The 72089-nt window shown below is 35.3% G+C and overlaps 2 protein-coding genes and 1 long non-coding RNA gene across 3 annotated transcripts; 1 reads left to right on the plus strand and 2 right to left on the minus strand.

Annotated features, from left to right (window-relative positions):
• The first annotated feature begins 27317 nt into the window (after nt 1-27317).
• Nucleotides 27318-30383, plus strand: LOC111381692 (ADP-ribosylation factor 1-like). Its single transcript, XM_023005504.1, has 7 exons — nt 27318-27397; nt 27560-27729; nt 27817-27887; nt 28259-28378; nt 29731-29849; nt 29998-30079; nt 30164-30383. Exons 2-7 carry the CDS (start codon nt 27582-27584, stop codon nt 30167-30169), a joined length of 546 nt encoding a protein of 181 aa, XP_022861272.1. The 5' UTR covers nt 27318-27397; nt 27560-27581; the 3' UTR covers nt 30170-30383.
• Nucleotides 30384-31667: 1284 nt separating this feature from the next.
• On the minus strand, nt 31668-32205 carry LOC111381696. The gene is made up of 2 exons (XR_002700388.1): nt 32120-32205; nt 31668-31874 (listed from the first exon to the last, which is right to left on the minus strand). It is a non-coding gene; the product is annotated as an uncharacterized LOC111381696 (long non-coding RNA).
• Nucleotides 32206-56438: 24233 nt separating this feature from the next.
• On the minus strand, nt 56439-57317 carry LOC111381704. The gene is made up of 3 exons (XM_023005517.1): nt 56912-57317; nt 56650-56814; nt 56439-56536 (listed from the first exon to the last, which is right to left on the minus strand). Exons 1-3 carry the CDS (start codon nt 57090-57092, stop codon nt 56439-56441), a joined length of 444 nt encoding a protein of 147 aa, XP_022861285.1. The 5' UTR covers nt 57093-57317.
• Nucleotides 57318-72089: the final 14772 nt, after the last annotated feature.

Consider the following 72089-nt stretch of genomic DNA (forward strand, 5'->3'; position numbering starts at 1 on the left):
ACTATGGTCCACGCTGTCAAAGAAGTTGTTCCCCCTCCTAAGTTGATGGAGGCCTCCATGAAAGCCATAAAAGTGGAGGCCATAAGGAGGGCTAAAGGAGAGGCCGAAAAAGAAGAGAAGCAGGCCTCAGAGGCTGTGAAGGTGGGTCCAATGGCAAGGACCTTGGGAAGTCTAGGAGGGTTTTTGACGAGGCAGGATGAGGTAATAGCTCCATTCATTATGGATATGTTGCCTTGAAAAGTCCAAGGTACCATCGCGAATTTCTACAAATTCTGAATTGAGAGGTGGTTGTTTTATGTGTCCATTTGCTATGCAATGGATCTCACAACGACACGAGTACGCCAAAGCGCCAGGGCTTTTGGGGTCGCCCATGAATGTCCAGAAGTGTCGATAAATGTTCAAATAATGAATAAGGCCTCAATTGACAAGCTAGCGTCGGTTGAGGAGAAAATAAAGAAATTGAGGGCCAAGGCTGAAGTCATGAGGGCTCAGAAAGCTGAAGATATGAAGAATGAAGTACATGAATCACATTTAAGGTGGTTTCTTTGACAAAGAAGGTAGAAATCTCAAACAATCATCGAAAGCTTCCAGCTGAAGCTTTAGAGAAGGACAATTTGCAGCTTATGGGGTTAAAGATGTCAATCAATTTCTGGAGACCCAAATAAAGTATTATATGCACGAGGCTGATAGATGCAAGGCTGAAGCTCAGTTGGTAGGTGAGGAGGCAGTAAAGAATTACATTGTTAACTTCCACCTTACAGGAGTACGAGCGCTTCACTCTTTATTAGAGGAAGTTTGCCTGCACCGGGGTTGTAGAACGGGAGGAGGAACTTTATCTAGAACTCAACGCTACTGAGCTGAGGGTGAAGTATTTGGAAGAAGTGCCTCAAACCCTAGCTCAGGAGGCGGCTGAAGAAGAGGTGGACCAAGAAGATACTCTTGAGAAGGAAGCTTCGATTCAAGCTGCAGCTGAAGTGCCTATTACTGAGGCGTTAGAACCTCTGCCACCACATGCTTAGCGTAGATTTTTTTTTTCATTTTTTTAATGGCTATGGCCCTCCTTTGTAAAGTTTGCATTTTAATGATATAAACTTCTCTCTATTTCATTGTTTTCCTTAAGTATTGGCACTTAAATAATTGAATTCACTGTTTAATGCATGCTTTGAACAACGGACCATTTTACCTTATAACGAACTGCTATACTTTATACTTTATAATGGGCTGGTTTAATTAAGCATTTCAACTCAACTTTTGAAGTTGTGTAATTTACTTCAACATTTTGTATTTTTTTGATGACGTTTAGCTTCATTAAGAAAGACTAGCGATGCACTCCTTGGAAAGCTAATGAGGTAACCATTTTAGCCCTCTTCTTCGAGGCACCCGCACTTTTTTACATGGTGTATGGTTTATCCATGTAAAAGCTTCTCGCGTGACGTTCAGCTTTGTCAAGACGAGGCATGTGATGTACGCATCATAGTACAAATGAGGTGACCCCCTTTCGGGATATGATCCATTGCTCCGAATCGCCCACACTTCCTTACATGGTGGATGGTTCATCTACTTAAAGGCTTTTCACTTGACATTCAGCTATGTCAAAACGAGGCATGTGATGTACGCCTCAGAGTGCCAACAATGTAACCCTTTTTGATCTCCTTTTTTGAGGTATCCACGAATTTATTCTTAATGAAACAAGTCCTCTCATCTTGCCTTAGATGCTTTTGAACAAGAAGAATTTATTTATTTACATCAAGAGTTGTTACAATGGCTGGGTAAGATCTTGCAGCCATGAAACACATTCACAGGTAATACATTCTCAAATGTTCAATGTTCTATGGATGGGGCTGTACCTTCTCGTCCATATTTTTTATCCAATAAGTGTTAGGTCAGAGATCTTCTTTGATGCAATATCGACCTTCCTAGTTCGGACCCCAAGTGCCTATTCCTAGTTAGATTATAGAAATACTCTCCGAATCACCAAGTGTTTATCCTAAAGGACCTCTTTTGAGTTTTGCATTATAATAGGGGGTCATCTTCCTTTGATATGTAGCCGATATCAACTGGGAGTCATCTCTTTTTTCATCAAGGAATCGAGCTCACATCTTCTAAGCTCATCATTTGATATTTTACCGAATTGCAATCAGCGTGAAGATGGTAATCCAACATCTAACAAGCTCATAACCTCTGCACCGTACGCCATTGAGAATGGAGTTTCTCTTGTTGGTAGTTCAGATAGCTCACAGCACTTGTGGTAGCTCATAAACCCATGTACCCTTGGATGCATCGAGCTTTCGCTTTAGAGTAAGCTTGCTAATTGTGTTCACATCCTTTGCTTACCCAATGGTTGGGGGAATGATTCGGTGTGAAAAAATGTTTCTTGATTTCTAGCTCCTTGCACAGGTCCCTAACCTTTTTGTTATCAAATTGCTTTCCATTATTCGAGACGATCGAATGGAAAATTCCAAACAGACATACGATATTCTTCCGCAGGAACTTGGAATGTTTGTTTACATGATTTTTGCTAGAAGCTTGGCTTTAACACATTTGTTGAAGTAACCAATAGCAATATAACAAAACTTGCACTACCGTTACCCTTTGGTAAGGCGTTTATGAAGTATCTGCCCCATTTCACAAAGGGCCAAAGGCTAGATACTACCGTTAATTCTTAAGAGGGTTGTCTTTGAATGGGTGAGCAACGCTGTCATTTATCACATTTTCGCACGACTTGTATATGTCTTCTTTCAGGTTGGGCCTATAATAACCCTACCTAACCGTTTTCTGTGCCAATGCAAGTCCTCTTGAGTGGTTGCCACATACCCTTTCATGGATTTCACGGAGTATATAAGTGGCTTCTTCCCCTCCAACACATCGAAGGAGGTCCAAGAATACAAAGTATGCAGATCTCCTCCTAAATGGCTTCTTCCCCTCCAACACATCGAAGGAGGTCTAAGAATACAAAGTACGCTGATCTCCTCCTAAGTTTGTAGGCCTCTTCTTTATTATCAGGAAGAACCTGGTTTTTAAGATATGCTATGATAAGTTGCATTCAGGTGGGGGTTCCTTCTACCCACATCACTTCTTGTGTAGCAATAGAAGGTTTTAGGAGGTACTCAATTGGCACCACTGTCAATAATCCTAAGTCTTTGTTACTAGCTAGCTTAGACAAGGCAACGACGTGGGTGTTCTCAACACATGGGATTTGTGTTAGCTTAAATATTTCGAAGGACGGGAGCAAGTCCATCACCAATTTTAGATATGCAGCCATGCCCTTTTCCCAAGTTGTGAAGTTGTCGTTAACTAGGCTAACAATCAGTTGGGAGTTGCTATTGATGAGCAACTTTCTTATTTGCATTTCTTTGATTAGCCTAAGGCCAGCAAGCAGTGCCTCATATTCAAAAACGTTATTCGTGTATTTAAACTCGAATCTCGCTGGACAATGCAATTTATGTCCTTCTGGGCTTATTAAGACCACTCCAACTCTCGAGCCCCTTTTTCCAACTAACCATCAACAAACAGGTTCCAAGTGGAAGGCTGGGCGGGTTCCATTATCTTCTCTATTTCTGGGACATTGGCAAATTCAGCTACAAAGTCCACTAAGGCCCGACCCTCGATAGCAACTCTTGTTTTGAAGAGAATGTTGAATTCGCTAAGCTTGACTGCCCATTTTTACAACCTTTCAGAGGCAGCAAGCTTCTGGAACACTTGTCTAAGCGAGAAGCTGGTTAGTACATATATTGTATGGGCTTGGAAGTAGGGCTTCAATTTTCTGGAAGCTGTAATCAAGGCCAAGGTCAGTTTCTCCATGTCGAGGTAGCAGGTTTCAGGCGCTAAGAGGGCTTTGCTCTTGTAGTAGGCAGGAAACTAGGTTGTACCTTCTTCTCTGATTAGGAATGCACTGATTGATTGGTTTGTGCGCCTCTCTTATTACTTTTTTGTATCATCTTGTTCTTTGAATACAATTTGATCCTTCTACAGCCAAATCTCAATTTGTGGAAAGTCTTCGATGGCTTCCTTATGAAAATATAAATTTTTATTTCGATATAGATCGTATTTCTTTATTCTCTGTAATATTGACCGCCTTCATTTGGAGAGTATGTTCAGACTCTCTTCTAACATAAAATAATATACTGTTGTGTAATGTCTATGTGGCAAATGAATGTTACTTTCACAATAAAAGGCCTAAGATAGCTTTACATGTTCTTTGTAAATGTAGCTATGCTTATCAAGTTTGGCAAAGTTTTGGTGTTTATTGGAGAAGACCAACCAAAGTTGCAGAGCTTCTTCGAAATTGGGCTTCAAGAGGAGAGAGCCTATCACAGGTATGATTTTAGCCCCTAGAAGGTCTTTTTACACTTGTACATCCATTGAAACTTCTTACTCCCTTCAAAACCTTAAAGAATAAGAGATGTTTTTTGGTGGCCTTTGAAATGAAATGATTTAGAGCCGCCATATGACCTGTTAGGCTTTGCACCTCTTTTAGCTTTTGGGAGGACCTCATCTCCATGAAAGCTCAGATCTTTTCGGGGTTTGCCACTATGCTTCTTTGGTTGACCATATACCCCAGGAACTTGTCGGAGACAACATCAAATGTACATTTACGAGGTTCAACATTATCCCATATCTTTGTATGATTTGAAAAGTCTTGCTTAGGTGTGCTATATGGCATTTGCCTTCAAAATTTTGACGAGCATGTGGTCCACATAGATCTTCATCGTTTTACCAATGATGTTAGCAACGTTTTATTGATAAGCCTTTGATAGGTGGCCTCGACATTTTTTTATCCGAAGGACATCACCTTATAGCAATAAAGATCCCTATCAGTGATGGAATAGATGATTTCTTCATCGGTCGGGTGCATGGGAATTTGATTGTGACCTAAGTAGGCATCCATGAATCTTAACAATTCATGTCCAGCCGTGGAGTCCACCAATTGGTTAGGAAAGGGAAAAACTATCTTTAGGACAAGCCTATTAAGATTGGAAAATCAAGGCACACTCTCCATTTTTCATTGTGTTTCTTTACCAAGGCTAGGTTGGAGACCTACTTTGGGTAGATGGTCTCTCGGATGAAGTCATTCTTGATTAATTTCTGCACTCTTCTTTTAGGGTCTCATATCATTCCAGATTAAGGGTCCTTCTATTTTGTTTATAGGGGTAGCCGCATGATCAATTTTCAGGTAGTGACAACTAACCTTAGCGTCGATGCCCACCACATCCTCATGCCTCCAAGCAAAGATGTCAAGGTTCTTCCGTAGGAAGTCCATAAGTTCCTCTTTAATTTTTGAGAGTAGGCCTCTTCCCACCTGCAACAACTTAATGGGTCCAAAGGGTCCAGTGAAAAACTTTCTTGTTCTTTCACGAGTGTTGTTTTGGGCTCAAGCTCAATGATAAAGGAGTCCAACTCATTGAGTATGAACACTTCATCGAGGACGTCCACCATCTTAACATCCTCTTGTTTAGGACCTTACCTGATTAGGACGTCTAACATGTTCATGTCTGCAATTATTATGTTGATATCCCTAGGCTTTTCCTTTCTGATCTTGTTCAAATGACACTCTTGAGCTCCTCTTTGATCACCCCTAACCATTGTTATCCCCTACTCAATCGAGAATTTCATAAATAGGCGGTGGATAGAGGTGACGGTTCCCAAGTCCTTCAGAACAAGTCTTCCTAGTACCTCATGATAAGCTAACTTGCTATCCACTATCAAGAATTTTATGAAGTTCAAATTGGTTTAGGGTGACTATCCCATTTCTACCGTAAATGTTATGTTTTCCTCAAAGTGATGTTGTCTTCAGTGAAGCTGTATAGGGATGGTGATAGGTGTGAGCTCATGATCCACAATCATTTTGTCAAAAGTAGCCCCAAAAAGAATGTTAATAAAGTTATCATTATCAGCTAGCATCTTCTTTAGCCCGTTTCAGGCCACAACATTCCTTACAATAAGGGTGTCGTAATGAAGAAGTGGATACCCTTTGCATATTTCTGAGTAAATACAATCACTTGTACTTGACTTTGTTTGATTTACCACCCACAATGTAGCTGGTCAGTAAAGGGTTCGTGACCTTTCTAGCGTAGTTCCTTTGAGAATTTCTTGTTTTGACTCCAACATAAGGGCCTACACAGATGTTGTAGATTTCATGGATAGGGACACCTTCCATATTAGCTTAGTAACCACTATGTTGTTTCTATCCTTTCGGTCTTTCGCCGGATACGGACATCTTCATCGGAGGATACTTTCTCGATGACGAGGCTGGCCTCCTTACGCCTCAGAGGCTGATCTTGCCTTGATGGGGTCTGTCTCTTTGAGGAAAATCATTCCTTCGACCATTTCGAGGACTCACCCACATGGGGTGTCGAGTGATTTCCGTGTAATTTGTCGTGTTATGGCTGTAAGAATGATGGTAAGTTCAATATTCGAGAGTTCAGCCTACCTTGAGGTCCCAAACCTTGTGCTCGGCCTCTTCCTCTTCGGGGGGCCTATTGCGTTGGTCTTATTTGTTGCATGTTGGTTTTGGGAGTAACATCTTCATAGGCTAACGTAGGCATCTCATTCAAAGTGGTTATAGCAAGTGCGTGTCCCGAGTTGGGAGCAATTTCATTACCAACTTGGTTCCATTGGTGGTCCATTAGGTGAGAGATGGGTCATATCCCACATTGCCTTTGTTGAGGTTGAAGACCTCTATTAGCTCTGTTTCTGTGTTCAATCAACTCCTCATTGACGATCTCCTGCCTCATCACTTTCAATAATGCATCGTAGGTGGTCAGGTCCTGTTTTGTACATCTCTCCAAAATAGGGTATTCATGTTTAGACCTCCTTGCAATGCTGAGGCCTCATGATCAGTGACTTGTGCCCAGTACGTCATCTCCTTGATGAATCGAAATAAAAAGCTTTTCAAACTTTCCCCATGTTGCTGTCTCATATCCTGGAGGCGTTGAATAAGAGTCTCTCCCTCTTTGCTTACAGCAAACCTTTTCAAGGTTGTGGTTTTGAACTTCGGACAGCTCCTAATACTCCTAAGAGGTAGCCTACTATACCAAATTTCTGCCAGTCCATTCAAGGTAAGGCTATATATTTTATAGCCAGGGTGGCGCCTCGCAGGCTCATGTGAGTTTTATAGTTGTTCAAATGTTTAGTCGGGTCGTCTCTCCCATTGTACTTTGGTATTTTCGGCATTACATAATCAAGGTCACAAGATTGCTGAGGTTCATTTAAATCATTGTCATCATCGGCTTGATACCTTCGTGGTGGATTAGATGGGCCCGCTTGACTCCAGGCATTTCGTCCCTTCTTTGACGCATGTTCCTAGGCTGGCCAACACGGGGGACATGTTCTTTGCCTTTCCTCCAGTTGTCAAGTCACAAGAGGTAGGGGCTCTAGTCTATTCTGAGGTACTGGAGATTGTTGAGGTTTTCTATGCCTCAGTTTCGCGGGGCTAATTCTATCAAATACATTGTCGGACCATATAGGCCTACTTTTTGGTTCATATTCTGGTGGAAAATTGTCTTCCATGCAAAATAGAACCTTGGTGGGTCGGCCGGAGGCATAGTTGGAGGTAACATCAACTCCTACTTTCCTTTCCATGGGACTAGTTCCCTTGGCGTGTCTCAAAGATGGGGTCATTTGGCTCTGCACCTCGTCCTCCTGTGAATGTTGTTCTTGAGGTATATAGGAGGATTGGATGACCTCCCTGGCTTCTGCATTTGCATCAGTAGTTCTTACATGGTCAAGTTTTGGTTGTGATATTTCTCATATTGGTTGTCATGGTGGCTATCTTCCTTGTAAGTTGAGTAGTCATTTGCATCCGACTGCGCCTGTGATGGTTGTTGGGTCAGCACCGAGCTGCTAGGACAGCTATTGGTAGGACTTCATTGGTGTTTTCTCTCACTCTCCTAGGAGGATGTCATAGTTAGAACTCATTTCTTGTTAACCCAAAATGCTCAAATTTTTCCGATTTTTGGGGCCTCTTCTTTCTCTTTTGCAAGAACAAATCCTTTTTAATAGGGATGCCCAACTTTTTAATCGTAAGCTTTTTCAATGGGTGTGCTTGCATTTGTAGTATGGCTTTCCACAAATAGTGCCAATTTGTTGACCTAGATTTCTACAAACAGCAGATATCGGACCCACTCACGTATACGAGAGATAGTTCCAACAGGTAAGGATGGGTTGCTAGTCGTCAATGCTCCACAAGTATAGACGTGGGAGAAGCTCAACGATGCTAGACAAACATGCTCAGGTTCCGAAGGTCGATTTGTAAAATGATTGTATAATGATAACCAATCACAAACAATTCAATCAAAGCAAAATAATGTAAACTAGTTGCTAAATAAGTGTGAAAATCAGTAAGAGAGAAGACAAAGTAGCTTTTAGTATCTTGAGTTGCATTAACCTTTAAATGGTACATGGAGGGGATATTTATCGTATTACAAATGAAATGGTGGCCCTTAGATGAAAATACACGTGACCTCATCACCTTAGTCGAAGAGTCTAATCCTAGGCATCAATTTGAATTTACTATCTTATGGCGCATTTAATGCTTACATAGAGTAGCCTATTAACAAGACTTGACATTTTATACTTATTACAAAGGTCCTATCAATCATTCCAAAAAGATTTCATACATAAGTTCAGGATCTTTGAGTGCATTGTCACTTGATGTAACGAGTTTTGGACTTTGTGGAGCTCCCTCACCTCAACACCTCTGCTTCGATAGAAGAGGCATGAATGAGCCTCAAACTAATCTCACAGGCGTCATCACGTTGTGTGGTAGGCTTCATTGGAGGTAGTTCAATACTTAAGTGGGTCGGCTAATCCAATAATTGACCAGAGAACTTGGTAGGTTGGCCATGTAGACAAGAGGACCTTGATGACGTAGAGCCATATGTGGCGAGGTGCAACAGCTTTCTACTTCATAAACAAGCATTGAAACTATTTAGTCAATGTTCTTACAAAACAATGATCTTAAAATTTTGCACACTTACCATTCAAATCAATAGATAGAGAGAGAGAGAGAGAATCATTTAACTGCCTCTCTCTATAACCTCTTTCAATTTTTATTTTTTTTAATGAGAAGGATTGCCCAACGGAAATTTCAATCCGATCGTCAATTTTGCCCTCCACTCAACCGAATTCATTTTTGAATAATGCTATTAGCCTAATTGGAGTTATAACTTCAATATATGTGGGGTTTAGATGATAAGCCTAAATGTAAGGTGAAATTAAACTGTCTATTTAATTCCACTTACTACATAATGGCCACATAGACTGAATTTATAATCCGGGTAAGACTCAATAGCAATGCTCTTCATTTTTTTGACTAAAGGGCGTGTAATCAATTGGGACTTTTGAAGACTTCGGTGGAATTTTTTTAAGTGATGACTTATGTGGATTTTGTAGATCTTTTATAGATTTATATGGAATTAGTGAAAGTTTTTCCTAGACTTTTATGGACTTTCATTTTAAAATTTTTATAAACTTTTGTAGTATTCGAAAGACTTTTGAAAACTTTCATTTGAAACTGAATTCACATGGATCTAGTATAATGGTGTGAAATTCTCAGATACGAGGTGTTGGTTCCCACAATTCCCCTTTTCCTTGCCCTCCTTATTCCCATATAATAAAAAAAATTTAAGACCTTAATTAAATAAATAATAATCAAAATTATACATTTATATGATAAATAATAAATTTAATATTCAATATTATTAATATAATGTACTTTTAAAAACAAATAAAAATCATTATATTTAAATTTAATTATAAATTATTCACATAAATTTTTTTAATTTAATAAAACAATAGATATTTATCACAAAAAAATGAATGAATTAAGAAAAAAGACTTAAAAGAATCCAATTTAATTTTTCATAGAAAATAGAGACAAACAATAAGAGAGAGATAAATGAAAATAATCATTAGAAAAAAATTTAATCATACATGTTTGTAGAAGGAAAAAATGAAAAAAAGATTTTTAAAAAAATAGAATTTTTTTTTCTGAAAGTCTCAAAATCTCATGATTAATGAGAGACAAATTTTAAGATTTTATATGAGTATTTTCTATTTAAAAGTTAGTACTTTAGAGATTTTTATAAAAGTTTATAGAAGTCATTAAAATTTAAATATCACAAAACTTATAGAAATTTCTGAAAATTTTAATTGAATATATCGTAATTTTTATAGAGTTTTTAAAAGTTTATAAAAGTCTCAAATCAATACATTGTAACTTTAGATTTTTCTTAAAGATCCATAAAAATATCAATTGAATACATCAATACTTTTAAAAAGTTTCAATTGAATATCCCTAAATTTTTTAAATCTCAAAAAATTATTAAAAGTCTAAATTTAATACACCAAAAATTTGTTGGCAATTGCATGGTGATACGTGACAGTATTTCCGTTTTAACGTGGGTTAATCAAGTGGCCAGAAATCGATTTGGTTGGTGAGTCTATCAAAAATTGCTTCATAAAAATATAATGCAATTTTCAAGTCTACCCTCCACCTACTTAGCTGAATTAGGGCTGGACATGGTCCGGTTCGGTTCTAACGAGAATCGAACCGATCCGAAATTTTCGGGTATTTAGTAAGTAGAACCATCGGGTCCAAATTTAATTAAGGAACCGTTCAGATTCGGTTCCATTCGGTTCGGTTCGGTCCGGTTCGGTTCCATTCGGTTCCGTATTATAATTAAATTTTTTAATATATAGAAAGTTACGTTAATTTAATTAATGATATATTCAACATTAGCTCTTACAAAATAACGTAATTCAATTTTATGTGTTTCGCGTCTCTCTTTGCTGAATTCTTTATAAATTTGATTATTAAAATCACAGAAAGAGAAAGATAGCGAGGTCAAAATAATTAAGAGAGATATTGTAGAGTTTTAATTCAATTTTCTCCGATAGAAACGACACTACATTAAATAACATATTTGGATAAAATTGAGGTCAATTTGATTAAGTTGATTTTGAACTGAAAATTAGAAATAGGAAAATCATATTTTATGGTTTAAACTAAATTAACTAGTTAACAAATTTATTTAAAAAAAATAAAATAATTTTACTTATTTAAAATAAATTAATTAAAAAAATTACGTAGATTCGGTTCTTATTCGATTCTTCGGGTCTTGACCTATAATCGAGAACCGAACCATACCCGTCGGTTCTTGATTCAAATATCCGTTCGGGTATTTAATTTAAGAAGAACAGTCAGGTTCGGTTCTGTTCGATTCGGGTTCAGTTCGGTCGGTTCGATTCGAAAGTTTTGTCCAACCCTAAGCTAAATCATAAAAGCCGTAAAATCTTGACATAGGCATACATAGGGACAGGTGGCAGCCTCCTCTTTAATGTGGATTAATCAATGGCCAAACAGCTATTCGTTGGTGTGTTACTATGTATATAGTAATCAAATCGGTGAAAGTGTTATATGTAGGGTTGTGCAAATCTTTCGAACCGAATTCAATTGTTCTTCTCAAGTTAAATATCAAAACGAGTATCTGAATTGAGAACTGAAGGGTACAGTTCGATTCTCGATTCTAGACCAAAAATCGAATAAGAATCGAATATTTTTAATTTTATTTTTTTATATTAAATGAATCAAATTATTTTAATTTTTTCTAAATAAATTAACAAATTAAGTGATTGATTGAAAGGGGGCCAAAAACCCACACAATAAGTTGCAAGATAAAATAGATCAAAATAACATAAATTAAACTTGCAAAAAAAAAAAAAAAAAAAGAACACAACAAGATTTTTCGGTCGAAGCCCTAGAGGTCCAGTGATAAAGCACATAATCCCCTGTTAAGCATCCAATAAAGAGTGGATATTGTTTGATTGCACTAAAGCCCCAAAAAAGACAATCGAAAGTTACTGAGTTCAACCATTACAAGAATATACATAAAAGAGATTTATCTCTTCAAAAGGAACCACAGATCTGCTTTAGATCCACACGAATCAATAGACCACATTCCTAACCTCAACACACGAGAACTCTAAATTTCACTCAAGAATACACAAATATTCAGTGGCTAAATCATAAAAAATACACTAATCGAATGAGAAGATCGATTACAAAAAAGGGAATTAGAAAACCCTAGCCAGAGAGCACAGAAGAACTCTTTCGAACCCTCACACGAAAAGTCAGACGAAAGAACAGTCACGCGGCCAAATGAAGCGTCAAGATATATTTATATCACGAAAAAATGTAATCCTTCATCCAACTGTAAGAATAGTGCAAAGTGTCATCATCTGACATAATGCTACTTATAAAATCGTGTTTTCATAATGCATTTTATGGGCTGAAAAATATGGGAGCACCAATACCACAGTTCGAGTCACAACAATCTCCACCTTGCTACCATATTTTCAGGTTTAGTGCAACCAAGAGACAATATTATTCTCTCATTTCATTTGCTCCAAGTACCTGCAAGCTATCACATAGAATCATTAGATAATGTCTTCAAACAGTTTTTAAATTTGTTCAAAGGTATTATCTTTGTCCCCATATCAGATGGGTTATACTGTGTAGGTACCTTACCAATTTTCAAAACACCTTTTGAAATAACGTGTCTAATAAAATGATACTTAACGTCTATGTGTTTAGTCCTATCATAATACATGGGGTTTGTACTATGATGAATAGCACTTTGATCATCAGAATATAATGCTGCATTTTCATCAACAAAACCAAGTTTCCTTTAGTAAAGCACTTAGCTATATTCCTTCTTTAAAAGCATCAGAAGCAGCAATATATTCAGCTTCGGTTGAAGATAAAGCTACAATATTTTGTAATTGTGATTTCCAACTGACTACTGTACCATATAAGCTAAAAAAGTAAGATGACATTGATTTTCTATTATCCTTATTTTCATCAAAGTCTGAATAAGTAAATCCTTTTAAAGTTACCCCTTCTTTGTTCATTTTAAACACAAGACCCAGGTTTGCAGTACCCTTTAAGTATCTCAAGAGCCATTTTAAAGCATTCCAATGTTCTTTCCCAAGATTACTCATAAACCTACTCAATATGCTAATACTAAACGCAAGATCAGATCTACTACATAACATCAAGTACATCACAGAACCAATAATATTAGCATAAGGTACTTTTGACATTTTATCAGATTCTTCAAAAGTTTTGGGACAGAAATCAAAGGTAAGCTTAAAATGATTAGCAAGAGACAGAGACACAGATTTACAATCAAACATGTTGATTTTTTTCAAAATTTTGATCACATATTCATACTGATTTAGAAATAACATGTTTTTCTCTTTATCTTTATAAATTTGCAGACTAAGAATATTTTTAGCATTTCCAAGAGCTTTCATGTCAAATTCAGATTTAAGTTGCTGCTTAATATATTCAATTTCAGATTTATCACAACTTGCAAGTAGCACGTCATCCACATAAAGTACAAGATGAAGAGAATGTTTACCTCCTTTACCTCTACAATACAAACATGTATCATAATTGCTCCTTTGAAAACCAAGTTTCAATACAAAATAATCAAATCTTTTGTACCACTGCCTAGGAGCCTGATTTAGGCCATACAGTGACTTCTTTAACAGGCACACAATATTTTCAGGATTATCTTTAACAAACCCAACAAGCTATTTCATATAAATTGTTTCTTCTAGATACCATAAAGGAAAGCAGTTTTAACATTTCACTGGTCAAGTTCCCAACCAAATTGAGCAACTAAAGCAAGCAAACATCTGATTGTAGTGTATTTTGCTACAGTAGAAAATATTTCAGTATAATCTACACCTTCCTTTGGTGTAAACTAATTTGCTACTAATCTAGCCTTATATCTTACACTATTATTTCCTCCCTCCACTTCCTTTATCTTATAAATCCATTTACAATCTATAAGTTTTTGACATTTTGGTTTCTCAACTAATTTTCAAGTTTTATTTTTAAGAAGTGAACTCATTTCATCTTCCATAGCTGCTATCCAATGCTTAGAATCTTTGTAATTTATGGCATCATCATAAGTGTTAGGCTCATTTTCAATTTGTTCTTGATACGTAAATAATGAAACAAAATCATTAGAATCATATCTAGCAGGTGGTCTAATCTGCCTTCTTTCCCTATCTCTAGTTAATTGATATTCATCAATGGAAAAATTAGGGTCTTCAGGCTGATCATTAGGGTCAACATGCAGATTATTTTCAATTTCATTTTCAACATCATTTTCTACAGTAATTGTTTCTGGTACAACAGGTGCGGGGGTTTCTACTTTATTTTTAGGAGGCTCCACCTCAATATGAACATTATCAGAAGTCAGATTTTGTTTTCCTTCTAGACAAGGCATAAGTGATTCATTAAAGACAACACCTCTTCTAACAATCACCCTATACCCTTTCTCACTTTTAACCCACAATTTATACCCCTTCACATTTTCACCATAACCGAATAAAACACATTTAAGTGATCTAGGTTCTAATTTTTCAATATTTTGGTGTGCATAAGCAGCACATCCAAAAGTTTTTAAGTGTGAATAATCAATAGAAATTTTAGTCCACACAAATTCAAGTACCTCAAAGGTCAGGGTAGAAGTGGGTGTTCTATTCACTAGGTATGCAGCTGTTTTTACAACTTCACCCCAAGATATTTGTGGCAAACAAGAACTTAATAACATGCATCTAACTTTATTTAGCAAGGTTATGTTCATTCTTTCAGCTATACAAAGGTTCTGTTCATTCTTTCAGCTATACCATTTTGTTGAGGTGTATAGGTGATAGTGAGATGTCTTAATATACCATTTTTTTTTCAGAAATTATTAAACTCATGATTACAGAACTCTAGGCCATTATCTGTTTTTAAAATTTTTATCTTATGATCAGTTTGATTTTCTATTTGTGTTTTTCAGTTCTTAAAGACAGAAAAAGTCTCATTCTTAGATTTTAATAAGAAAACCCAGATTTTTCTTGAAAACTCATCAATGATCAAAAGATAATATTTGAAACCAGAAAGAGTACACACAGATGCAGAACCCCATAAATAAACATGCAAGTACTCAAGAATTTGTTTAGTTTTATGAGTTCCAGGCAGAAAAGGAAGTTTAACCTGTTTACCAATCACACATTGTTCACAATGACCAATATCACCAAAATTTTGTTTACCAAAAATTCCTTTATTTTCTAAAGCCTTTAAACTTTTCTTGCCAATGTAGCCAAGTTTTTCATGCCATAGTTTTGCAAGAGAAAATTTTTCAGTCAAATCAGCAGCAGTTAAGCCAAGTAAAGGTTTAGCTTTAAGAAAGTAAAGTCCATGTCTATTAGGGGTGCTTATGACTAAATCATTGCCCCTAAAAATTTCAATATGTCCTTGACCCAGTTTTATATTGAACTCCATATCATCCAACATTTCTAAAGACACCAGATTCCTCTCAAGTTCATGAATATATCTGGTTCTTTTTAGAAATAGGACATTCCCATTATCAAGTAACAATTTAATAGTGCTTATTCCATTTACTTTACAGGTCATATTGTTACTCATTATGACTTGCCCACCAGTTATTTTTTTAATTTCAAGAAAACAATTCTTATTAGGGCATATATAAAATGAACAGCCTAAATCAAGAATTCATTCATCACTTGGTCTCTTATCCCTATTAACAAGAACCAAGCCATCTTCAATTTTATTTTTGTTATATACTAAGACAGCATCCCCAACTTCATATTTCTTTTCTTTTGACTCATTTTTCTTTTTGTAACATTTTTTGATAAAATGTCCTTGTTCTCCACAGCAGAAACATTTCTTACCTTTGGCCTTGTTTTTAGACTTACCCTTATCACCCCATTTTTGTTTATTTTCACTTGAAGACTTTGAGTGATAGTTGGGTTTACTAAAACCTTTTCCCTTAGCCAATAAGGTGTCCCCATTATGATTTTCTTTAGACTCAGATTTGATTTCTAAGGCCTTATTCTTTAAGACATTAATTATTATTTATGTAGTCAATTCATCCCTGTCATATTACAAGGCAACCTTAATGTCTCTATATTTGTCACTGATGGAGTTCAACAAGATCACAGCCAATTGATCTTATGAAAGTTTTTCATCACAATTGGTCAGATCTTGGGTCAATTTTGTAAACCTATTCAAGTTATCATCCAAATCAATAGAAGGGTCCATCTTAGAAAAGAGTTGTTTTAACAGATAACATTTATTTGGGATGGTCTTTGTCACATATTATTTTTCAAGTTTAGTCCACAGTTCAGAAGCTGTCTTAGTTTCACCAATGGTTCTTATCACATTCTCAGACAAATACAGAAAGATAGTACTCCAAGCTACCTCTTCTAATTTAACCTTCCTTGAAGGATTCATATCTTGAGGCCAAGTATCATCTAGCTCTAACACATCTCATTTGCATTAGGATAGCTTTCATCATTTGACTCCACATATTGAAATCAATTTTTCCATCGAATTGTGCAACTTCAAACTTAGCAGTAGCCATTTTATTATGCTACACAAAATGCACAAGTACGAGTCAAGAAGATCACAACACGGCATACACTAGACACACAACAGTGTCAACAAAGATTCACAGTAATGTTCAAGAAGACACAATACTAGCAAGTTTAAATCACATATATAATAAGTGGATCAAATCAAGGACATAATAACAAAGGGTAGAAATTTTAGGTTTCTAAAATTTCTCCTTCAAGATTTCCCAAATACACCCCCAGACTGGGCTTTTCTCAGATTCCCAAAACCTTGCAAGAGCCTTTAGACAAAGACCAGACACCAGTTGATAGTTGGTGTATGATTAATCAAGAGAAAAATGACGAAACACACAAATTTCGAAAGTAAACTTTACAAAATTAAAAGATCTCACCCAACGAGTATGAAATACTCAAGGTCCTTCAATACTGCTCAATAGCAGTTCCAAAATTTTTTAGATCTGTAGCAGATCGACTCCATCCTTCAAAGATTCAGGTATCTTGCCCCAGTTTAACGCTCTGATACCACTGAAAGGGGGCCAAAACCCACACAATAAGTTGTAAGATACAATCGATCAAAATAACAGAAATTAAACTTGCAGAAAAATAAAAGAACACAACAAGATTTTTCGACCGAAGCTCCAAAGATTCAGTGACTAAGCACCTAATCCCCTGTTGAGCATCCAATCAAGAGTGGATATTGCTAGGTTGCACTAAAGCCCCAAAAAAGGCAATCAAAGGTTACTGAGTTCAACCACTACAAGAATAAATAGAAAAGAGACTTATCTCTTCAAAAGGAACCACAGATCTGCTTCAGATCCACTACAAATCAACAGACCACATTCCTAACCTCAATACATGAGGACTCTAAATTTCACTCAAAAATATACAAACATTCAGTAGCTAAATCATTAAAAATACACTAAAGGAATAAAAAAAACCCTAGCCAGAGAGCACAGAAGAACTTTCTTGAACCCTCACACGAAAAGTCAGACGAATGAACAGTCACGCAGCCAAATGAAGCATCAAGATATATTTATATCACGAAAAAAATGTAATCTTTCATCCAACGGTACGAATAGTGCTAAGTGTCATCATCTGGCAGAATGCCACTTATAAAGTCGTGTTTCCATAATGCATTTTATGGGTTGAAAAATATGGGAGCACCAATACCACAGTTTGAGTCACAACATGATTGATACTCCATCTTCCAAGCCCTAGCCTAGCTAGCTTGACCTAACCCAACCAATTTCTAAATCCAATTTTTTGGCCAATTATTTGTTTCATTTCTAATTTTTTTTTTAATTTTAGCCCAAGTGCCCTTTTTATTCTTCCATTTCTTAACCCACTATCCAAGTGATCCAACCCACTAATAACTAACCCTAAATAAATTACACACATTATCACATATACATAATACATCTGACATTCCAAAACCCAAATAGAAGTATAGAACCACCAACTCCAAGTCCGAAGATGTGACTTCCTGGCTCCAACCGCGACCTCTGATTGTTGATCATTTGAACAAGGTAGTGTGTAAGTTTCCCTTTATGTGATTGATAAATTAATCTTGTTTGACAACTTGGTATTTACATGTTATTAAATTGGACTACGTTAATTTGTAAAACTAAGATTGAATGTGTCATTAGTTGTATTTATGTAGTGTTGTTATAAATGTTAAAAAAATTTAATTATAGTACGAAATTGAACGGAATCGAACCCGAACGATTCCATAATTATATTTGCACTCGATGGTTCTATTAACTAAATACCCGAAAATTTTTGGTTCGGTTTGATTTTCTTTAAAATCGAACCGACTTGTGCCCAGGCCTAGATATATGCATTAGGCGGGTTGCCCAACATTTTTTTCTTCTTCTTTATGTATTGAGCCATTTTGCATTATGTATGGCCCACCTACACACTTAAAAGCATAAATTTCTTGAAATTGATTTAAGAATTAAGATTTATGCATTAGTAGGGTTGCCCAGCCTCTTCTTTTTTTTTTTTTTCTTTTTTTTTCTATTTTTTTCCCCTTTATGTATTGAGATGATGTTTGGTGGGAATTCAAATTAGATTTTTTAGTAAATTGTAATAAAAGGTTTGAAATGTTTTATTAAAAAGTTGGAGATCCATGAAAGATATTGTTAATATTGATTGTTTAATTTTGACTTAAATTAAAATCAAATTTTAATCAAAACCAAACATGGGCAAAGTGATTTTGCTGGTTGTAGGACCCACCTACACGCTTAATGCATAAATTTCTTGAAATTGATTTGAGAATTAAGATTTATACATTGGGCGAGGTTGCCGAGCATTTTTTTTTCTTTATGTATAAAGCCATTTTGTAGGTTGTAGGGCCCGCCTACACCTTAATGCATAAAATTCTTGAAATTGATTTAAGAATTAAGATTTATGCCCAGCATTTTTTTTCTATGTATAAAGCGATTTTGAAGGTTGCAGGACCCCCACCTACACGCTTAATGCATAAATTTCTTGAAATTGATTTGAGAATTATGCATTAGTCGGGATTAGGGGTGTCGGGGTTAGGGGTGTCAACGAGTCGAGTCGAGTCGAGTCGAACCGACTTGTAAGCCAAAATTTTCGACTCGAGGCTTTTTTTGGTCAGGGTCAAGCCGAGTAAAAGCTCTACCAAAAAATTATTGCTTGACCCGAGCTTTTGGCTTGGGTCTTATCGAGCCAAGCTCGATTTTCTGAATTTTTTTAAAAATTTTCTCCTTCTAAAATAGCTGTCGGTTAAGGCAGTTTAAATGCCAAACAGGCAGCAAATTTTTTTTCTTTTTTTTTTGTTTTACTGGTTGATCAAGCGACACGGGCCTACCCAGCTCGAGCCGACTCCTCGAAAATGGGACTCGACTTGATCCTTGGCTCAGTGACTCCAAGCCTCGAGCCGGGTCGACTCGGGCTTTTTACGAACAGAGCCAGCGAACCCGATTGCCAACCCTAGTAGGGGTTGCCGAGCATTTTTTTCTTTATGTATTAAGAGAATATTTGAGGGTGATTAAGGGATTATTTAAGCCCCATTTTTATAAAAAAAAAATGCATTTTGAAATAGTATTATAATGGATAATGTGGTTAAAAAATAAGAAAAACTTTTGAGTTTGCATGTAATATTATTTTATTGAAAAATGTGTGGTAAAAATGGTGTCAATCACTGTTGAAGAATGTATTTTGATTAAAAATGGGGCTCAAACATGGTTACATTAGATTTTTTTAGTAGATTGTGATAAACGTTTTTAAAATATATGGTTGAATAGTTGTTGAACCCATGAAGGATATGGTTAATATTGAGATATTAATCAAAACCAAACATGGGCTAAGCAATTTTGCAAGTTGTATGACCGACCTACACACTTAATGCATAAAATTTTTGAAATTAATTTAAGAAATAAGATTTGTGCATTACGCATAGGGATGGCAAAAAAGCTCGCCCCACCCCGAATGGAGCAAAAAAACACGCTCCGAATGGGTTGTCCCCGCCCCGAACCCTTTACGTGAAGATTAAAAAAAAAAAAAAAAAATATTATTTTAGATAATTTATCCACTAAAGATCCATTTTAAATTTGTATTTTATTCTCTAACTATAACATAACTTGAAATTTTGAAAATGTACAAAAAAAAAAGGGGCAAAAAGTTGTCCCGTCCAGTAGCTTTCTCCACATATCGGACATTTGTCTAATTTAGCATTTTCTTTCCAAAATAAAGCGCAATCATTTTTACAAACATGAATTGACTCATATCTCATTTTTACAAACATGAACTGACTCATATCCTAAACCCAAAGCACGCAATATTGTCTTTGCTTCATTATATGATGTTGGTATCCCTGTCCCATTAGGAAATGCATCCTTCAAAAGTTTGAGCAACATATCAAAAGATTTATTACTCCATTTATTTATTACCTTAATGAGCATTATCTTGACTAAGAAAGTCAATCTAGAAAATTTGGTGCATCCAGGATACAACACTCTTTCCACATTCGTCAACATGTCATCAAACTCCTCGAATTCTTTTGGCTCGTTTTGATTATCAAAAGCAACCTGTGGTGATCCATCATCGTTAGGCTCTACTTGATTGGAACTTGAACAAGCGAAGTCCAGTATTACATTTAACATTGGATCAACAAATTCATCATCACTGCTCTCCTCTATGTCACCAGGAGTCGTAATATTAGAAGTGGTCGTAGGATAACTTTCTCCATGAAATACCCATGTGCGATAACTGCTTTGAAACCCATAGACTATTAGATGGCTTTTAATTGTATCTAAATCTTGCAATATACCATTTACACGAGCAACATGGACATCATGTCTTTCCTTCTTGGTTTAAGAAATTTCGAGCTCTTTCTATGAAAGACATAACACCATTTCTATATTCATGTGACAACCTATTAGTCTGCAATGTCTAACTCTTATCGATTGTCATTTCTTAACCTATGAAAGAAAAATAACAAAACAAATGAATGGTAAAAAAGGGAATAACAAAATAAGTTTCAGGGATAAGTAACCAGATGGCATCACATAGATACATCAAATCCAATATATTGGCACCATTCCCATAAATAGCTAGTTATATACTCATATACATAAACACATAGATACATCAAACCACCAACTAAATAAATCACTGGTTTATGAATATACATATACACACTGTCAAACAACTTGATAATGGAGTACTTGAATTTACGAACTTACCTTGTTGCTATTTGAATTGAAGGAAGCTCTATTATCCAAAACTCTTTGTATGGCCCCTACAAGATGTTTTAACTAATAATAAAAAAATTTATTCAATTGAGAAACAATACAATAAAAAATGAGATCAAAATAAACATGAGAAAATAACTTTTCATTCTTAATGATTCAAAATACGAACAACAAAATTTTTTACCATTAACACGACGTATTTAGTTGCATAGACTATGATGATGATTGATGGTTTAAACAGATAATTTACCATATTTAGTTGCATATGGGAAAGGGATGCATTTGGTAAGAATTTCATCCGTACATGTCTTATATTTAAAAGTAGCGTCTCAAAAAGTTGAAGCAGACTGGGATCTTACTCTTTGGAGGTAATCTATTGATTACTTTGACAGATTGATATTCTTGTGATCAGTTTTTCTAAGCATTCATATAAATACAAAAGTTGGTTAGGATTTAATAGTGATGGTATATGTGGATAAAGTTTCATTGAAGTGATAATATACATTAATCAGAGAGCATTATATCCATGTGCCAAAGATCTCTCTCTCACACACACACATACCGCAACAATACCCATGGTCTTTCCAGCTAACTACCACCACCACAATCATCACGTGCCAAAGATCTCTCTCTCACACACACAAGTAGAGACATTCCTAAATCTTGTTAGAATCTCAGCTTTGTCTGACACATAGTCTGATACATAAAGCCGAGGTAAAAAAAAAAAAAAAAACAGATGAACGCCAGACAATATTAAGCGTGGGCAGTTCTTTATAAGTATATATATCAAATGATGCGATTTACCTCCCTGAGCTGCTTAGGGGCCGGAAGTTCAAGGACGAGGATATAGTCTAGCGTAAGCTGGGACACCTCGTTAAAAAAAAAAATATGTATATATATATATATATATATATATATATATATATATCAAATGATGATAAAAAGAAAACCATTTTCCAACAGCAGTTGAATGTTTCAGCACCACATGACCTCTATTATTTTTTATTGTTTCAGCTTTTTTAAGTTGTCAATCAATTTCTCTTTGCAAATAAATTAATAAGAATGCATTTCTTAAGATTTTAACTCTGCATTTCCTTTTTTGTCTGGCAATTACACACAACTAATCTGTAGTAACATTAAATCTGCAGTAGATTATGCATAATGTTCACTCATCAGTGCGTTACATTTCAACTGATTTTGACCCATTTTAGTAGATCAGGCATTGGAGGAGATGACAGAGATTAAATGTATTTCGTTCAAGAAATAAAAATCTTGAACTGAAAAGCCAAATAACTAAATAAATTAAACCAAATGGGGGCAAAACGAACCACTCACTCGTGCAGTAAAAAAATTATAGTAATTCAAATGGGGAAATCGCAGAGGAATTCACTCATAAATAAATCGACACTAGCTAGTTTCAAGTCCTGAAATGAAAGCCGAATTCTGAGGTGAAAATTACCTATACGAATTTATATGACAATTCTCGCTTCCGGATCTCTTCAAGCCGAGTTTCTCTGAAAAAATTCTTAACTTCCTTCAAGTTTGTTTGCTGGAAATTCAAATACATATATATTTTTGCTGAATCTTTCTACCTCAATTGAAGAAGTGAAGAAGTGGAATTAGGTTGTCGAGAGGGAATGAAAATTTGGGGGAAATAGAAAGTAACAAACGTGGGGAAAGGTACTGTTGGAATGTTAACCCAAAAAAAAAAAAAAATTGTATTTTCCCTTTTTCTTTTTTACTTATCTTCTAATTAAAATCAAATAAATATTTTGTGGGGATTAAAATTAGAAATATTGAAATAGCAATTGAAAAATATTTCATTAATTATTAGCCTATAAATATGTCAAATATTTTTGTAGGCAAAAGATATATTTGAATTAAGAAAATGTGATAGGGATGGAAGGAAATAAGTTAAAAGGGAATAAAATCATGCATTATTTACTTTTTTCACGAACTTTCAACGACAACACTTAATCGGTCGTTGAATGTCACCTTCAACGACTATGTCTTATTAGTCATTGAATGTCGAAAACTATTTTGCGCCAAGCTAAAGTTGTAACCAAGTTGTCATAAACTTCCAACGATTAAAGCATAATCTGTCACTGAATGTCACCTATAACGACCGCTAAATAAATCGTCGTTAAATGTCGAGTTTTTCTTTAGTTTCAACGATGAGATAAAATTGGTTGTTGTTTACTATTATTAACGACCAAACATTATGGTCATTGAATTTTTACTATATTCTTTGTGTTGTTAATAACCAATTTTATTGTCGTTGAATTTGAACAAATATTTTGGCGAGATTATTTTTTTTGGCGCCCTCTCATAACGGCCAATTTTAATTTGGTCGTCGAAAATATAGATTTAACAACCATCTTTTTGGTCGTCGTAGGATATTTCCAACTACTTTAAATTTCGATTCTTCATCATCCAATTTCTACGACGAAATGTATAAGTTGGTCGTTGAAAATAATACTTAACGACCAGATTGATTTGGTCGTTTAATATATTAGTTGTTAAATATCATTTTTCTTATAGTGAAAGTCGTGATTTCTATGAAATATGTGTTTAATTTTATTATTATTATTATTATTATTATTATTATTTTGGTTGACTACGACTATGACCCACCGAACAGGGGCATGGAGAATGTGCAATAAAAGTAAATTTATATAGAAAGAAAACATTACTTTTTTTGTCCACAAATATTCTTTTATTACAATTTTTCCATTCTTTAAACGATTTTTAACGTATCTTGTCAATATGAATATTCATATTCATTGCAATAATTTTGTTAATTGAAATTCATGTAATCTGTCAATATTAATTCTAGATGTTTAATTGTGTCGTTGAGAAATATAATTTTACGTCAATTCTTATTTTGAAGCCACGACATGATCAAACATAATTGATTTAAACTCCAATTAATTAATTAATTATTGCACGGCTCAACTCTTGACCGTTCAAGTTTAATTATTGTTTTGACTTTATCACTAACGATCGAAACTTCACTCTTAAATTAATTCAATTTATCGAATCTTTTCAATAATTAACTCCTCTTGACATGTCGTTAACAATTCGTCCCAGTCTATTGTTAAAATAATTATAAGGGACTCTTTGACCAATCAATCAGTTTTAATTATTTTACATAGTATCACAAGTTCCATTTTTCACTTTTGCAATTTATTGTGATTGCATTACAATTATGAGTTCGACAATCTTATAGTTAAATTAAAGAGCTTATATTAAATTGCTTGTTAGAAAAACACTCATGCTAATGACGTTCCTCTGAAAAATGGTGACAAATTCGTACTTACGAAAATATATTCTCTAATTAATTCATTCTAACTTTTAAAGTAGAGAACAATCAATTAAAGCATCTTGTTTGTGCTATGATAGGGCTTTGTCAAGTGGTCTTACGATGCAAATTTATCCGTCATCTGTTTTATTCCGGATGAAACTAGAGTGCATAATTTTTGATGAATTAGTCTGAACTCATAATTATATTCGAAACATTTCTAGAATACTTTACTTGTGGTTAGCTGAGCTGGCTCTTCATTGTTATGCCCTGAAGGAATTGGAATGAAAGTTCCATTTGGGTAAGAACTATTTGTGGTATATATATGTAAGCTACTCTGTTATTTGAGATTCAAAAAAAATATATATATTGAACCTGAATTAAGCGTTGGCTTGAATTTAAATGAAGTTCATGGTTCATTATTCCTTCCAAGATAGATTTTTCATATGAGATGAGCTTAATCATAAGAAAAGAAAGGTTTTGATTCGTCTTTGCTTGAGGTTTCGCCCATTGTATTACAAGTGAAATTTCAGTATTTGAATATCTCTTCTTTGAAATGGCTCCAGCTGAGTTCTTGGCCTCACCCTGTAGGCTGGGAAAACATGGAAAAATATCAAGAATAACTGGGGATGATTTTTGCTATTGATCTGTTGTGTTTTGATGTTTACTTTTGTCTTGCAACAGCAAAGGATCTTTGCTCCACATTAGGGAGGACTTGCACCAAAGTTCTGAAGCTGATCTTTCATACTAGGAGGCAATCTTTATGGTTGCACAGAATCAATCGGCATTTCATGGAGAACGAGTTTTCAAACCCCACGCTTCAACAAATGGGATAAACTTGGTGAATATCTAGGACAAGACGTTTAAATGCCTCGGCATCTGAAGATGGATGGATACGTTGATGATTTGTGATAGCGTTTGCAGTTGGCATAATTCGTGATGGCGAATGCATTTGCTTTAGCAAGTGGATCTTCGCATTGTTCAAAAGATAATCGTCGACAAGCCCGCTGAAGCTAGTCTACGGGCATATTGATAGCATTATCAAGATCTTAAGGTTTCATTTTTGGCTATCTTGGTCTGTTTTTCTCTTCTGTTGAACAAGGTACTGGAAACATTGTATTTACTATAAGTGAACTGTGAATGTACAGCTTTTCTTGGGTACAAGGTTTCACTATTCAAGGGTTGAGTGACACGCACACCTCTCATTCAAGCATGGCTTTTAAAGGCCATGTAATTCTAAACTAAAATTATTCATTTCGTCGTAGTTTTTTAAAATCCTTCTCCATGTGAGGAATGCCATCACGCAACTTGATCTTCGTTTCCTAGCGTAGAAACTCCTTTGTGTTTGTTATGTGTTCTCTCTTGCGAGGATCGTTTGGAGTATCTTCAATACTTCTGATTTAGACTTCTGGATTGATTATATTAGCCAATGTTTGGCTCCCATTATCTCACATAAATCAATTTTTTTCTTATTTTTAACCATACATTATCTAAAATATTACTATTTCAAAGTTTTTTTTTTTTTTTTTTAAACTACATTTCCATGCAAGTATTGATCACTTGTGCCACACACATTAACAACTTTTTAGTTCCTAAACAAGCTTTTGAGATTATTTAGTCAATGTTCTTACAAAACAATGAAAATCTATTAATTTTGAAAGAATGTACTGTGCTCCTATAAATCTATTGAGTAAGATTTGTCTAGTTGAGAATTAAAATTATGAAAAATAGTCTATTTTTTGCATTTCAAAAACTTAAAAATTGCACAATTGGCTAATTGTAGTGATTATAAAGTAATATAGTATTTATAATTTTAGATATTTGATAGGTTTTTTTTAATTATTAAATAATTTTCAAAATGATTAAAAATTAAAAATAATATTAAAAATAAGAATACTTTTTTTTTCGCCTAGACGAGCTTGTAAAGCTTGAAGTTAGACATCCGTGCTTGGTCAAATTTTACGCTTTTTAGAATATTGTTTTGGATAATTATATTCGTACCTATGTCCTTGAACGATTTTTCATATTATTCCTTTCCTCAAACTTTTCATTTGTTAACATATTTTATATTTAATAACTGTTGACATGGCGTAAACAACTTACTTTCCCATCTTATTTTTAAGAAAAACAAATAAATAAAAAGTGCAAAAAAAATATTTCCATCTTTTCAAAACATGAAAATAAAATATTTTCATATAAATTATAATCAAGGACGAGACATCCTAATTAATGTAATGTTGAAGATAAGAATTTAATAGAGAAAAAGGTAAGAAAATAATTTTTACGATGAGTAAAGATGAGTAACGATGGAGGAGTTTAACTACAATTAAATTATGAGTAAATTTTAATCCAGCTGTCAATTTTGCCCTCCATTTGACCGAATTCATTTTTTGAGTACCTGGATCGTATTTGTGCAGTGTGGGGCCAAAGAAGTTTTTAGGGGCGATTTATATTATTAATGTAATTAAATAGATTCATTGGTGGGTCCTACAAACGGCTCCCACAACCAGGTTTCAGTTTGTTAGCCCTTTCTAACTACACCTTTTTTACGGGCGATTTCTATTATTAATATAATAAATAGATTCATTGGTGGGTCCTACAAACGGCTTCCACTCCAGGTTTCAATTTTCAGCCCTTGCTAACTACAGGTGGCAGCATCCTTGTTAATTAAACAATTCGTTGGTGGGTCCTACAAACGGCTTCTACTACTTACAAATGATCCAATCGCCTAATGCATGCTTAGCCAGCTATGTATTAGCTGGCTAAGTATGCATAAACTCAATCTACACACCGTGTGAAGGTCGATTTATGCATTATAAATAGAGAAGCCCCAGTCAAAGCGGAATCATTTCTCATCTCAATAATCATTTTCCATATTGAACCTCCGAGTGTTCTGTCACTGCCTCTCTCTCTAAACTCTCACGGTTTTTTCTCTCAGGTATGTACAATCACCTCAAATTTTAGGTTGTAATCATTTAACTGCTCACGTATATATGTTCTCATTTGCCCAACCACGGTTTTTTTCCGTTATAAATTCTTCTTGGTTCATACATGAATTTACTCGTAAAATCAGATGTATTATAATCTTGACTGGCTGTAGGGATCAAAAGCTAGAAAAAGAAATGGGGCAGACATTGACGAAGCTGTTCACCCGGGTTTCTCCGAAGAAGGAAGCGCGCATTCTCATGGTTGGTCTTGATGCTGCTGGTAAGACCACCATCCTGAACAAGCTGAAGCATGGAGAGGTCTTACCTACCTCTCCAACCAACGGTATTATACATTCGTGCAAACTTAGCAACTCTGTTTCTTTCAGTTGATTTTCTTGCTAACAAATATTGATCACATGCTGCTATGCAGGTTTTAACGTCGAGACGTTTGAGAAAAATGACGTCAACTTCACCATTTGGGATTTAGGTGGTGGGGACACGGTAGGTGGGGCCCAGGCCCAGATCCAATTGCTATGTATTAATTCATTCAAATTAATCTATAGCCCGTGTTCTAATTGGTCAATTAAGGCATTCAAATTAATCTATAGCCCATGTTCTAATTGGTTAATTAAGGCATTCAAATTAATCTTTAGCCCATGTTCTAATACGGAATAGCCCGCGTCCAAATCCAAAACCTAGATACTGTCATCCTAACTTTCTCGCTCTACATTTCTCCTCAGTTCTCTATCTGTCTTTGGTTCTCCCCACTCCCCAGTCTCCTCTGTCAATGTCTTTCTCTTTGGCGAATTTATATTTAGGAAGAGTAAGAGAATTGATTTCCATTTGGATCCAACCCATTTCACATTTCACAGATCCGTCCGTTGTGGAGGAACTACTTCCAAAACACCCAGGGGATCATATTTGTGGTTGACAGCAATGACAAGGATCGTGTTGCGGAGGCAAGGCATGAACTGCACAAGATGTTGGATGAGGTAAATTTCCGGTCTTAACTGTTATTCATATGAAACACACAGAAAATGAATTAAATTGGGAAGAATTTTTGGGGCGAAGATACCTAAGGGTCCGTTTGATTGTAAAGATGAAATTTGGGTGGCAAAAAAACAAATTTCAGAGAATTGAATTGTCTAAACTTTTTTTTTTTACTGGAAATTATCAATTATGGTGTTTGATTGATATAATTTTTCACGTGAAAAATATTGAGATAAAAGTATTTTTTTGTATTCGTTTAGCTTTATTTTACATGAAAATTGTCAATTAAAGGAATAAAATTTACTGGTATTGAGGATAGAATTTGTTTCTATTGCCAAAAAAAAAATCAAGAAAATCATTTATCTTTCAGTATTCGTTTGACTTTGTTTTGCATGAAAATTGTCAATTAAAGGAAAATATTTTTTTATAATTAGGGATAGAATTTGTTTCATTGCCACAAAAAAAAAAAAAGAAGAAGAAGAAAAAAAAAAGGCAACTGTAGCCTAGAAAATCAAGGAAAGTGGGAAAATCAATTACTTGAAAGCAAAAATAAAAAAAATAATAATTTCTATCAAATAGCAAAAAAGTGAAAGTTGAAATTCGAATTCCATTTTCTATGAAAAATAAGTGCCTATCAAACAGTCCTAAATTCCCTAAAGAATTTAGATCTAACAGAATTTCATAGATCAAAATAGGAAAATTCTAAAAGTACCAGCAAAGCTTGTCAAAATGTCAAACCTAATCATAATAGTCTTTGATCTAATCTCTAAATCCTAAAAATTCCCATCTTGTCCATTTTATATCCCACTATCTTAACAAAGTAGATTTGCCGTTGATTAAATTATTCTTAACTACAATTTCGGTCAAAAACTAATAGAAATAGTTTGTCTTATTTTTTTGATTTTTTTCTTTTAATTATATGAAAACAATAAAAGATATATATTTTTTAATGATTGTTAAGTGTCAGGATTCTTGAATTACCAAATTTTGCACTTTAGTCCGTTTTTTCATTCTCTCCATAAATTTTGGTCATTCACTTTAAATTACGCATTTTGGTCTTTCAACTTATATTCTTGTGCAAATAAGTCCACATTCCATCCGGTGGCCAAATCATATTTCTTTCTTTCCCAAATACTTAGAAACAAAAAGAAGTTAAACAAAATTAAGTAGAAACCAACACTTTGTTGATATGAAGCTTTGTAATAAGGTTCGGATAAGTGCACAAAATGCACGTATCAGCAGGGTTGGCGCTAAGGAGCGGGGGTGAGGGGTATTCGAAGCATTACACTTGCTATTACCCATTTCTGATGCTATTTGTGCATTAAACTCGTTAATTATGTTGGTTCAAATTCAGGATGAGCTACGTGATGTTGCATTACTTGTATTTGCCAACAAACAAGATCTCCCCCATGCAATGACTATTGCTGAAATAGCAGACAAGCTTAACTTGTACTCGCTGAGGAAGCGTCACTGGTAAACAAATCTTGGTTCTTTATTTCCATTGGTCTTTGTTTATTGGTTTTTTTTTTTTTTTTTTTTTTAATTTTTTTTTTGGTTTTTTTTTTTTTGTTTTTTTTTTTTTTTTTTTTTTAAAACCTTACTTGGTTTCGCTTGCTTCCAGGTACATCCAGAGCACCTATGCCATGTCCGGAAAGGGGCTTTACGAGGGTCTCGGCTGGCTGTCCAAAGCCATTCCTTACAAGGCAAGTTCTGTTTATTCTTCAGTGTCGATGCGCTTTCTTCATTTGTATTCGATTCAATTTCTTATAGTCGCTCCCTTCTTGTAGGCATGAGGTCTGAGCTGATGCCGAGTTGGAAGTTCAGGTTTATCAATTATTAATCATGTGTGTGTGCCAGTTTATGGATCTTTCTAATTTTTGTTTAGAACTTCTTATGCTGCTGTATCAATGAGTTTTGATGTGTGTTATTGCAAACATATGTTCAGATATATATAATTCTCTTGAGACCTTATTTGGTTTGGATTAAATTTTTGTATCCCGTATTTTTAATGTTTAATATTTGCTTTTACTAGAATCCACTTAGATTTGGATCCTAACACTCCAATTAAAAGTTGAGGAAATTACATAAAACCCTACCTTAAAAATTCAATATTCTAAAATCAGAGTGGAACTTTCATAATTCAAAAATCAGATTTTTTTTATATTAATTATTTAAACAAACAAATAAAAAGGGAAAATCAAACCCCTACCCATACCCAAACTCGTAATTCTCATCCTCCTCCCTACCCAATTTCTCTCTGTACACCGATTCTCTTCTCTCTATCGGTGCCGGGAAAACCTCGCAGCGTTGGGTGTCGATGGCGGTTGCAATCGGTGACGAAGGAGATGTGCCGGTACTGGATGGGGAGTCGACATTCGTGCTGTTGCTATCTCTCTTTTCGATCTACACTTCCGTGGGTTTTTTGTTGGTGGTGCTGGTGAGGTGTTGATGGTAGTGCAATCGGTCAACAATGGTGATGTGGTGTTGTGGATCTAGGTATGATACAGGCGATAGTCCATCAGAGCAGAGTGCTCGAGGTCGAGATAGTGATTTGCCAATCGCCGATAGAAAGGCGCTTTGCGATGGTGGCAGTACTATGGTGGCGGTGGATCTGTGGTAATGATGGTGGATCTATGGTGGTGGTTTTGGCGATGATGGGTTGCGGTGGTGCTGTTACTGTTACAGGTTATAGGAGCGTAGTGGCGGTGGTGGTGGTGGTGCGGTAACGTGGGTAGAGGTGGTGGTAGTGTTTTTTTGGTTGTTGGAGTAGTAGTGGTGGTTTGTTGTTGGGAATTTGGGTGGATTTGGCGTTGATGAAGCTAGCGGTGGTGATGGATTTGGTGAGGTGGTGGTTGGCGGTGTTGCAGTGGTTGAAAAAAGTGTTTGTGACCAATTACATTATTATCAATAAATTGTTAATTTGTAATCAGTAAATAATATGTGGCCGAACATGTGACCATGACTAAATTTATAATATGTGACCTAAAATTTGTGACTGTGACTTATAATTGATTAAGTTGTGACCTAAAAATTAATCGTGACCAATTAATCTAATAATTTGAAATGAATATATGAGTTGTGACCAATAAAAATTTTGATTTTATGACTAATGAATGCTTTGTGACCTATTAAAGTTCTCTATGTAACTTTTTCACCTGGTGACATTATACGTTCTTCTGCATCGGTAAACTAATCGCACTCCCGCAGATTGTAACTATGTAAATTTTACATCTTTCCTTCATAGCAACAATTTACATGAACTAAGTTCTTAGCCCAATTATCATCAAGAGATAAAAGTCATAAAACTAACTATTATACCACAGAAAATTATATAATTATTCAACAAATTCGCTCTAAAATGTGAAATTGAAAAACTTTACAATACCTCCATCGGGAAGAGAAACAGCAGAATTGCATTTTCTTGACAAATTTACAGACAGCTCACAGTACTGCCTTTCATATCCTTCATAAACCTTGCTCATCTTTCCTCCCAAATCCCTAATCAATTCAAAACCCAGAATTAAAGATCGTCAAATCTTTGATCAAGCAAAAAGTTTATCACAGTTCAATTATGTAGCCGTTGCCACCCGCTCAAATTGAAAAAATCAGTTAATTCAAATTCAAGAAACTAAAGAAACAAGAATATTAATCAAACCAAAAGACCAAGATAATTATGTAAACAGCTTGGGGAAGCAGTAGCAGGAATAAAATCAATTTGCAAAGACAGAAACGAATAAGTTAACTTGGATCAGAAGTGAGTCTGATGAGCGAGAAATTATTGGGAGGGCCTATATTCCAGAGGGACTTGGAGGATGGAAATTAAAAACTTAAAAAGGGTAGAAACAAAGAAAGCTTTACTCTGCTGTCCACAACTTTTTAATTATTTATAAAGTTAACTGTATTTTAAAATGAAATTTGTACAAGAAATAAAATAGTCTACTTATTCACATCATATACAACATTTTGAAGATAGTTTTTTGATTTGAAAATGGAAAGACCTATGTAGTTGGAAATCGAAATCAACACTTCTCCTTATGCGTGTTGATTTGTTCGTAGAAAAAAATGTTAGAAGAAGCAAATTTCAAGCGTCAACAAGAGCCGTCCTCATTATTGACATTTTACCATTAGTCACATTACTCGTCACTGAAGGTTTCACCATACACGAAATAAGGATCACAACTTATTATTATTTATTTATTTATTTATTTATTTTTGCTCTCACGCTACACATAATGTTCCCTAAGAATCGAGACATTCATGTTCAAATTTTAAAGTTTTTAGGATATCTATCAAAATCTTTTGATCAAAGTTAATTTTGAACAGAAACTCAACACGTGGTCTTTGTTAGTGATTTCAATTTAATATATATTTCTCTGTCTTTAACCATTATATTACAAAAGAAAATAATAGGTTTCAATGGAAGTAAAGTAGCTTTTCTAAAAATAATAATAAATAAATAAATAATAAAGTTGAACCCCAACCTTGAGGGTCCCCACCGCCCCGCTCTTAGAGCATCATGAAAGAAGTAAATCACGGGATATAACCCAGCAGATCAGAGAATAAGAGTTTGCTCGTATACTGGTGCCTACAAAGAGTCCAATTCTATATTTCGGGAATCGAACCCTCACACTGGGGCTACCAGCAAGGCTGAGACTACCTCACTCTTATACTTTGTACCACTGAATTATATCCTGGGGGCATAAAGTGGCTTTCTATACTTACAAGAAGAGTGCTTTCTATAGACAAGGGGAAGGATTTATATGGTGGAAGTTTAGGTTGGTTTCAAACGAGATCCTACATCTTTTTTTTCGGGGTACTAGAATTGTGATTTTTTTTTAAAAAATATGGGGTTAAAAAGTTAAAAAGAAAAAAGAAACAAGAATTAAATTTACATATAAAATAATTTTATTTAGAGAATATGTAACTAAAAATGAATTTATTAAACAAATAACCATTTTTATTCAATATTTTTTATGATATTTTTTGGATCGTTACAAAAAAACACGCGTTTTTTTTTTTTTTATTGAGTTCCACAAACCATATTTTCTCTACTTTGGGATGTTCCTAGAAGACTTCAAATCCATGGAAAAATTGGTTCACCGTGGAATTGCTAAAGGATTTCAATTTTTTTTTTTTTTTTTTTTTGTTTTAAACTAGTATTTTCATCCCATCAAAAATAAGCTCCCATGCATTCTTCAAATTAATTGAAAATTGCTGCAGAATAAGCTTCTTTTTTCTATTTCTTTTTTAAATCCATATTCTTCATTCAAAAGGAATCTTTACTTACCAAGAGCCGTAGTCCTAATTAAATCCTATTTCCACACGATTTTACATTAAAAAATTTATATATACACTTACATTTTTATTTCAGAGGCGGATTTAATGCATGGCCAGCGCCCTAGTTGGATTTGTTAGGGAGAATTTTTTTTTGTTGATAATAGATAAAAAATTTAGGTTATATAACTGGTAGTTCATCTTATTTTTCAAACCCTCTTTTGATTAGTTGGTTAGAGCTTGTATTTTTATATTGCAAGTCTTGGGTTCGATTCCTTTCCGTCCATTTCATTGTGCAAAATTTTTATTTCTACAATATTTATCAAAATTAATTCTCTAAAGAAAAAATTCGAACATATAACTTCTAGTTTGGATAATTGATAGCTTAACCATCATGGCAATAGTTGAATTTTGAATCTAAATTTAACAAAATAATATATGTTAAGACTCTAGGCTACTCAATGACTATTTTTTTTTTTTTTGTTGGTTTTTGTCGTTTTAAATATTTGATGATTTAATAATTCATAAGATTTGACTTATGAGTATTACGTTTTAATTTATATGTTATTTGAGAATTTGTCTACTATGAATTGTGATATTAAAAATTTATTTGAGTATCATGAAATGTGAATATGTAATTTATGAAAATTGAAAATAAGAAACTGGGGAATTTATATTTTGTGATGAATTGGTGTTGAGAATTGGAAATTGAGTTTAATTATATTTTAAAGTTAATTTTAATTACGTTTAATCTTTGATTACCATTCAATTCTCATACTGATTATGGAATGATTTTTCAACTAAATCTCAATATAGTTCTTGTAGTGGTGTATTTAATCTCTCAACTACTTTTAGTCAAACAAATGATTTGTTAAGCATTGATAACACAAATAAGTCTTATGTGTCATATAATTTATATTTTTCCGAATTGTATTGAAATATGATATGATATAAATATACAATTTTTATATTTTAGTGTATTTATTTATAGATCGAAGAATTTTTAATATTATTTAATTTAATATTAATAAACGATAATGCTATACGGCTGTTGACTATCGACAGTCAATTGCCAACAATCAACGACCGCCCTAGTTGAGTTGAAATCCTATATCCGCCCTGTTGTAATCAATACATTGATAATTTTCTCTCTCATTACATCTGTAAGCAATATTCATTGGTTTACCACAAAAAATCTCTCTCTCTCTCTCTCTCTCTACTGCACTTTAAATCTTTTATTGATCTTGAATATGTACTACTGCCACTGGGGCACATCGATAAGTGAAGAGGGTTTTTCAGAACCAGAGGATGGTATGAATACTGAAGTGCGATTCAATTTTCATATTTCCTGGTCGAGGAAAGGAAGTGATGAGCGTTACCAGTCAAATCGAATCCAATTTTCGGGCTGAACCTTGGGAAAAACATTTTTCCTAGCATGATCTTTCGATCCACCCTCATGGTACTTCAAGACAATCCCAATCTCTCACTAATAGGCTACGAGGTTTCGGTATTAGCCTTTTGATTTTGCGCTTCAAGGCAAAACAATCTTGGATCTTATGCCTATCTGGCATTAACTTGGAACCGCATGCATTTTTGCTTTTAATTCCATCAAGATGTTTTGAGAAAGAAGAAAGAAAGGAAGTAATCAGTGTATCAAGATGTCAATCTAAGATCTTATTTCGATTCAATACGTCCAGCTCAGGCTCATCCACGGGGATTGCCCCATTTGCTTGCTTTAATCTCACTTACTAAGAAAAGCTTGAATGGCTTGGTAAATCATCAAGTCAAGTTTTACAAGGGTGCTCAAGAATTAGAATCATTTTTAGTAAAATCAAGTGTTGGTTTCAAGATCATAGTTTGCATAATAAAACGTTTATCCAAGAATTAAATTATTACAGAAAATGGAAGAACACAGATTTTTCACCCTTAAGGCCTAGATGTTTAGCCAAAAGCCTACTCACTCGTTGACCATCTATAAATGGGATTACGCATGAATCCACTAAGAATCACGAAGAATGGTACAAGAAATGTATGAAGAAATCTCTTCAATCTAATTTCATTTCACCTCTCTTATACGAAGACACTCTTTTCACAGTCTCTAAGAATGTACACCAAATACAACCAAGAAAGCATCACTAATATTTTACAGAGATTGAACTAAAAAACATGAAGAAGATGAAGAGTTTAATGCACTCAGAGAGAAGAAGACGAAAACCTAGAATATGCACACAGTTCTTGTACAATGAAGAGTGGAAAGAGGCTTATATAGTCCACCCAAAAATATCACATCCAATGGTCATGGGCATGCCATATGTAAGGCCAGAATCAATCGACCACTTAGGGCAAAAGTCGCATTTCCAAAAAACATGTTTTATCAAAGTAAAAGACCCGGTGGCTCAACACAGTAAAGCCCAATGACGAATGCAGAGACCCAATACCAAAATAGTGGGGCAGCCAAAAGCACAACATCAAATCTCGCTCATGTCGATTTTAGGGCAGTCGATGATGAGTTAAAACAGCTTCTATTGTCAGAACTCGAAAGATATAGCATAAGAAATCAGAGCTTTAAAGAAGAAATTGCTGATAAGTTAATTTACAATGGACGAACCAGGGATATGGCTGTTGGGGATAGAACCAATAACACAACCAAAGCAGCGGAATATAATTTCAACCCCTCCAATAAACAGAATTAAAATGGCAGTAAAATTAATAACCAATACTCGACTCCAACACTCACACACACTTGCATGAAATTGAAAGATAGAACATCAATATTTGTTCACTAGGGAAACCCTTCAACGTGAAGGAAAAACCCCGGGACCTAGTCCAGTAAAAGCCATCCACTATCAAAATAATGGGATACACAGTTAACTTCTCCAAAGCACACTCTAGAGGCTACCAATACATCAAGAACGCATATATATTCTTGGATATCAACAACAACATCATACTAAAATAGATACACACACAATAAGGAGAAAATCTCACTAAACTAGTGTATGGAGCCCAGAGAAATGGAGAGGAATCTGGACAATCAGCTCTGGTCAAAATGTAGCTATCTTTGCCAAAAATAACATACTGAAATTTCAGCTAAATTGGACCATGGATGAATCTCGATTTTTGGCAAGAAGAAACTGAATTGCCGAATTCTCTCTCTCTCTCGTAACTCTATGCTCTTTTAAGAAAATCAGGCTGCCTTTGTTTTTGAATAATATGCTGCCCAATTTTTTTAGCCTTTTGTATCTATATTTGTTTGTTTGACTTGGGTCATTAAATGAGTTTGGGCCCACATGGGCCAATACCAATTAAATGGGTATGTTCCCTCACGTGGAGGGAACACCCAACAAATCTCCCCCTCCCGACTACGTGAGGAACTCCACCAAGCCCGCTTTCCTTCTATATATTTGTAGTTTTCCATAGGCAATGATTTTGTCATCATATCTGAATCGTTCTCATCAGTATGTTTTTCTCAATTTGTAACTTCTTCATCCCCAGTGCATCTCTAATCCAATGATACCTCACTTCAATATGTTTGGATCTTGAGTGGAAAGTTGGATTCTTACTGAGATGGATTGCACTCTGACTGTCACAATAAAGTATATAATTCTTTTGATCTAAGTCCAGTTCTTGTAAGAACTTCTTCATCCATAGCAACTCCTTGCTAGCTTCAATGATGGCTATGTACTCAGCCTCTATGGTAGATAGAGCAATACATTTCTATAGTCTAGACTGCCATGAAATTGCTCCCCCTGAGAAAGTGATCAAATACCCAGAAGTAGACTTTCTAGAGTCTACATCACCAGCCATATCTGCATCCGTGAACCCAACAAGCTCAGGTTTGCTGGTGCCAAAAGATAAACATATCTTAGAACTCCCTCTGAGATACCTGAAAATCCATTTCACTGCTGCCCAATGTTCTTTTCCAAGATTAGAAAGAAATCTATTGAGAACTCCAACAGAATGAGCAATGTCTAGCCTTGTGCATACCATAGCATACATCAAGCTACCCATAGCTGATGCGTAAGGCACATTCTTCATTTTTTTCTCACTTGAAGGACTTTGTTTTGAACTTAGTTTCAAATGACTTGCAAGTGGAGAGCTAACTGGTGTTGCCTTATCCATATTGAACATGTGTAATACCTTCTCGATATAACTTTCCTGTGATAACCATAATTTCCCATTCTTCCTGTCACGAGAGATCTTCATATCGAGGATTTGATTTGCAGGTCCCAAGTCCTTCATCTCAAAGGACTTTCTCAACTCCTTTTTCAACTTCTTAGTTTTTTCAGTGTCACGACCAACAATCAACATGTCGTCCACATAGAGAAAAAGAATAATAAATTCCCCATCAGAGAATTTCTTTATAAACACACAATGATCAGAAGTTGTTCTGGTGTACTCATGTTCAACCATGAAGAAATCAAATTTCTTGCACGATTGTCTTGGTGCCTGCTTGAGGCCATACAAGCTTTTCTTTAACCGACATACAAGATTTTCTTTACCTTTAGCTGTAAATTCTTTTGGTTGCTCCATGTATATTTCCTCTTCAAGGTCACCATGGAGCAAAGCTTTCTTCACATCAAGTTATTCAATCTCCAGATTCATACTGGCTGCCAATCCTAAACAACTCGGATTAAAGACATTTTAAACATAGGTGAGAAGATTTCTTCAAAATCAATACATTTCTTCTGATCAAAGCCCTTCACAACCAACCTTGCCTTGTACCTTGGCTACAAGTTATGTGGTTCAATTTTTAGTCTAAGCACCCATTTGTTCTTCAGTGCTCTCTTGCCCTTCGGTAACTCTACTAGATCATAGGTGGTGTTCTTATGCAAAGATTTCATCTCTTCTTGCATAGCTTTTAATTACTCATTTTTCTGATCATGTAGCAGAACCTCCTGATAACTTTCTGGCTCTCCCCCATCAGAAAGTAACACATATTCATTACTAGAGTATTTCTTAGAAGGCTGGCGCTCTCTAGTAGATCTTCTCAATCCTTCTTTAGCTGACGCATCGAGAGGAACGTTCTCTTGATTTTGATCTAGTTCTGCATTACCCTGTGTAGAGGCTTCATCATGTCCGTCTCCTATAGTGTCATTTTCTTCTTGCGCATTTTCTCTGTGATCATCATGTACCACACGATCTAGTAGTGGTACATGTGGAACTAAACTGATTTGTTCTTCATTGACTGTATTTAGCTTCTTAGTTCAATCCCAATCCTCAATGGTTTCATTTTCAAAGAGCACAGCATCTCTGCTTTTGATAATCTTTTTGTTCACAGGATCCCACAATCTGTACCCAAATTCTTCATGTGCATAACCCAAGAAAATACACTGTTTTGCTTTGCTATCCAATTTAGACCTTTCATCTTTAAGAATATGAACAGATACCCGACAGCTAAAAACTCTCAAGTGATCAAGAGATAAATCTTTCTCTGCTCAAAAGCTCTGTGGAACATCACCACTCAAAGGAACTGATGGAAAAAGATTAATCAAGTCAACTGCTGTCCTCATTGCCTCAGCCCAAAAATACTTAGACAATTTTGCATGAGAGAGCATACATCTGATCTTCTCACAAATAGTGATGTTCATTCTTTCTGCCACCCCATTTTGTTGTGAGGTCTTTGGAACAGTTTTCTCAAGCCTGATGCCACGTCTTCTGCAGTACTCTTTAAATGGCCCTCTGTATTCACCACCATTATCTACTCTGACACATTTTAACTGCCTTCCAGTTTCTCTTTCAACTTTCAAATGAAAGTCTTTAAATACTTATAGCACCTGATCTTTAGACTTCAAAGAATAGCAAACACTTTTCTAGAGTGATCATCAATAAATGTAATATAATACAATGCACCACCTAGAGATTTACTTTGCATCATGCAAACATCAGTGTGAACTAAATCAAGAATATGAGTCTTTCTAGATGTGGGGAATCTATGAAATGCAACTCTAGTTTGCTTACCAACTAAGCAATGAGTACAAGGGATTAGAGATGTACCTTTCACGTTATGTAGGAGCTTCTTTCTGGACAGAATTTGAAGTCCCTTTTCACTCATGTGGCCAAGCCGCTTATGCCATAGCTTAGTAGAGGCTTCATTTTCAGCAATATTCACATTTCCATGAATTAGTTTTGCTTCTGTTTTGTAGAGACCATTAGTCTTCTTCCCTCTAGCTAAAATAAGAGAACCCTTTGTAAGTTTCCACAACCATCTCCAAGGTGATTATGATAGCCTTCTTCATCAAGCTTTCCAACAGAAATCAAGTTGCAGCGCATATCAGAAACATGTTTGACACCCCTGATAATAACTTGCTACCAATGCTAGTTTCCAATTGTACATCCCCCATACCAACAATTCTTGCTTTAGCTTCATTTTCCATCCTGATCCAACCAAAATCACCACTGGTATAGGATGAAAAGAAATCCCTACGTGGAGTAATATGAACAGAAGCTCGTGTATCAACTATCCACGTAGAATCCTGGCATGAAAGTCTAGCAAATGCTTCATCACAAGCAACAAATACCTCTGTATCAGATGCAACTGCTATGGTCTCCTTTTGTTCCTTCTGTTCTTCACCTTTCAATTTAAACTGTTGTCTTTTCCATTTCCTGCACTCCTTCTTAAGGTGCCCCAGATTGTCACAATGATAACATTTTATCCATTTTCTTGACTTCGATCTTCTTCTAGATTTGTCACGACTGTCATCACCATGAGATTTTCTGCTTTGGTTTCTTCCCCTTCTTTCTGTAAAAAGTGCTTCAGAGTTAGAAGAAGCACCCTACTCCTTTCTTCTGGCTTCTTCATTAAACATATTATCGTCATCATGTTGACAGTGATAACACCATTTGGAGCTGAATTGCTCAGAGAGACAACTAAAGTTCCCAGCTATCTGGTAATGAACTCAACAGAAGTAGAGCCGACAACTCACCATCTAGTTTAAGCTTCATGGTAGTCAACTCATTCAACAACTCTTGAAAGCTACTCAAGTGCTCTACAACACTATTACCATCCCTGTACTTTAAATTCACAAGCCTTCTGATCACAAAGGCCTTGTTCTGTGCGGTCTTTCTTTCATAAAGACTTTCCAATTTCTGCCAAAGATTGTATGCATCTACTTCTTTAGCTATATGATAGAAGACACTCTGATCAACCCACTACCTAATTTGTCCAACAGCCTTTCTATTCAATTTCTTCCAATCCTCATCAGTTTTAGAATCGGGTTGCTTGCCATTGAATTCAATGGGATCGAACAAATCTTTGCAATACAAAATATCCTCCATCCTAGTCTTTCAAATAGAATAATTGGAAGATGTGAGTTTAACCATGCCACTAGCCGAATCCTCCATTTTAATTCTCACAATAATCACAGAGACTCAACTAAAGCTCTGATACCACTTTGTTGGGGATATAACCAATAACACAACCAAAGCAGCGGAATATAATTTCAACTCCTCCAATAAACAGAATTAAAATGGTAGTAAAATTAATAGCCAATACTCGGCTCCAACACTCACACTCACTAGGGAAACCCTTCAACGTGAAGGAAAAATCCCGGGACCTAGTCCAGTAAAAGTCATCCACTATCAAAATAATGTGATACACAATTAACTTCTCCAAAGCACACTCTAGAGGCTATTAATACATCAAGAACACATACATATTCTTGGATATCAACAACAATATCATACTAAAATAGATACACACACAATAAAAAGAAAATCTCACTAAACTAGTGTGTAGAGTCCAGAGAAATGGAGAGGAATCTGGACAATCAGTTCCTTTCAAAATGTAGCTATCTTTTCCAAGAATAACATACTGAAATTTCAGCTAAATCAGACCATGGATGAATCTCGATCTTTGGCAAGAAGTAATTGAATTGCCGAAGTCTCTCTCTCTCGTAACTCTCTGCTCTTTTAAGACTCTAGCACATCGTGCATTGGCCATTTTAATTTTGTGTAGAGAAAGTTTGATAGAGTGATTGAAGTTAATAATTTGACGGTTTTGAGTCTTCATCTTGTATGGATATTGACGAGTTTGTCGGATGATATAAATTCATATTTGTTTCTAAATTACTTTTTTTTTTATTCTTTTCAATGCTTTCATTTATGAACTATTATTTTTATGATTAACTGTCTTAATATATCCTCGTTTGATGAGAAAAAATTTCTATAAAACAGGAATACACATAGAGATTGAAAAGAAAGCAAACGACACCTTCTGTATAATGACTCAATTTATGAGGGCAGATCCGCAAAGAGTAATGTTATGTAGCTCCACTGGAGTTGCAACACTAATTTTGACGGCGCTAATGTGACATTAAGTGACAAATATAATTAAATGAGTCCTTTAATTAGCTTCTTAATGAAATTATCAGATGCAGGTCAAGTTTGCATGTGTGGCTCAATTTGATTTGATGATTAGTGTTGATATGTGTCATTTGATTTAATACTAGTTCTCTCAGGAGTAAATGGCTTCGATCTACAAGTGATTTTTATTCCACTTACTAACATAATGTGTTGAGCCTTGTAGGACTCATCCTGACTCAATATATTATGTTAAGCCTCGTTTGGTAAGATATTTATTGTTTTAAACTGTCATTGATGCTCTGAGTAACATGACTACAGGTAGAATACATTTTTGATCGTTTACTTTCCATTTTAGCAATTGCATCAAACTTGTCCTGAACGAAATTTTATTTGGATAAGTTCCCAATATTCTTCATCAATGGCAATATCTACTGGTTCGGAGATCTGGATAGGCTTGTGTTGAATTATGACCCAAATTTCGCTGGGTATTAGTGTTTTGGACGAAGAGGCCTTGAAGAAGTCTAAAGATGGATCAAAGGGAAGAAGTCTAAAGATAGCTGCACTTCTATCACAGAACATAATCATCTTTACACTTAGCTTGGCAATTTTCGTAATAGAATTTCTTCCTCATGGTGGTGATGAGAATATTGTCTTAGACACCAAGTGTAAATGCTTAAAGAATTTTGTTATATCTATAGATTGCGTGACAGAGGGAGTCTCGCATTGGCTGACTCGATATCAATTATTCGATTGGATTTGGCTTATTTAATAAAGCAAGAGCGTCTTGAGCTTGGGATCGATCCATTAGCCTCACTTGCCCATTTTTCACTTCTATATATATATGTGGGATCATTATAACATTCTAACCTAGCCAAACACTCTCCCACATCTCTTACACTCATTATTTCTTGTCTGACGGTTAACTTGACCCTCAGATTGCAAATGATCATCGGACATTTTTTCAACTAACGGCCTTTGCCTCCTAACGGTATGTTCTTGAAAGAACGAGAAAACTTAGAGATTAACTACAGTTTCATGATCAAGCCATTAAACAACAAAAATAAATGCAGAAAGTAAAAATCAACACGAAGAATTTTTCGACCGTAGCCCCAGAGGTTCGGCGGTCACTTTCTAACGCCTAATTCCGTGTTGAGCATCCATTATAAATGGATAAAGCACGGTTGCACTAATAGCCCAAAAATAAGCAGCAAATATACATGAGTATCTCAGAAAATATTACAAAGAACTCAACACGAAGACTTATCTTTGTAAGAACTACTCGACAGACTGCTATTCCACAAAGGAATCGAATAGATCACAAAGATCTATCAAGAACCAGAACTGCACGCTATGAATCACATAGATTCATCCAAAATACCACACAGGGTAATACACGAATATGCAGATCTATAATACCACAACGTATTCTACATTTATTCACTGAATCCACTCAAGATTTATGAAACCAAATCACCAAGAAGAGGAACAATCTCACACAGAGAAGAGGGAGAACAGAGAGATGAATGGTCGAGTCAACCACACCCCACAAGTGAGCTGAAAAGGCTCGTTTGGATATTTAGGGTTAGAATCATCTAGAAGCTCATCCAAGGGTCATTGCTTAGCCACGTGTTTCAATCCCATCAGTTCCATTTATTTCCAAAAGTGTTAGTCCAAGAAACACGACTTTTCAATAACATTTGGAAGCACACTTTTATAAGTAATGAGAACACATGGTTCGAATCTCAACAATCTCCACCTTGCTTCCAAATTCTTGGCCATAGTGCAGCCAGGAGCTTCACCAGCAGTTTATAATTTCATTTACTCATAGTACCTGCATGATCAATAAAGGGAATCAATTGATAAAAGCTTCAAGCAGTTTTGAAACTTGTTTAAAGTATTACTTTTGTTCCCATGTCAGATGGATTATGCAATGTAGCAATTTTGCCAATCTTTAATAACCCTTTTGATATTACATCTCTTATGAAATGGTATTTAACATCAATATGCTTGGTTCTATCATGGAACATAGGATTCTTACTCAAATGAATAACACTTTGATTGTCAGAAAATAAGTTTGGATTAGTGTCCACAAAACCAAGTTCATATAGTAGACCATTTAACCAAATACCTTCTTTAACGGCATCTGTAGCAGCAATATATTATGCCTCAGTAGAAGATAAAGCAACTACCTTTTGTAACTGTGATTTCCAACTCACAACAGTACCACAGAAAGTAAAGTAATAAGATGAGGTAGACCTCCTATTATCTTTATCTCCAACAAAATCTGAGTCGGTATAATTTTTTAGTATTACCCCCTCTTTATTTATCTTAAACGCTAGACCTACGTCAAATGAACCTTTTAAATATCTCAACAACCATTTTAGTGCTTCCCAGTGACTTTCACCAGGAATGGCCATAAATATGCTCAACACACTGACACTATATGCTAAATCAGGCCTAGTACATATCATTAGATATATTACAGATCCTATAACATTAGCATAAGGCATTCTATTCATTTTAGCCAATTCTTCTTCAGTTTTAGGACATGCATCTGAGGTCAGTATAAAATGATTTGCAAGAGGTAATATTACAGGTCTACACTCAACATATTGAACTTTTTCAAGATTTTATTCACGTAATCCTTTTGGTTTAAGAACAACATTCCATTTTCTTTATTTCTAACAATTTGCATACCAAGAATCTTCTTGGCTAAGCCAAGATCTTTCATGTCAAATTCTAATTTTAGCTTTTGCTTAATGTCATCGATTTTAGATTTGCAAGCAGTAGCAATAAGCATATCATCTACATAAAGAACCAAATAAAGAGAACTCTTACCACCACATCCTTTACAATACAAACATATATCATAATTGCTTCGATTAAAACTAAGTTTTAACACAAAAGAGTCAAAACATTTGTACCATTGTCTAGGGGCTTGTTTCAACCTATACAATGATTTTTTCAAAACCTGTTGGTTGCCTCATATAGATCAATTCATCCAATTCTCTATATAGAAAATCTGTTTTTATATCTAATTGATCTAATTTCCATTCAAATTGAGCAACCAAAGCCAGAATACATCTTATGGTGGTATATTTAACTACAGGGAAAAAGATCTCATCATAGTCAATCCCTTCTCTTTGGGTGAACCATTTTGCAACAAGCCTAGCTTTATATCTAATGTTATTGTTGCCCTGTTCCACTTCTTTTATGTTATATATCCACTTGCAATCTATCAATTTTTGATCATTAGGTTTGTCAACCAATTTCCATGTTTTATTTTTGTGCAATGAGGTCATCTCCTCTTCCATAGCAGCTAACCAAATTTTTGAATCCTTTGATTTTATGGCATCATTATATGAACAAGGTTTAGATTCAATTTCATCCTGATATGAGAACAGTGAGACAAATTCTTCAGTATTATACCTAGCAGGAGGTCTAATTTGTCTTCTTTCCCTATCTCTAATTAGCTGTATTCATCAGGTGGTATTACAGTGTCATCATTGGGTTCAGATTCTGCCAGTTCAACTTCAGTACCATTCAGGTCTGCATCAGTATTTTCAGTTTCTAAAGGGATAGTATTAAGATTATCAAGCTTGGTAGGCTCCACCTCAATTTGGACATCATCGGTTAAGTTTACTTTCTTTTCCTCTAAACATAGCAAACAAGACTCGTTAAAAATCACATCTCTCCTTATAATAACCCTATAACCTGTTTCCCCATAAACCCACAGCCTATATCCTTTAACATTTTTAGCACAACCCAAAAACACACATTTAAGGGATCTTGGTTCTAATTTCCCTATGTTTTGATGAGCATATGCAGCACAACCAAATGTTTTTAAGTAGGAATATATCACAGGCTTTGTGTTCACACAGATTCTGGCACATTAAAATTTAAAGCACTTGTAGGACTTCTATTAACTAAATATGTAGTAGTTTTAACAGCTTCACCCCAAAATAGTTTGGACAAGCCAGAACTCAAAAGCATGCATCTAACTTTATTCAACAAAGTCCTATTCATTCTTTCTGCAATGCCATTTTGCTGGGGTGTATAGGTCACAGTTCTATGTCTTAAAATGCCATGCAGTTTGCAAAACTCATTAAACTCATAATTGCAAATTCTAGACCATTGTCAGTTCTTAATGTTTTGATTTTCAGATCAGTTTGATTTTCAATTTGAGTTTTTCAATTTTTAAATGTAGCAAAAGTTTCATCTTTAGTTTTCAGAAGAAATACCCAAATTTTTCTTTAGAAATCATCAATAATAAGAAAGTAATACTTATAACCTGACAATGTAGGGGTGGATGCAGGACCCCATAAATCAGCATGTAAGTATCCTAGAATTTGCTTTGATTTATGAGTGCTAGTGGGAAAAGGTAACTTAACTTGCTTCTCAATCAAACATTGTTCACATTTAGTCAAATTACCAATATTTGATTTTCCAAAAATACATCTATTTTGTAAAGCCTTTAAACATTTTTCACCAATGTGACCAAGTCTATGGTGCCATAATTTTGCGAGGTTAAAATTGTCATCTAAAACTGCAACTGAAAGGCCCAACAAAGGTTTTGCATTAAAAAAATATAAGCCATGTCTCTTCGGGATAGAAGTGATCAAATCACTTTCCCTAAAGATTTTTATGTGTCCTTGATCCAATTTTATGTCAAACTCCATGTCATCCAACATTCCTAGAGACACTAGGTTTCTTTCTAATTCTGGAACAAATCTGGCACTTTTCAGCAATAGAATCCTACCATTTTCTAAAAGTAATTTTATTGTTCCAATACCTTTCACCTTGCAGGTCATGTTGTTACCCATGATAACTTGGCCTCCCTTAGTTTGTTCAAGATCTAGAAAATAATTTTTATTTGGGCACATATGGAAAGAGCAACCTAAATCAAGAATCCATTCTTGATTTAGGTTCCTTTCAACATTAACTAGGACCAGGCCATTATCACAACTCTCCTTATTATAAGACATAACAACATTACCTTCATTTAAATTCTTTCCTTTTAAGTCATTTTGCTTTTTGTAACAATCTTTAGCAAAGTGACCCAACTTACCACAATAATAACATTTCTTTCCCTTAGCCTTGGTTTTGTATTTCATTTTATCATTATTTCTTTTATTAGGGTCATTTGAAAACTTTGAATGAAATTTAGATTTACCAACATTTTTGCCTTTTAACAAAAGATTTTCTCCACTTTGATGGTTGATAGAATTTGATTTTAATTCAAGAACCCTATTTCTCAAGGTATTTATAATGATATCTGTGGTAAGACTCTCTCTACCATATTCCAAGGCATTTTTTAAGTCTCTATGCCTATCACCGATGGAGTTTAACAAGACCACTGCCAGCTGATCTTCTGATAATTTCTCATCACAGTTGGCAAGGTCCTGGGTCAGTTTAGTAAATCTGTCCAGGTTCTCATCTAAATCAACTGAAAGGTCCATTTTGAAAGAAAGTAATTGTTTTAGCAAAAAAATTTATCTGGAACAATTTTTGGCTCATATTGGGCTTTCAATTTAGTCCACAATTCTTCAGCAGTTTTAGTTTCTCCTATAGTCCTGATCACACTGTCTGAAAGGTACAGAAAAATTGTACTCCATGCTATTTCTTCTAATTCAGTTCTTTTACCAGCAGACATTTCAGCAGGCCATGTATTATCTAAGGCTTTAACACATTTCATTTGCATCAAGATAGCCCTCGTTTTCTGACTCCACATATTAAAGTCCCCCTCCCATCATACATACTCATTTCAAACATAGCAGTAGCCATCACAGTATGTCAAATTAACATACAAGACACAAGTTTGAATTTCAAGAATACACTGAGAGTCACTTAGAACAGGACTATTTACAGATCACAGATTAGTGTTAATCAATAATGCACTTAGTAAGGTAATCTCAAAATAATGATCACTCAATTCACAGTAAAGAAGCAGAAGCAGAAAAATAGAGATTACTATCCTATGTATCTCAACTGAATTTCTCCAGCAAGATCTTCCAATTGTACTCCTCCACCGTGTTGTTATCTCAGATTCCCAAGACTTCTTGGAGTCTTTGGACAAAGACCAATCACGGGAGGGTGTTGTAGTACAAGGTAAATCAAGGGAAAATTTTCAGGAAATACAACAGGTAAAAAATTACCACTGAAAGAACGAGAAAACTTCGAGATTAACTACAGTTTCATGATCGAGCCATTAAACAACAAAAATAAATGCAGAAAGTAAAAATCAATACGAGGAATTTTCCAGCCGTAGCCCCAGAGGTTCGGCGATCACTTTCTAACGCCTAATCCCCTGTTGAGCATCCATTATAAATGGATAAAGTTCGGTTGCACTAATAACCCAAAAATCGGCAGCAAATATACATGAGTATCTCAAAAAATATTACAAAGAACTCAACACAAAGACTTATCTTTGCAAGAACTACTCGACAGATTGCTATTCCACAAAGGAATCGAACAGATCACAAAGATCTATCAAGAACCAGAACTGCACGCTATGAATCACACAGATTCATCCAAAATACCACACAAGGTAATACACGAATATGCAGATCTATAATACCACAAGGTATTCTACATTTATTCACTGAATCCACTCAAGATTTATGAAACCAAATCACCAAGAAGAGGAACAATCTCACGCAGAGAAGAGTGAGAATAGAGAGATGAACGGTCGAGTCAACCACACACCACAAGTGAGCTGAAAAGGCTCGTTTGGATATTTAGGGTTAGAATCATCTAGAAGCTCATCCAAGGGTCATTGCTTAGCCACGTGTTTCAATCCCATCAGTTCCATTTATTTCCAAAAGTGTTAGTCCAAGAAACATGACTTTTCAATAACATTTGGAAGCGCACTTTTATAAATAATGAGAACACACGGTTCGAATCTCAACAATTCTAGTGCATAGATGACGTCTATGTGGAAAGGAGATGGGAATTCTGTTGGCCACGCGTTCGTGCAAAAAACGAGGTCAGCAAAGTTTATATTAAAAGCATTAAAAAAATGCTTTCAGCCTTTTCCGAAGAATTGAGGCAATTTGGGAATGATATTGGGGGAAGAAGAGCCATGCGAGTAAGCAAATGACTCGGGAGATCTTCCTCAAAGTCTCGAATTCTCTAAATGAACTCAACATTTTCGGATAATTCAAGAAGAAAAGTAAGTCATCAAAAACGATTTACAAGTTCAAATTTATAAATTCACTTGCATGAATAGCCCAGTCAAAAAGCAGTAACTTGAATTTTGCAGAGGATAAATATAGAAATAAATTGCATTGAGAAGAAAATCTTCCTTCATAAAATGCTTATCGCAAAGAAGTTTTCATTAAACATACATTTAAAATGGATTCAGCAATATAAATACAATTGAGTTTCAATATATTTTCAAATATTAGCATCCGATTGTTTCACAAGTGTAGAATTGTAATAAAGTCATATTTTAGACATTAGAATTAGAAAAACCCAACATTTTTATTAAATAAATTTATTTTTGCAATGTTCGTTTCACAATATTATGAGAAATTATTATTGGTAAATAAATTTAAAAGTTAAAAAAAAGTCAATTTGTAAATGTTATCGGCCAAAAAAATGCTATGAAACATTGAATTATGTCATGTTGATAAATATTACGAATAAATAAGGCCTAACCATTTGAGAAGTCTGGTAATTGAGTTCATATCAAGCACAACCATAATAAACTTCAACATTTGAATCTCAAAATCAATAGCATAAAGTATATCCTTTGGCCTCGACTTCTTCACAAAAGTCATGAAACAAACGACATTTGTGATCTTGACTCCTATGAGGACCCTCGTTTTTCGTTCCTTCTATACCCTTCGAAGAATGCATTTGATCCGAGAGGCATATCTTATTACAAACAAGTCTTTGAAGCTCAATTGCAAGAGTCAGACTCAACTTCACTCATTGAACTCATAACACGTCTTGGATCTTTAAAATTGCATGTCAGAGATGCGATATTGATATATTTATTTATTTAAATACATGCAAGCTATATTCATTTTTCGTAAAAGTGGAAAGCATGTACCATATTCATTAGTAGATGGCATAGAGAAACTTTGAACTCAAAATCATATTGCCTAAAAGCTCATATTGCTCGAGAGAGAGACACATTTTATTTATTTGAAACCTATTCCCTTCTTCCTAACTGCCATTTCTAGTTTTGCATTGATTTATTTCCAATTTTAACCGCCAATTCGGAATGAAAACAATCTTGATAGAACCCACTTCACATTTCTGCAACATTCTTTCGATACTAAATTTTATTTTTAAAATCGCTTGTTTATGATTATTGTTTGAGTGTTAAGTCTTGATAAAAAGGACGTGTACATAAATATAAATAAATATATTGCATATATTTTTAACCACTTATAAAAGATATTGCTGAACAAAAGTTAAGATTGCATTCCACTACTTGACTTGGTAGGAATTGTCAAAATCACAAGAAAAAATAGTTGATTTCCAGATCACATTGTAAATATAGGCATATAAAAATATAAAGGGGAATTTACAAAAATGTCACAAAAAATAAAAGTTCAAAAAAAATTGTCATTTTCACTTTTTGTGAGCAAAAATGTCACATTTTTTGGGTGCAAAGTCCAAATTACCCTTAATAACACATTTGTAGTAGCATTAAATGCTTGATTTGAAGGAAAAGCATTGACTTGATGTGGTCATTTAATTTATATATACAAAACATGGATAAATGTATATTTTATTGATTAATATGAATTTTTGTAATAAAAAATTACCAAATAAATTAGAAAACGAAACATAAACAAGAAACCCTACCTCTTTTCCATCTTCTTCATTTTCATTGATCAAGAAGATATTTGTGTTGCATTCTACATCCACTTTGAGATGTTAGCAATTACAAATTATTTTATTTTACTTTTATAGCTTTCTATTTGTACATATTAAATACAACATGGCATATTTATTTGAAATTAATTTGAAAGTATTATGCATTCATTTGTTTGATTTTTTTGAATCCTTAATAAAATGTCATTATCACCATTGAGTAATTTCTTCCATTACCACCATTAAGGTCTCTTTAATGACAAGGTTAATATGCCATTTTCATTTTGTCATTTGGTAGGTGAATAATAATGACCACACTTAATATGATGTGTTGAAGAAACCTGAGAAATTCACTGCCGTCTGCTTCCCGACATTCTTGACAGTTAAACTGTCGAGTTCGACATTTACAAATCGTCGAGTTAGACGTTTGAGATGTCGAACCCGACATTTCCAAATTGCCGAGTTATACAATTTTACTTTCAATTTGGATACTTCAAAACAATAGAAACCCTTGATTTGACCTTTTGTTATTGTACTGATTTACGTATTATGAAGTGCGACTTTCATGCTATTAAATGCCAACATATTGATTCTGAATTGTTACCATTGCAATCCCAATATTTCAGGTATGAATAATCATTTGAGATTCATCGTGTCGCATGGGGAAAATTTTGTTCATGCGGATGACGAATGGAAGTGGAGAGGGGACAAAACTACTTTCATTCTGGTGCAAACAAGTATTACCGTGGCCGAACTTATGTTAAGGTTGAAGGAGAAACTTGGTATTCTTGATTCCCGCGCTCAAATTGAATTGAAATTCAAAGTCCCTAACTTGAATATACCTCCGGCTGAAATATGCGACAATGAAGACTTAAATTGGTACATATCAGTGCATAAGGAAACTGCTATCTGCGTTACTGTTTTGGAATCCGATCTCCCAAGTGTTGACATGGGAAGGGATGCAAATTTTCAAGATCCTTCGTTTGCGATGGTAGATGATCTGTAAAACGTGGAACATGATTTGGTGAATCGAATGCATAGTGTCTCAAACAATAATGCACTTGAAACACATGAGTAGATAATGGGACTGCACCATTAGATGAGAACTTGGATAACCCATCACCTAGTTTAGAGGCTGCTAATTCTGTTGACGTCGACGACGAGCACTCTTTGTCACATTCCAACGATTCGGATGGATATGAATTTATGAGAACTGTGACTATATCCGATCTTGCGGAAAATGAAATATTTTTCAGCAAGAAAGAGTTGTACTCGAAAATTCGTGCACTTGCTTTGAAAAACAAGTTCCAATTTCAGGTGAGCCAGTCAAGCATGAAGATGTTAACCGTTGTATGCGCCGATAGCAGTTGCAAGTGGATGTTACGTGCTTCTACTGTGAAGCAGTCTGCAATCTTTGTAATCTGTAAATTCAATAATGTGCACACATGTTCCATTGATTTTCGCAGTAATGCGCATCGACATGTGACGAGTTCTGTAATTGCCGAGCACATTTTGGAAAAATTGGATAATCCTAACCGATCATATGATCCGAGCACTATTGCACGTGACATGGAACGTGAGCTCGGTGTCCAAATAAGTTACAGCAAGGTACGTAGGGAGAAGGTGGCCGCTTTACATATGCTGCATGGGACACCGGAGGACAGTTTTTAGAAACTATCTTTATACTGTCACGTACTAGGTGGAATAACTCGAGGACAGTAACCCACATCGAACTTGATTCGCGCGATAGATTCCATTACTTTTTCGTAGCTTTTGGTGCAAGCATTCGTGGTTACATGCAGTACTTGAGGCCCGTTGTTTGCGTTGACGATAGTCACTTGAAAGGTCCATACAAGGGTACACTTTTACTGGCAACTGCCCAAGATGCCAACAAACAGATTTATCCCTTAGCGTGGGGGATTGTGGATTCCGAAACTAACCGATCTTGGATGTGGTTTATGTCTAACTTGAAAGATCTTATAGGCGACTCAGATGAACTTGTATTTGTTTCGGATAGGAAAAGAAGTATCGAAAGAGCTATTACTCACTTATTTCCTTTGTCTCGTCATTGTTGTTGTATGTGGCATGTGGAGAAGAACCTAATTCAGTGGCACTTTTACACAAGTTCAATATTCCTGTTCAAACGAGCTACTACAACTTATCGGGTCGAAGAGTTCGAGCGACTAATGGGACAGATTCGTAGGGTCAGTGAAAGATGTTACATGTATTTGGAGAAAGCCGATTTTTCATTCTGGTCACGAGCACTATTCGTGGGTGACCGATACAACATTATGACAAACAACAACGCAGAATTATTGAACTCAATGCTGAAACATGCTCGTTCGTTGCCAATCACGTGTTTGGTCGAGCACATTCATAAAACAATGCAGAAGTGGTTTTACGAACGTCGAACCAATGCAACCACATGCAGTACTATATTGTCGTCGAGGATGAAGAATGAGTTACAAACAACATTTGAAGCTGGTACTAAGCTTCGAGCCCATGAGTTGACAAACAGCTTGACCCAGGTTGGAATATCCAACGATACGGAGATAGTGGACTTCTCCGATAACACGTGCACATGTCGTGAGTTTCAACTAAATCGTATGCCATGTGCTCATGCAACTCGTGGTGCTACCCTAAGTGGTAAGTCATTATACGATCTATGCTCTCCGTACTATACATCGGAATACTGGAAGGGTGCCTATATGGAAGTCATATATCCCGTTACACGGGAAGTGGATTGGATTGTTCTAAATGAAATCCTAGGCACTCATATTTTGCCACCGATTGTACGTCGTCCTCCAGCTAGACCACCGAAGCGATGTAAGCGAGCTAGATACGAGTCCACTACCCAACTGAGGAAATGCACTCGATGTGGGAGACTTGGTCATAACCGGACCACATGTTCGAACCCTATTGTATCACAAGCCACTTGAACAAGCGTGATGTGTAAAAGTAGTTGTGAAATGTAATCCCCGAAAAACTTAATTTAAATAAGCATTGTACATTCCCAACTTATTTTATGAATCTGTTATTATTATCGTATGCCAATACAAATTTGGTCGTTATGTTCCGCAAGCAAAGTACCGATCATTACAGTTCCATTATCACAAACGAGATGAATACCTTTTTCTTACTATAAACTTAGCCGATCATAGAAGTTTCATTAGCTTCGGCTGACAGTTTGTCGAAATGGAAAATTGATTTTCATGAGACTATAGTGAACAAACAAAACACCAACATTACGTCCCGATAGTTCATATGTCGTTCCCGACAGATAGACTCTGTAATTCTCGACAGTTGGGAACAACAGCGGCTTGAAAACCTACACTACTGCAGTTGCCTATTATGGAAATGCAGTTTCTGCACGTATCCAGAGAACGTGACCAAAATCATCCATACCACAAAATACTAAACATATTTTCCTACAAAAGGGCCATTTATTGCACACTTGCACTGCTTTTGACAATTTAAGAATCTCCCCCACTTTCCCCATCAGACTCGTCTGAGCTAACGATAATTACTTCTGGAGGTGGAACATGAGCCACCCACTCATTCGATTCGGACGGTGACTCGACCGGACCCCTGACCTCGAAGACTTGATCGAGAACGCTGTTCGGTGACTTAGATTCTGCACTTGACACTTCATTGAACTCGGCACCATGCTGTTCAACTCTTACATCCTCATCGTCTGACAATAAAACGATGGGAAATTCAGCGGATGAACCCAGTATCGACGGATGCATATTGGAGTTGAATGTTTCATTGCTGGAGGTGGATGAACCCATTATCTTGTATCAACTACCTGTTTCAAAATGGAAGTCTCACAACAGCTTTCGTGACATCTGAAATGTAATTTGATAGACAATGGTTGTGATGCATTCAATATGTAAGTATAAATGTATTGGAAATACTTGTTCCTTGCAAAAAATGAGAAACGTATAATATCTACAATAGCATGTTACACTAAGACACTTGTATTGGACAATCCCACCATTTTCAATTTTTGAAAAGCAAGGAACTTATCAAATTGAATGGCCCGCCTAGTTGAACTGTTGGGCCCAACAGATGTTTTATTCATTCTCGACAGTTGACGAAAACGTGCATTGCAGTAAAGATCGTATAACTTCGAATTTTGTAAACTGCAAAATAAATGAAGAAGAATAAATAGAAGTAGCTCTTTTTTACCACAATACTGTTCAACTACATTGAAAGTGTCACAATGCTCTTTAGGTAAGTTCAAAGTGGCACAATACCTTGGCTACTGATCTCCTGCTATTTATAATCATCCTGAAAGGAGGAAGTAATTACTTCATTATCTACCCAACCACCAAGTCCAATCTCTAAGTAAATTTGAAAAGCAATTGGTGTGATGGTTGAATATAATAAGTGTACCTTTATCCCCCATTGTACCATAATTACTATAACATTGGCAGAGACTAGAATACTTCAATGATGTGTAAAATTCACGTTATCTAGTTTCTTGCAACAAATTACTTCTCATTTGCCAGCTTGTTAGTTGCACCATGGTTGTAATGATACAGTTTCTCACAAAACAGACTCATCATGTTAACCGACATAATAACATACGAAGGACAATGGAATATACATAAACTTATTTGTCAATTAGTTGTACCATGGAAGTCATGACTTTGGCACTTTTAATGGGTCTTCATCTTAATCCAATCTATAGTTTACTAAGGCACTACGACATTCAATCCCGCTATCTACTCGTAAATGGATATTTGTAAAACGTACATATACATAATTTTTTGCGCAGTACAATGTACGAGCGTTGACAAAAATTGAATCAAGGCACGAAGTATCGTAAGTACGATTCACATAACTTACTAAAGCCGGATAACTTATACAAGTTGTAACACTACAATAATTTCAGCAAAGGTAAATGGTGACAAGGCATTCACCACTGGAATTGCAAAATGTGAGGAATGCGTCTAAGTGTCACCATGCTTCCCAACTAGCCTGACTGATATGTAAATTACAAAAATGAATGAAAAAGGCACCAATATCAACCCAATTAACAAACATCCTTCACCACCTAAATGACATCAAAAAAATGCAAAAGCATGCTGAACCCCATCATCATGCTATGTTCGGCAATTTATCCACAGTTACTTCTGTTTTTGTTTTGCGCTTCCCCTCGTGTACGGAGTCCTGGTAGCAGGTGCCGAACATCGCAGTCATGCCGATCGTCGTCTCTTTGTCGTAACTTCCCGTCTTGGTCGGGCTACATTGGCGAGAACTGAGAAAGTTGCAACATAAGCAAATGAAACGAAAAATAAATTCAATTGTCAAAAAATAATGCAATACCTTGCACTTCATCCGTTGCAGCGAGCACTAGCACGGGGTTATTGTCGGGGCATGGCTCAATGTGTACTGTGTCTATCGAAAACAACAATGAAATATTTTCAGTGTATAACTACCTCTAGAAATTTTCAAATTATGCCAAGTACATGAAACAACAATCTACAAGTTTTCCTCATAAATGACCCACATACCTTGCAGATGTTTGGTTCCAGTAGGCAGCATGTCCTGCTCTTTGTCACGGTCGCCAGGCGATGGGTGGTGACCCCCTTCGACTACAACAAATGAACAATTGTAAAGTAATCGAATGCCTGAAATAATATTTGTTCAAATCGTGAAAAATAATGCAATACGTTGCACTTCTTCGATTGTAGAGGGCTCTGGCACGGGGTGATCCTCCGGGCACGGCTGAATGTGTGCTATGCCTGTTCAGAACAACAACAAAACAGCGAATGGAAAGTGAATTTTAACAATTTTCAAAACTTTCGAAACACATGAAATGATAATTAATCAATTTGCTCAAAAGTAACTAAAGTACCTTGCAGACTTTCGGTTCCAGAGGGCAGTGGCATATCCTGCTCGTCCAGGCATGGCTCCATGTGTTCTTCATTAATGCACATACCGTCCCCCTCTTGCTTGTCAATCCCCATGTCTTCGTCAATACCGTCAGGCGACGGGTGGTGGCCTGCAAAGCCTTCGTAGTCTAAAATGAATGAACAATTATTATACAGAACATGTCAGTGACCAAGGTTAAAGTGAACATTGTCATAAAGAATTGTAGTACGCATATGGTGAAGTACCTGATAGTCTGGGCTCGGGGTCCACATCAGTTGCACATGCAGTGGTTGTAGAGCCGGATGCTGGGACGATGGTGGATATGAAGTCCTTCAATTTTTTAAATTCATCGGACACGTGCTGCATGATTTCGAGCTTTACAGTGCAGAGCCACATTTCGAACAGAATTCTTTGATCCAGCAACATGTCCTGAACATCGTTTGTTGTGAGGCTTGATCCAGCCGTTGCAGTTGGTCAGACATGAGAGGTGGACGGTGCCTGCATGAGAGAAGTAGCTCTATGCACGTGGGGGTGGAAAAAGTCCCCGTCTGTCCACTTCGTCGAACTCGATCACCGTCACTATCCCCACTGTCGTGCTCCTCCGAGTCCTCACCTTCGGCCTCTCCGCTTTCATCGGCTCCTGACTCCTCCTCTTCGCCACTGGTCCCCCCACCGTCATGGGCCTCATCAGAAGTCTCATCTTCGAAGGTGCCTTCTTTGGGTGTGCCTATACGCTCTGCTTGGAACTGCGGAACAACACTGTCCCTGGCAAGGTCATCCAACGCAGGGACAGGATGATCATTGAACAGCACAAGAGTTGCGATACGAGGTTGCCCACGCTCGATTTCGATGGGACGCAGTGTCGCGTACACATGTAGCTACAACATAAACATATTTGTTACGAAATCATCACAGGCTACAATGATGAATGGAAGGAATGAGAACGTAGAAGTAACATAAATTTTTACCTGTACATTCTTGAAGAAAGCGTCGTACGTATGCTGCTGCGACTGTTTTGTTGATGTCCAGCCGAGAAGCCGTGGGGAACGTTCACCAAGACGCTGACTGAAGCGATCACCAATTTCAGGCACTGCCTCAAACGCCCATATCTGTTACAGTAAAAAAGGAATGTGAGTTCACAACGAAACCAACCACGAAATACATTTACATTGAAATAATGAGTAGGTAAAATAAAAATACATGTATGGCAATGGGAAAGCCATGGACCGTGTAGCTAACCGCCTTCTCCATCTTTTTCGTCGCATCCAAAAATTTTCTTGTCCAACGGCCCCGAAAGCCCTTTATCAGACGTCCATACGAGATTCTACCCCAAGGATACTAAAAGAACGAGTCAGATTGTCGACGATCGACAACGTCTCTATATCGATACCAACGTTGTTATCCGGAGCATTGAAGACTCCTTCGATGATCAAAGCGAGGCCGAACTTGTACCGATCGGTTCGAGGCGTTGACGATCGAAGAAATGTCTGCTCGAGTTGGGCGCACGAAATCTTGTCCACATGTTTAAAGTATTTGTCCTTTAGTCTCCTCTTGTTAAGAACTCGGTCCATGACATTGTCATCCGGGAGAAGACCACACCTTAATCCGGTGACGAGGGCATACTCTTGAATTCCAAACCTGGCGAGGTGGCCTTGCAAATTAAACCACAGTTCGTACCGCTTATTTGTTTGTATGCAGCAGAATACGAGTTGCTGGATTAATTGGGCAGAGAACTGGAGATCCGGAACCTCGGACAAGAACCCGAGGCATGAGTTGCGAAAGTCTGCCCACTGTCGCTCGTCAAGATGTTCGACGACTGTTTTTATATACCGCAGATTGCTTCTCTGCGATACGTGGCCCCGCAAGCGTGCATTCTCTGGAACAAGGGACTCGAAATCCATGTCTACAAAGACAAAATAAAAAATAAATGCGTCAGACTAGAATATAAACTTCCTACCAGCATAGGACCAAAAACCACAAGTATGTTGTGAAGTGTCTTTTAACAGTTCCTCCCGAATGCAACGAGTGCCACCCACAAGCTCAATGTCTGCAAGTGAAAGCAAGGTTATGACACAAGTAACATAAATATTGAAACGGAAGATATGCCCACATCAAACATGATTTCCACCAAATGCATATGAGTACCAACCATATTACTTCAATAAAATAGCCCTAATTCAGCCCACTGAACTTCAAAAATTGTTGCATGCAAAAAATAAAATGAATACTGATATCTGAACGGATATTACATAGAAATAACATTTTCTACTGGTAGGGCAGGGCTAGGCAGGCAGGAACTGAACTGTCGGTCCCGACATTTTATCCATCGACGGTTTATCTGTCGAGAATTACAGAGGCTAACTGTCGGGAACGACAGTTGAGCAACAACTATCGATAGATAAACTGTCAGGAAATCTAGTTTTTCTCTTCTTACAGGTGTTATTCAAAAGCTTTTCACTCGATATTCGAGAACAACGACACATGAAATCCACAATGATGCTGTCAAGTGTCTATCGACAGTTCCAACCGAATGCAGCGAATACCACCCACAACGGATGGATTGCAAGTGAAAGCAAGGTTTTCTCCACATTACACAAGTAACATAAACATTTGAACTGAAGATATGAGTGTCAATCAAGATTTCTACCAAATGCATTCGAGTACCACGCATATAACTTCAAGTCACGGTTTAAGAATTTACTTTTGTGAAATTGAAATGAAAATTGAACTTCAATTTTTCATCTCAAAATTTTCAATTTCTTCACATCATTTTTGTAAACATCCGTAAAATTCCTTTATTTCGAAATAAATAAGTTCATTCCGCACAAACCACATGTCCAGAAACACAAATTGAGCAGATAAATACAACATATGGATTGTAAGTGAAATCAAGGTTATTTTCACATAAGATAATCAACAAAAATCAATGCAACCAGAAGACTTGGAAATTATAATTAAGAAGACTTGGAAATTACAAAAAGTTATGAGTTTTAACCACAAACAATGCATGGCTGTTATGATTTTCAGAGTGGAAGAAAGTTGTATGCTAAAAATATTGAATATGATGATGTTATTTATAGAACATATTTCGATCATCCTTGTCTTTACAATTTGCAAAGTTGTTCTCAATCATTTTTACTACATAAAATAAAATGATTACTCAAACTCCATAATGAGAAAGAGTCAAATTCGAAACAACAAGGTTGAAGCCGCAACATAATGTCTGTTTACTTCAATGAAGTAGACTAAGTATAAACACAATCAACAGATTGTTATATGTGTTTGCCAATGAATGATGAAGAGGAACGCGTCGTCATTCCTTAGCTAAACTAGAGAAATGTCAAGTTAAAAACTAAAGAATATACATCTTGCATAAAGAATGCCAGTAATTAGCTATAGAATTTCAAGAATCATCTTCGGTCCAATTTATAATGATCAAGAAATGAAAATACATTTTTACATCCACAGAAAAAGTAATAAATGCCGCAGTAACATTTAAATCATTCAAAGGAGATACAAAGTATGACAAAATCATTATGCTAATGAGCGATGATCAGTTAAGCTTCACACTTCATTTTGCGATAAATTGCCAAGAAAAAATAGAAAACAAATTTTGTAGTCAACAATTAAAAATAAACCGAAGTTCATCATATGCTGTCGTCGCATTCGGAACTAAAATCAGAAATCGAGAAAAACATCCGAATCAAATTACCTATGTTTTTTTATATAGATTTCCACTTCAAATCACTAATTAATTTGGAGTGCAAAGACACTAAGGGGAAGTAATCTTTAATTTGAATGGATTTCAAAACAATTCTCGAATGCAGTGTTCAAGAAAGAACCAAAGTAGGAAATGAAAAATTAAGAAAATAGACATTATTTCACAAGTGTAAAAGATTTTATGATTACTTACAAATTCAACTATTTGATAATAGCTCTTCTAAAAGATCATATCCCAAGTCCTCAATCACCAAAACATCTTCTTTTTCTTTATTTATAAAGATTCTAATTTCTGAAATTATTTCTAGTCAAGCCCAATTTTTTAGTGACAAGAAGATTGCATAATATAGTGAAAATATGCTAAATTTAAGGGGGAGAACCAGAACCTCCTGCTTTAATTTCCCCAACAGACTTTTCCAACCCAAAGCTAACATTTCTTAATTCAAACTCCCAAACAAGCACAAACAAAAAGCTTATTCACTTTCCAAAATATGGCATGTAAAAGTAAATCACAGCATGCTATCCCAAGTTTCAAGAAAGTACAGAGAACGTTTTTGGAATCAAACAATTACATATTTCTTCTTTTAAATCGACGATTTCCTTCGATTCTCAACGTGGGTTTTCGATGCCTCTTGGGGTGGGTTCTGGGCCTTCTTTTTTTTTTTTTTTCCTCTCTATAGCAATCCTGTAAATCATAAAGCTCTTGATGGTTTAGAAAATTAAAAATGCAGAAGAAAAAAAAACCAAAACTTAGGTTTTTAACCTCGCAAATCGTCGACGATGGACATTTTCACTTTTTTTGGATGAAAGTCGATGGCTCAGCTTCAAACGATTCGACAGAAAGAGGGGAGGGAATTGAAATTAAACGTAACTCTTTCACAAGGCCGACCTTGAAAATTTTGAGGTCCTAGGCGACTCATTAATACGAGGCCCTTAAACATAACTCACCTAGCTAATATGAGGTCTTTGAATGTAAATTATTATTATTATCTAGAAGAGGAGCACTACTTAAGAAAAGGGAGAGAAAATATATCACAAGAGCAAGTTCAGACCGCTTGTCGACAATTGAAAAAGAACCTTCATGAAATATCGATTTTTACTACAATTGTGATATCTATACCAGCTAGGCTCAGTTACTCACAAGATCAAAATCCCAATAGGACGCCTATTACAATTATATTAAGGTATGTCTTTACTCCAGTGTCTCCAAACTCCAAAGACTAGTCAATTCAAGGTTGGAAGAATTATCTTTTTCCAATTGTTTTAATGTGTTCTTGCAGCTTCAATCCACCACTTGTTGATCCCTAGGAATTCTAGCAGTGATATTTCGAAGTTTTATACAAGCCATCATATACAACTAAGGCTAGTGAGGATGGAGAATGTTCTAAACGAAAGGCAAAAAATGAAAATCTCTTAAGTTCATTAATACAGCACTAATACATTCATTACATGGAGCTGAAGATTTAATAGGTGCCACTAGCACTCAACAAAGACAAAAACAGAGTAATGAAACCAAAATATAACAAAGAAGAAACATAAGATTCTAATTTGCACTCTTTATACAACATACATTTTATTGAATTTAAAGCAGTGGAGATTCTCATTTGCATATTCTTTCTCCTACTAACTTGAATTGAAGATGAATAGTATTATGATTAGCTCTAGCTAAGCACAAAAACCATCAAGAATCAAAGAAAATGAGATAACACTAGAGAAGGACAACTGAAATTATCAGAAGAAATAGAGTGGCTTGTAAGAGTCACTTCGAACAACTATACCCACGACTCTTATGTAAGGTTCAACGAATAGAAGCTTCTATTCCTACATTTCCCTCCCCCCCACCAGAAAAAATGAAAACAAAAGAAAGAAAGAAAGAAAATTAAAAAAGCAATCTCAAAATGGTCAATTCGCTTGCAAACCTAACCAATCAGCATCTTTTGCAATAATTAACCACAGCAAAGAAGGATAGTTTAGCACAAAAATGTAAAAAACTAGAAGACAAAGATGACAGGTTCCCTCAAATAACAAGTGCAAAAACCAGGGTCAAGTATTCCTTAATCCGACAGCAAAATTCTCTGACTCCGTCACTGCATTTTAAATCTCTAATGAACACAATGCATTTTAAATTAACAAATCAATCATAACTCCATCCACCTACCTAAAATGCCTTTTGCTTACTTCTTGCTCTTTTTCCCTTTATTAAATGCCAATTAGCAGATTAATATTTTTAGCACTAGCAGAAACCTATAATTTGTGTAAATCAAAAGAAAAAATGAGCAATTTTCAGGGAAATTTATTATTTTTAAATGGATAGACCCTAGATATTCAAATACCCAAATAGAAAATAAAGGGAACATCTATTTGGATTTATTGACGGCACAAATCAGTATCCTGAGCAAACTATTGAAGAAAATGGAAACGTAACAGACCTTCTCTTCTTCTTTTTTCCTTCTTTAACAACCTCTTTTCTTCCGTCTTGGCATCCTCCAGTGGCAAGCGTGGTGGCGGGGACGACGGTCTCTTCCTTCTTGGAACCCTCCAGTGGCTGCGGTGGTTGGCAAAATTGGGGAGTATAAATCAACGCTTCTCTCCCTCTATTTCTAACTAAAACCCATAGGTTTGTTTAAGCATTAGGCGGATTGTGACTGATATGGCCAGATTTTTCTCACGAGGCCCCAAAAAAATTGAGGCCCTAGGCGATGACTTTGTTGGCCTTATGACAGGACCGACCCTGCTCTTTCACCATAGACGACGGCACGGGATTGTTGTAGTTTTGTGGACTTCGTCGGCGCTGGACAGTAGAAAGGCGGTCGGCGACAACGCTATGGATTTGAAATCAGAGAAACGAGATACACATTGAGAGAGTTAGGGAGTTAGGGTTAAGGGGAGAAGATTAACTGTTAAGGGGAATGATAGATATTTTTCTTCTTTAGGAAACGTGTTCTTGGGTTTTGGTAGGTATTTTTTATTCTTCAGCCTGACATTAGATTGTACAATCTCTTCACTAGTCAATTCTCATTTAATTGGGACCTGTAGGGCAATTCAAATTACCTAAAGGGGCAAATATGTCAAAAAATAACATTTTTGTAATGTAAAAAAAAAAGTGACATTTTTGTAAATGTGTTGAAAAAATTTGACATCCTCTGTAATTTCCACAAATATAAATATAGAAAATTGCACCCCATGTCACTTTTTGGATTGACATTTTCAAAAATGTCTCATTTTAACAATTTTTACAAAAATGTCACTTTTGAACTTTTTTACTCGTCTAGGAAATGTGAATACCTTGCATGTCTCTAATTAAAGCTGATTTGACTAGATGAAAAAGTAGTACAAAAAGTTGAAAAATATCACATCAAACAACCTATCCCCACTTTTTAAACCCATTTTCCAATTTTGTACGCGTCCCCATTTTTCAAAGCCACTTTCTAAACCCATTTCACACAATATGGTGAAGAATTTGAAGAATTTTCATCCTGCAATAACCACTTCTCCATCTCACGATCGATAACCACAGCCAATCGAAGAACATTTCAAGTTCAATATTCGATGGTTCATTTTTTGCTCCAACTTCAAATTGAAGTAAATATCATTTTCATTTGTTTAGATTTAAATGTTTTGAATAATTTGTGATTTATTTGTGTTAAGGTTGGTGCAAGTTGAAGTTGAGGGGGGAAAATTCATTACGTAGGCTTTCGATTTAATAAGTGGCCATATTCAAGTTTTAAAAAAATTGAGATTTTCAAGCATTTTCCGTATAACATTGGGTAGAATTTTTTAGTTTGTTTGATTTTTAGGTTTAAGAAAAATATAGATTTGTTCTATAAATTTCCCCTTTCTATTTGTCGTTCCTATTTTTTGAACTAGATTTGTTTAATTTAGATTTGTAACTAGTATGACTTTATTTTTAATGGCGTACATGCTTTGCTAATGAAAAAGCGAAAATAGGTGAAAAATGTAGTGCAATCTTGTTTAGAAAATTACATTAAGGCTGCATTTGGAAGCGAGAATGTAAGAAATTTTAGTACACTCTTTGTTTAGTGTGTGTTGTATGATTTTGACAATTTTATTTGGTTTTGAAGTTTGACAGAAAATTTCTTTCCAAATATTTTATTGTTTTCGGGGTTACGTTAAGTTAAATTCTTGTTGTATTGTGTTATGAATATGATTTCGAGTTTGCATGAAGTTAGTCTCATTTTTTAATCTCTGAATTAACTTAGTTACATTTATTTGTGAATTTGTTCATTTATCTATACATTTTGATATTTTATATTAGGTCATTTATTCAATTTTGAATGAATAAAGAGTTATGTTTGTTTTGTAACTATGTTTTTTTTTTTTTTTTTTTAATTTTTTTTTTTTTTTTTTTTTTTGAAGACTTTATTATTTGGTTTGTAAATACAATAATTTAAAGACATATGATGGGATCTTTTTTTATCTTTTACTGATATTGAGTTGTTGAATCTATTTATGGTCAGTTCACATGTCTTTCAGATGAAATTTTTGAGTTCAATTTAAATGTGGGTTGAATTTGTGAGTTGATATTTTTTAAATTTGATATAATGTGGTTCAATTTGAGGATTCAAATATCTGATTCATGTTAGTATATAAAGAATTCACGTATTGCTCTTATGAACCCATCTGCCGAGATAAACTGTCACTGTTGATAGTTAAGATCTGAAAATCATGGCAGTTGATTACTGTTTCTCAACAATTATGATACAATATCAAACTAGTTTTTCTGCTCTTCTACGTGTGTTACGAAGTAAATATATTACATATCATCATTTGACATTTGGTATTTGTTCATGTTACTGATTTTTTAATAGATTGACAAATTATGAAGCCATTGGAGGAGAGTCAAAAGGGCACATCAACATCTTCTTCTAGTCAAGAAGCTACCTCAAAGGTATCCTCAAATGCTACTGATCCAATTCTTTTATTGTGTTATGAATATGATTATTAGTCATACTTCAAAAATTGAGATAGTAATGATAAGCATTCGACACAATCATAATATTGGAATTTATTAGCATGCAATTGGTACCAACAAATAAATTATACCAAACAATAGCAAACAAGTGAATAAGATAGTTGAAATGTCGAGCCTGACATTTACTAACTATTGATCTCAACATTTCATTTGTCGAATTCAACATATTTTTTTCTTATTTCAATTGTGATTTTTACAATTTGTTGTATCTTTTGAGGGTTGTAAATGGAATATATTTTTCATAGCGTTAGTTGTATTCATCAATGCTCAACTATCAAATGACAAAAAATTCACAATCATTGAACCAATATTTTATTAAATAGAGAATATTCCATCATATTTTATGGGGAACATTGCATTCGTTAAAAAATAAATGCAAACACAAACCTAATGAATGAATAATAATTTACAAGATAACACGTATGGCATATATAATGTTTCATGTATATTCACCATCTACTTGGAACTATAGTTGAAGCGATCTTGTTTCCTAGTCACTTTCATTCATCATCTACGTAGACAAATTCTCCCTCGTGCAAGACGATGAATATTAGATTTCTACTTTTGCCTAAAAATTTGAGATACCAAATATAACCATTTGGCACAATACTATTGAAATTTGATAGCATGCAAGTGGCAACTATAAAATAGATAACACAAAAATGGAGCAAAAGGAGTGAAATCGACTGTTTAATTGTAACAATTTAACAAATCGGTCTTCACAGTCAAATTCGATAGTTGCAATGTCGGTAATTATGATTGGCATTTGACGAAAATCAATTAATGGGTGTGATTGGACTACATTTATCACAGTATTAAGTGTATTCATCAATACTCAATTACCAATTGACAAAAACTTCAGAATTAACTTACACAATGCTTTGTTAAATAAGGAATCTCCAACAAGTTTTTACAGAAAATATTGTCATTCTAAGAAATTTGCAAAAGCAATCAAAATGATTGAATAAAAAATTACAAATATCTATGAATGGTTGTTTTTAACAATTCCACACTAGTAAGTAGTAAGATAAAAGCAGTAAATAATGTATAAATGCTAACCTGTGGAACCTGAAGATGAATCAATGGATAAGACTTTAAAAAAATTGTGCTTTTTTTAGACAAATTATCACTCTTCTACGTAGCAAAGGATTATGAAATAATATATACATATAAATACACATATTGTTGACCTCGCGAATTAAACCCTCCACGTGGCCAACGGATAGCCACTCCACGTAATTCTTTCTGCACACAACAACGCACGGTAAGAAACACACGGTCAAAACCAGTGGTGGTGGTGGCAGCTGCATACACTCCGACGGTCAAGTTAGTGTTAGGTGATCGGAACAGTACTCAAGTTATGCAAAAGAGTGGGGAGGAGAATATATATTTCTTAGTATGGAGAGTTAAGTTGTGAGAGTTTCATTACCTTTTCCCTTTACCAAGCTTTGGGTATTTATAGACGTGGAGCACCGGGATGTGGAACACGTGTAGAGTGGGCGGGCAATTAATTCTTCTAAGTCGAGTTAACATAAAGTTGATACGTCACATCAATTAAACATATGGAGATGTCACATCAATTAATCCTTGGAGGCAGAGAGGATCCTGATACAGATATTTTTCTGAAAGTGGCGACGGAGGGATCTGTTAAAGGATTACCTCGGAGTGCCTAACGCTTCGACGTCAGGGGGAACTTCGGCCGATTCAGTGGATCTACCCTACGCCTTGCAGTGCACGAAGTTGGGGGTCGCTGGATCACTTCAGAACCACTTCGGATGGATGCGTGGCACTTCGGGGGCTACGCCTTGCAGTACGTGAAGTTGGGGGTCGTTGGATCACTTCAGAATCACTTCGGATAGATGCATGGCACTTGGGGGGAGTGGTGTGCCTGATATTTCGAAGTGATTCAGTTAGGGGCGTAACACACACACACACACACACACACACACACACACATATATATATATATATATATGTATGTATTGTTAACACTTCTATTACACAAATGTGTATTAAAATTACACATAAGATTTTCTTACATATGTTTACTGTCAAATTATAGCATTAATTAACATTAAATATATGCATTAAATGCACCCAAAAGATAATTACAAGGATATTGTGGACAATTTGTACCCAAAATAAGACATTTTTTTAGCACCTATTAAAAAAATGACAAAATTTTTGACAATTAATAATGTAGGGACATCTATGCAAAATCCCCTTGTAATATTTATAAGAAGGTTTGAAGTTGTCGTAATAACGATGGCGGTGGTTCATTTTATTATTTTTTCCCTAAACTAACGTAATTCTTGAAATAATATGTAAATATTTGGATGAGATTAAAGAAAATGCTTTTTGCTTCAGCTAAGTTTGTGAAAGAAAAATTCGTAGGAAAAGTCATTCAATTCATTTGATCAAGATTCTCATCCTCTTCCTGACCCTGCATTTTTCTTTTTCTTCAAGCCAAATAGGTGTCCAAAAATGCAAATTTTCTTCCACCTCTACGGTGGTGCAAGAAAAGGTAGCTGGCCCGTGAAAAACCCGGATCCCGGGCTTGATTGTCTAGGCCTAGCTTCCAGTGAGTTTTTTAAATCTTTTTTTTTTTCAATTATTCTATTAAAAATTATAAAACACAAAAACGAGCATCGCTGCTTTATGTCGTGCATACTCGTCTAATATCTAGGGGTGTATTTAGCACAAGGATGGCTTATATTTTGGAAATATGTGGAGAAATATGTGGAGAAAAAAATAAATTAATTAACGGCTAAAGCACGAATTGGGTCATATTGAAAAACAATGTGAATTTTGCATGCCTCCATATAAAGGTAAATATCCTTAGACTTTGTGTCATATGAACAATTTTTTGCAAATAAATTTAATTTAAATATTGAAATATATCGATAAGTTATCCACTAATGATTTTAAAATCTATTTTGTCAAACCTCATTCTACAAGACAAGTCACATGACAACCAATTAAGCAAAGACAAAGCAAGAATTCACGAAGGTCTGTACTCTGTTTCATCTTGTCCCCACATGTCATTCGAGATGATTCGGCAATCGACTCTGGTTAGTTGGATGCCTTATTTGAAGTGATTACACCTCATTCAACGTGGCACTTCCGAGGCAAGGAGCCACTCCTAGTGTAATATATTTTCGAGGTAATTGGGCAATTGATCGAGATGATTTGGGTACCTCGTCCGAAGTGATAGCACCTCATATGAAGTGACACTTTCGAGACAAGTTGCAACCTTATAATGCAGTATATTTTCAAGGTGACTGGCCAAGGTGATTTGAGCACCTCATACGAAGCGACGCTTTCGATACAAGATGTCACCTTCTGCTGCAACATATTTTTGATGTGCTTGACATCTCTTGGGCATCTTCTACAAACATAGCCTTGCTCAAAAGAGATTCCGTACAAATATATTTTGTACGAATGATAAATTTGGCAACTTGCAGCAAATACGTTCGTTCAAAATTTAATTCTAAATTTTAGATTGCAAGCCTAGCGTGGCTACTCTTTAGCCTTTGGTGAGGTGGGCACAAGCTTATAACATCTGGGATTGAAACATTTGAGCTTGATTAGTGAGATGTTAGGATGAAGCCGGTGTCAAGCATCCGATGGACATAACTTTTCACTCTTGGGTATAAATTCTCTGTCCAACGCTCATATTCTTGTGCATTGTATTGTTCTCTCACCCAATTTATTCATCTGACTTGAGCATCGTAGTGCACAAGTTTGTGATGCCTGAATCATAGCCTGTGTAGTATAACGTCGTGTCCAAGTGCGCATATGGCATACACGTGGACGAGAGCGAAGATGAAATTTGTTGGCAACCGAATTTAGAGTCAGCGTGTTCAAAAATAAAATCAAGTATCTTAGTCTCTATTTTTTGTCACTCTGCGGCTTATGTGGTTCTATACTAACTTTGACTACTTATGATGGAGGCATGTGGCTGATTCATTCAATGTAATGTCCAAAGCCTCAATATAATTGATGAATTTGGTGATTGAGGAGTGAATCGGGATGGAAAAAATCAACACAGTTAGTCAATTTTATTCATTTTCGTGGTAATTGAGCCATTGACAATGGCCATCATAATTTATTGCTCTTAATAGAATTTGTCATGGTGAGGAGTAAACATCAATCAAGTCATGAGGGAATTTTCAAGGAATCCTCCAAGAGAGTGTAGGATAACTCTAAGCACGTATGGTTGTGCTCAACTTGACTCAACATAGACCTGATTTGATGGAACTATGCTCACATGACATAAACTAATTGACTCGAATACGAAAATTTGTACTCTTATTCACTCAAGAGACATATATCAACTAGATTAGCATAAATAAATAAGTTTCTCACACCATTAGTTGCCAATACTCGATCCTTCTATTGTTTCATGAACAAAGTTATGTTCTTTATATTAAAAATAAATACGTGATAATCGTGATGGATTAAAAATTATGGCCTCTAACTTTCTTAATGGTTCAACTTCTTAGCAACTTCCATGAAACTTCTTTGTGGTGACTCCGTTCCATGGTTTAGGAACCTCAAAGTCAAATATATTTTCTTAATGTGAACATTGATAAGTTTGTTAAATTTCACTATAATATTATTCTTAATGATAATATGAACAGAGACTGGGTCAATTTGATATACCCTAGGGTAAATTGTACCGCACCCAACTTTTTTCAGAAGTTGCAGATTTATCCATACATTTGATTTTTGGCGCTCTGAATCTACAATGCTTTGAAAATTAGCAGAAGTCATCCCTCCTCACGATATACATCCAATTTTACTATTAAGTTCGCATGAAAAGACAAATTTACCTTTTACTTAAAATAGACAAATAGATAAATGGTAAATAAATAATAACCAAAAGATCTCAAATGTACTAAAATCCATCCTAATTATCTTAACAGCAAAGTTGGACAAAAATCATGGAAGAGGGAAGTCTTTTGCTATTTTCAGACATGTTGGGGTGAGTAGCATCAAAAATAAAAGAGAGGGATAGATCCGCAACTGTCGAAGAAGATTGGGGGCGAATAATGCAATTTACCCTTAACCGAAAGAACATGTATGATTGGTAATTCCTTTGAGGAAAGAAGTGGCAAGTGGAGTGGGACTGGGATTTCTTGAAAAAGCAGATGCCCGTCAGACCCTTTGGGAGATGAGACAAATTGATATAAAACGGCTGGTGGGGTCCACATTTCTGAGGGGGTAATTTCGTCATAAAACTTTCTTGAGGGTCTTTTCGTATATTAATAGGAATATAAGGGTCTATTTGAAAAGATGGAAGCCAGGATTCATGGGTGGAATATACCTCGGGATTTGAAAAGACATGGAAGGTATTTGATGGGATTTTCGCCGCAAAATTATCTGCACTTTATTGAATGGGATATGTACGGACATGCTAACACATTGTGAAGTTTCCAGTTTTGCCCCGCTAATAGTGTAATTAGTAATATTATTTGTTTGTGGTTTCAATCGAAATAAAAGGAGTCTTTGGGGTTTAGATTAGACTTTTACCTTTTTCTTCTGATTATTTGAATGGGTGGCTCTATTGCCACGACCACGTTGTATTTACAATTAAGCTCTTTAATATTTGTTAACTATAGCACTTATTTTCTAAACTTTTTTTCATCGAGTTCTTATTTTCAATCTTCTATTAAGTAGGGCTTCTTATTCTTGACGATAATTTATATCAAAATATTTGATTTTTCATGTTTTGAAATGAGGGAAAAATATTTTTTTTGCACTTTTTTATTTATTTTTAAAACAGGATGAAACATAAGTTGATTTAAGCTATTTCAATGGACATTGGGACATCAAATTATTATCAAATATAAAATATGTTAACTAATAAAAAATTTGAGAATAAAAATGACACGAAAAACTATTAGAAATATAAATACTATAGTGAGCAAAGATTAAGAACATGAAATTAAAATGGGGTGTGAATATAATTACCCTATTTGGAGGGTTTTTGGGAGACATTTTTATGTAAAAATATATTTTTGAAAGGTAAATTGATGGAAAATATGTGGTTGAAAAATAAGGAATTTTTTTTATATACTTGTAATATTATTTTAATAAAGAATGTGTGGTTGAAAAGAAGAGAAAGAAAAATGCATTTTAAAAAAAATAGGTACCAAACGAGACCTTAAATATCTATGTATTAGGGGTACCAAACATGTACCATGTATGCTCTAATTTAATGATTATTTAAAATGAATAATTGAGTAATATTATTCATCACTTGTTTAAAGGTCGCGAACCCTCTAAATTAAGGGCCTACTAATTTAAGCGATGTTGAGAAATCTATTAACAATGAATCGAGAGCCAACTACTATTTATACCTATGACGAAAGTATTAGTTATTTAATTTTGAAAGGCTTGTTGAACCAAGAAATACCCTTTTCGAACCTTGCTCGCTTGCAATGCATAAATAATGCAAAGGGGGAGCCAAGTATAAAAGACTCATACAAAGTAGGCGAACTACTCCCTCATCTAGACTGCCAAGAAAATCGTCATCGAAGCACACGTGGACAAATGAGTAAAGCGTAACATTTATATCATAATCCGTTATGAACTAACCAATAAAAGGTTGCCACCCGTCTTTTCTTCTAGAATGATCAAATTGCCCCCAAAACCTTGAGGGACATCTATAAATATTCTTGTCTAAGTCTCAAACAGTCATTTCT

Source organism: Olea europaea, unplaced genomic scaffold (genome assembly GCF_002742605.1).
Source record: "Olea europaea var. sylvestris unplaced genomic scaffold, O_europaea_v1 scaffold236, whole genome shotgun sequence".
Lineage (NCBI taxonomy): Eukaryota > Viridiplantae > Streptophyta > Magnoliopsida > Lamiales > Oleaceae > Olea > Olea europaea.

Coding starts and splice junctions, on each gene's coding strand:
- LOC111381692 (XM_023005504.1), top strand. CDS start 27,582: ATGGGGCAGACATTGACGAAGCTGTTCACCCGGGTTTCTCCGAAGAAG. Junction 28,379..29,730: donor TGCACAAGATGTTGGATGAG/GTAAATTTCCGG, acceptor GTTCAAATTCAG/GATGAGCTACGTGATGTTGC. Junction 29,850..29,997: donor TCGCTGAGGAAGCGTCACTG/GTAAACAAATCT, acceptor GCTTGCTTCCAG/GTACATCCAGAGCACCTATG.
- LOC111381704 (XM_023005517.1), bottom strand. CDS start 57,092: ATGTTGCTGGATCAAAGAATTCTGTTCGAAATGTGGCTCTGCACTGTA. Junction 56,815..56,911: donor CCCCGAGCCCAGACTATCAG/GTACTTCACCAT, acceptor CATTCATTTTAG/ACTACGAAGGCTTTGCAGGC. Junction 56,537..56,649: donor TGGAACCGAAAGTCTGCAAG/GTACTTTAGTTA, acceptor TGTTCTGAACAG/GCATAGCACACATTCAGCCG.